Source organism: Mustela nigripes, chromosome 1, assembly GCF_022355385.1.
Source record: "Mustela nigripes isolate SB6536 chromosome 1, MUSNIG.SB6536, whole genome shotgun sequence".
In the NCBI taxonomy this organism is placed as follows: Eukaryota; Metazoa; Chordata; class Mammalia; order Carnivora; family Mustelidae; genus Mustela; species Mustela nigripes.
In genome coordinates this window covers 210024235-210096323 of record NC_081557.1, presented here as the reverse complement: position 1 = coordinate 210096323, position 72089 = coordinate 210024235, and the positions used below count along the sequence as shown (strand labels likewise).

Below are 72089 nucleotides of genomic sequence, written 5' to 3'. Positions count from 1 at the left end.
CCACAGATTGAGAAATCTAACCTAGCTAACTATATTCCTAATAAACACATTGTATTATAAATACCGCATAGTCAATTTCTAACATTCATGTCAATTTTTTCTTCAGTAATATAAGCAGTTTTAGTCAGATGTAACTGAGATATGAGACTCTGGTTTGGTTTGCCCACATTTCTCTTCTTCCGTAGCCTAAGTTTTAGGACTGTGTCTGATTTAATTGACAAATGTTTGGGAGGGTGCCTGATTTGTCAAGGCACTGCGCCAGGCAAGGGGGATTCAGAAGCTATTAAGATAAGCTTGATGTTGCCTCCATACAACTGATACTTTATCAGGGAAGAATGATAATCAAATAAGAAATTATAGCAGATAAGTGTTAGAATGGTGAGTGGACAGACATCATATGATAGAAGGCAGTAACTTGGTTTGGTTGAGGAAAAAAAAGAGAGAGAGATCAGGCTTTGCTTCTCACAGAGGTGATATTTAAGAAGATGTGTGAAGCTCTACTGGTAAAGATTATTAAAGTAAGGTAACAAGCAAACTTTGTGACAAATCACTTATCTTGGTGAAGGAGAGAATGGTTGCAAGGACCTGAGAAATAATGTAAAATGGCTTGGAACATGGAGAGAACAGGAGACCTCAAAGTCTTGAAACAAGTTCTGAAAGGTGCTCTTGAAAGCAAAACAGGAGCAGCTTGTCCCTAATGAGTACAATCTCTTGGAGTCTGTTAGCAATTGTAGAAAATCCTTAATCTTTCTTTAATACATGGTAGAGTTAACTTTAAATATCGGTAAAGAAGATTTTATTTTTCTATAGTATGCTTTTAACCTCCAACTAAAATTCTCTTTCTGCAATTCTAACCTGACATGGCCCTATCTCGTGTAATTCCAAGAACCCACAGCTGCCATTGGGTTTTCCATGCTGATCTTGATGCTCTGCTGAAGTATGGGTTCATCCCCTCTCCTCTTTAGGAAAAGAGTAAATTCCTGTTGGAAGCAGAGCTGAACATAGATCTTGAATATAGGTAGGACATGGGGGTCTTGAAACATCCTTTCATTACTGGACCCCATCTAGCACTGAGTAAGACTCCTTAACCTCTGAAAATGTGCTGTCAGAGAGAAAACATAGAAACATTAAAAAAAATAATAATAATAAGACAATTTACAAAAGACAATTCACTATACAACACAAATGCAAACTTTGTGAAATGATGGTTAGGTTTCCTAAAGAATGCGATAGGACATCAAACGAGGAAAAGACCATGGCCAACAAGAAAGACAACTCACAGTGAGCACAGTTTGAACTGGACTGTGAAGAATGAGTAGGATTCTGACAGATGACTCACTGCTGGGTCCTCCAGCCCAGAGAGAGGGAAGGTGGTGGGGTGGGAGGAGAGTAGAGAAGCAGGGGAAACAGGATAAGAGAAGGTTGTAAAAAACTTAAATGGAGTTTGTGTTCCAGGCTTCAGGAGAGACTTTCTGGAACCCAACCATCTCTTGATTTGCATATGTGGACCCACTCATTTGTTTACATGGGGGACTTTGTGGTTAAATGCTTAGGATCCTGCTTGAACTTTAAGATAGGATTTTTAAACCAAACCAAAGAAACAAAAAAACAATGTTTGAAGAGTAAAGGCATGAAGGATAATAGTCAGCTATTTTGCAGTTAGAGCTATCAAAGTTTGAAGCTCAAGAAATTATATGTTTAAGTGCCTAAGTAGTCTTCAGTTGACTTTTAATTAACCTTTTTTTTTTTTTGCCATTTCTAATCTAGGGAAATTGAAAAATATTTTTACAGTCCAAAGAACTTATTTTGTAAAAGAATTCCATACGTTTGAAAGTCACTCATAATCATCTTTGAAAACATGTGATGTTTGTAGCTGAATCAAGCCAGATTGTATTTATTCCTTATCAATCCTAGTTATCTCGGCATTGCTCTCTTATTAATAAGATTCAGACAAAGCTTAGCTTTCTGGTGCAAAAGTGAAAACCCAGAGTGATTTAAAAATGATTTTCTCTAATCAAGCTTCATCTCATTAGTCGTGATTCCTTTCTTTTAGATTCTGATGTTTGCGGAAGCTTTTTGTGGGAGTATTATTTAAAACATGTCCTCCCCAGTGGAACATCTGCCTCATCCTGCAGATTATTCTTCCTCAATATTTCTGAGTAGAAGGAGAAGATTTTGTTTATTCAACTTAATCTAAATCTCAATGAAGAAATATTTCTTTTCATCCTTCCCTTTTCAAAACAACAGGATGAGCTGGATTTGCCTAACAACACTTACAGAGGCCATGCCATTTGGTTTTCATATTGACAATGGTAAGTAGATCACCATCTTCCTTGCTACCCCAAAAAATGAGTTTGTTTTTTTAAGATTTTATTTATTTATTTGACAGATCACAAGTAGGCAGAGAGGCAGGCAGAGAGAGAGGGGGAAGCAGGCTCCCCACTAAGCAGAGAGCCCAATGAGGGGCTCAATCCCAGGACCCTGGGATTATGACCTGAGCCAAAGGCAGAGGCTTTAACCCACTGAGCCACCCAGGCGCCCTGTAAAATGAGGTTCTTATACCTCCCATGATACTAGTCACAGCCATGGTGGCTTGGCAGAACAGAAGTTAATTTCTTTCACACACAAGAGTTCAATGTGGTTTGTCCAGGATGCTTCTCTATCCAGTGACTCAGGGATCCAAGCTCTCTTCATATTATAATACAGTTGCCTTCATATGTCATTTGTTTTCAATTTTTTATGTCAAGTTTTTATTTAAATTTCAGTTCATTAATATACAGTGTAAAGATTAATTTCAGGAGTAGAATTCAGTGATTCATCACTTATGTACAATAGCTGGTGTTCATCACATAAGTTCCCTCTTCAATCCCCAACCCCTATTTAACTCATCCCACTGCCCACCTCCCTCAGTCCACACTCAGTTTGTTCTCTGTTGTTAAGAGTTTGTTTTATGGTTTGCTCTCTCTCCTTTTTCACCCCTGTGTTCATCAGTTATGCTTCTTAAATTCCACATCTGAGTGAAATCCTATGGTATTGTCTTTTCTCTGACTGGCTTATTTCAATTAGCATAATACCCTCTAGATCCATCCACACACTTGCCAAGGGCATGATGTCATTCTTTCTGATGGATGAGTAATATTCATATATATATATACATATATATTTTTTTTTCCACAACTTCTCTATCCATTCATCAGTCAAAGTCAATGGACTTTTGGGCTCTTTCCATAATGTGGCTATTATGGATAGTGCCACTATAAACATTGGGGTGCATGTGTCCCTTTGAATCAGTATTTTATATCCATTGGGTAAATATTTATCCATGCAATTGCCCAATCTAGGGTAGTTCTACTTTTATCTTTTTGAGGAACCTCCCTCCTGTTTTCCAGCATGCCTTCACATGTCATTTCTAAGGTCACTTCAGCATGGAGAGGGAGAGCACCGGCTTGTAACTGCCCCAGCCTGGAAGTAACATGTGTCATCCTGTGCCTGATTCTTTGGCCAAGAGGACTCATGTGGCTTCCACTAAACTGCAAGGAGAGTGAGGAACGAGGGGAAAGCATGAAATAGCTGGTGAGCAGTAATGGTCTCTGCCTCAATTATACGATTGATTTGATGCTGTGCTAAGCCAAGCTCAGAAGAAGCACATGGGGACCATGGGATTTTCAGCACATTGAAATCACTGTCAAGAAGGAATCTGGAGTGCAAATTATATGTGCTCTGAAGACAGTGCGCATACTGTCTGGCTTTGTCCATTCTCACAGACACTCTGAGCCTCAGAGTCTTCATCTGTAAAATGAGGATACTGACACAGCGAAGTACATTAGGAGGAGCAGAAGTATTGATTGTAAAATATCTAGAAGAGGCCAAATCCATATCTAGCTTTAAAAGTAGCAATTACTATTGCATTTTGGTGATAATGACAAAATGGCAATATTATCATTATGCAAAATAATTAATTAGTTATATTTAATTTACCAAAAATAATGAAAACAATTTTGAAATAGAAGCATTTTTGCGACTCCCTAGTTGAGTTCAGAATCAGCTTTGACCCTACATTTAATTTACTTTTAGCAGAAAAGGTAGCATATTATTACCTTTAGAATTTCTCATTTCAGTTGGAAAAAATCAAGCTTTTAGAGTAATTGCAAAATTTTTAAAGGGACCTTAGTGAAAGCAGAGAGGGAAGTTTCCATGGCAATATCTGAACGACACAAAGGGAAAGGAAGAAGAGAAGGGGGAGCATTTAATGAGCACTTACATGATGTTAAGTGGTGTGCTTGGCATTTTACATCCAATATCTGTCTAAAACAAGGGGGAAAGCTATGAGATCAGTAGAATGGGTCACAGTTTTATAAGAGAACAACAGACCCAAAGGTAGAGAGACTTTTCTCAGTCAATCTTTTAGAATGTGGTCCAACTGGGATAGGAGCCGGCCTTTGCCTATAGGCTCTCCCAGCACCATTGAGCCTCCTGCAACTGAATCTTCTTTCCACTTCCTGTGCTGAATGTCCCACTTTCCCGAACTTATTTCTCTTTTTGTTCCCAGCCTTTCTTGGGGTTTCTCCGCGGTCAACGTACAAAGCTGTCTCCAGCCTGACTTTTCACCAGCTTCTATTTCCTTCTGACAATAGGTTTCCTTAGGTCCCTTCACTTGCCTACTCAGAGCTCCTCTTTATAGGAGGAAACAAATGAGACAAGTGGACAGAGCTGTGGGGGTAGTGCAGTCGCCAAGGGCAGCCATCCTAGCCAGGATCCCTTGGGCAAGAATTATCTGTGAAGCCCAATCCAGGGGAAAATGTGCTGAGGAGCAAAACACTTACCTGGTCTCAAACGCTCTCTCCACAGATTGCTTATTAGTTGAAAGGGAAAAACAGTAACTATGAAGTATAAAAAGTAGATGGCATTTTGTATGATCAAAATTAATGCTTTCAATGAGGAGCAGATGGCTATCACATGCCTCTAGGTGTGATGTGTTGAGAAGGAAACATCACATATGAGTATTGCTCTTGGGATGCATGAACTGCATCTAATCACAGGGAAGCTGCGGACAAGCCCACACTGGAAAAAAAAAAAAAAATCAATAGTCTACAGCTGGCCTGGATTCTTTCAAAACTGTCCATTTGTGGACTTTAGATTGAAGGAGACAAAGCAGATGTGGCTGCTAGATGGACCAGATCCTGTACTGGAAGAGGGTAAGCTTTAAGGACATTATTGGGACAACTGACAAATATGGGATATTGAATATTGCAACAGTGTTATATTTTCTAAATGTAGCAATGCTGTGATTAAGAAAATTTTGTTATTTTTAAGAAGTACACAGAGGTATTTGGAGTAAAAGGGTGGAATGTATGTAACCTATTTTTTTAATTAATTTTTTATTTTTTGTAAACATATAATATACTTTTATCCCCCCAGGGTACAGGTCTGTGAATCACCAGGTTTACACACTTCACAGCACTCACCATAGCACGTACCCTCCCCAATGTCCATAACCACACCCCCCTTCCCCCAACCCCCCTCCCCCCAGCAACCGTCAGTTTGTTTTGTGAGATTAAGAGTCACATGTGGTTTGTCTCCCTTCCCAAAAGAATGAAATCTTGCCATTTGTGACGACGTGGATGGAACTAGAGGGTATCAGGCTTAGCGAAGTAAGTCAATCGGAGAAAGACAACTATCATATGATCTCCCTGATATGAGGAAGTGGAAGTACAACAGGGGGGTTAATAGGGTAGGAGAAGAATAAATGTAACCTATTTTTAAATGGTTCAGAAAAATGAATAACTATTTTGGAATTTATAATTTACACATAGTTGTGCATTATATGCAGATGTGTGTGTATATATATATTGGGGGGAGGGAGACAGAATGAGAGACACAATTTGATACAACAAATGTAGCAAAATGTTAAAAATTGCTGAATCTGGAAAAAGTATATTGAGAGGAAGAGACTGTATTTCCAGCAATTCAATGAGCTTTAGAAGTTTAAACAAATTGAACTTTCTATTAATAGCAAGCTATTGCTATGTGCCCATCATACACTATGGATGGTCTAAGGCAGACCACTGGCATCCCTTCTAAACTTTTTTAGTGTCTCTGGATGTAGAAATTATGTCTTCATTTTCACGTTTAGACATGAGAAAATTGAATCAGGCAACTCACTGCAGGACATGCCAGGGTCTTAGATTTGAAATCACGTCAGGTTTACTCCTTGTCACTTCACAATGGGAAAATTCAGGTGATGTCAGTCAGGAAGAGGTGAGGCACCAGCCTCCAGGTCACAGCCCATTGGGAAGGTAGGGAAGGAAGGCAAACAAAGTAACTAGATTCCATAGTGTGTTGTGGAACGTACTTTTAAATTCTTCCAACCAGTATTTATTGCTCACCTACTATGTGCCACATGTTCTGCTAGGCCCTCTGGGACCAGAACCATGAGCAACAGAGACCCAGACTCCACTATCCCAAAATTTCTGTAGCAGTGAACAGGCGTGGCTGATACTGGTAAGCATGGGTGCCAGGGGCTCACAGGAGGGGCACCTACTCTAGACCAGGAGGTTAAGGCAGGCTTCTCAGAGGATATCTAACTGCTGTCTTAACAGATTCTCAGAGACAGAGAAGAACATGGGAAATCTCGCTCATTCCCATGGTGCAAAAACCTGGAACATCAAGAATCCACTACTGAGGAATCTGGAAAAAGGATATACAAGTGTTCTCTTTTGTGTATAGTCTGTACTAGTCCTGACTGAACGAATGAATGGATGGATGGATGAATGAATGGATGAGTGAATCCCCACCTGCGATTGTAAGGAGTCCAATGGGATCAACTTTCCAAGGAGATTAGCTTCCCTGGTTAACTTCCCTTCCAGGCCACCAGAGCCAATGGGTAATTGCCACCAAAGGGCCACCAAACCTCTCCTCCCCGATGCAGCAGTGAGTGGCCATGGAAGTGAAAGCAGCGTGGTAAGGAAGCACAGCCCTGGGGGCTCCTGCCCTCCCAGGTTTCTGTTTGGGTTTTAGATGAAAGGAAATGCTTTATCAAGAAAAGCTTTTCTTTATCAAGAAAAGTTCTCTCTCTCTCCTTTTTTTTTTCTTTTCCCCCTGAGTTGCTCAACACTTTTTTAAGGCTCTTATGTTCACAGAAGAGAACAAAAGCATCTTCCTGAAACTGTACCTTGGGTTTCATTCTTGCCCATGCCGGACAAAGCCAACGGCCCATGCACCTTTGTAGATGAGAAACAAGTGCCCTCCAGCTCCATCTGATCTCCGTCAGAATCAGCTCAGGAACAACACAATGTGCTTTCGGTTTTACTCAGTTTTTTTTCTGGTGTGATCTTATTTGATTTTATTTCATTTACAGAATAGATGTATAAAATGTTTGAGAGTCTTGTGAATAAAATACTCAGGGATTTTCACAATCCTTTTGGTGATGACCCAGGAACGTGGGAAGGAGACTTGGGCCTGCCCCTAGGGGAGAGGAGGCTTCTTCGAGGCCAGAAACTCAGCTGGCTCTTTTTTCTGCCCTTTGCTCAGTCAACCATGCCAACTGGAGCTGCTGGCTTATTCTTGTTCTGTATACTGAAGTTCCAGGAAACATTCTGCTTGAAAAATATATCTCGCAGCTGGGGGTAGAAAAAAAAAATAAGTTTGGAGATTAGTGATCAGTTTGCACACCTTCATAAACAAATTCAGGCTGAGAAAGGGAATCATTTGCTTAAAATCACAAAGCTAATTAACCATTAAGCAGGAACTAAGCCCTCATCCTGGGTATCATTCTGTTTTCTTTTCTAGGGCATGGAATTGGTGGATCTGGCTAAACCAATCCTGGTGAGTGGAAAGACCCAATGATTTGGTCCAAGAGGAGATAATAATAATAATAATAATAATAATAACTTTATTATTAAAATAATAATAATAATAATAATAAGAAGAAAGATTATTATTATTATTATTATTATTATTATTATCTTAATCCCCAAAAGCTGCTGTTTCTGACAGGCGCCTTACTGTTCTCCCCCAAATACACCCTCTGTGTCTTCTGAGATCTGAGTTCCTTGATACTGGAGGCTGTAGATGGCCTAGTGCAGGCATCTATCCCTCCAGGAAAGAGGGAGCAATATCAATAATATCACATTCCCTTCCAAAAACTGCTCTGGGCACAGTAGCTCAGCACCATCTCTCTTGGTTACTGAGTGTTCTTGCAGGTAGTTAATGACTAGCAAACGTTTAGCCCTGTCCTCACTCATGAAAAGATTGAACCTGAAGTGTAACTGAAACCACAGATAGGAACACTTTCTTTCTAACATAAAGTGACAAGGGTTCATCATTTTCAGGCTGCTCCAAGCTGCCTTGCTGGGGGCACAGAAAGACAATCAGGTTCCAGGTGAGAGAATCGAGCCTCCCCCGCAACTTTCAAAAACCACAGAAGGAAGCAAGTCCCAAGCTGCACAAAGTTCCTTTGAGAAGGCAAATGGAGGTCTATTTTAGTTCTTTCCCAAGAGGGCACAGTGAGTTGGGAGAGGCTGTCCGGAGGCTCAGGATGTCATTCTGGGCCATCTAGAGGCCCCGGGACAGGAGGGGGAGGCCAGGGACTGCTGCACTGAGCTAACAGCTCCAAGACCAGGAAGGGACATCAGGTAAACCTAACCGATTTACACACGTGCCCTCCCATAGAGATGGTCTGATAGTCTCCTCACTTAGAACTTGGAGTGGTTTTCATACTGTCTCTTCTTTCCTTCCTTCCCAGTGATCTCTATCTCTCTCTTTTTCTCTCTCCTTGACCCCCTCCCTCTCTCAGTCTCTCTATCTCTGTCTTTTCCTCTCTCTCTCTCCCTTCTTCCCTCTTCTCTCTCTGCTTGTCTCTGTCTCTCTCTCTCTCTCTTCTGCTCTCTCTCCATCACTATGTCTCTTCTCCTCTCTCTGTCTTTCTTTCTCTATCTGTTACCAAAACATACCACTTTTCCCATCTGATCCCTGAAAAGAGCACCAATTTTATTTATTTGTAAAATAGTGAAAATAGTGAAATTACTGAAAACCATAAAAAGCAGTGGAAAACGTTGATGCTCTCCGGAATTATCCTGACTTGATAGATTCTAGAGCTGGCATTGCCTCCCTCTGTCATGTGAATAAAACATCATCTTTTCATTTTTAAAGAAGTGGTTATATCAGTGTCTCTTTGATAATGTCTACTGGTTGTTTCTTTTTTGTAAAGATACAATGTTCATTTTCATACTCACAAAAGAAATTTAGGAATATCTACTCAATCTTTGCAGTTCAGGGTCTGTACTAATATTCCTTATTACTTTTTTGCTCTGACTACCCAGCTGAGCAGAAGATAAACACATTTTGATGTCGTTTATTATATTGCAAGGTGATAATACTGACCAAACAAACAAATGGAATGACCTACTTCTTTTTTTCTTTTCTTTTCTTTTTCTTTTTTTTTCCTCCAAATCCCTTGTCTTGTAATCAGCCTGGGTTTGACTCTCCCATATTACACCTGCCAAATCTGTGAAGCGAGCATGTTGTCTTATTCCTCAGGGCATTCCTTTCTGAACATGGAGAATGGAGCTAATCCTAGTATTTCAGAGGGTTGTGGACTGGACTGAGCAAGAAAATATATACTTTGGCATGATAACTTACATATAATAAGCTCTTAATCAATGTAACATTTTCTAATTTCATAGAGTTACTGATAAGGTTTACGGTCCCAGCAGCGATTTGCAATTCCTACTCCACAGCGCAGGTCACTGAGCTTGGAGAAGGACAATGAACTGATCCAGATCACATAAATGGTAAGCATCAGTGGAAAGCACTGGTTTACAGTCAGGGGTCTTCTTGCCTCCAGGGGACCTTTGTCCATGTTCAGAAATTTGGGACTGTCACCAAGGAGGAATGATAGTATTGGCATCCAGAGGTCAGGTTTGCTGCTAAACATCCTGCAATGCCTAGAATAGCCCCTATCGCAAAGATTTGTCTGCACTAAATTGTTATAAGCCCCAAGGTTGAGCAACCCTGGTTTCAGATCTATGTATTCTGACACCAAATCAAGAGTTATTTTAATTCACCTTACATGTCCCAAAGTACCTCAAAGCACATTGTAAAACTAAAACACTATTTTTGTTTTTTGAAAGGCAGTATAATATAATAGAAAACTTTAAGGTTTGACATATCTGGGTCTCTTCTCAGCTCTGCCACCTATTAACATTTAATCTGAGTGACCTCAGGCAAAAATTAACACATCCAAGTCCCAGTGTCTCTGTTTGTGAAATGTATCAGGATGCTTTAAAAATTAGGAAAAATATAGATGACTAAGTATGTTGCCAGTACACAGCACAGGTACCTCTGTGGTAACTATGACAAAATTACCTTTATAGTTGAACTATCATTCATGGATGTGGGTATAGATACATATGATAAATTTCAATTTTGTCAACAAATATTTATGAGTAACTACCATGAGATAAACACTGAAAATGCAAAAATGAACCAAATGGAAATGTTCCTATCATGATGCAAGTTACATTACAGATGAAAGGAAATGGGTAAAACATAGGGATAAAGAAAGAAATCTCAGATAATTATAGACAGTGGTCAGGGTGGTCTTCTGGGAGGAGGCAAATGGAGTAGAGATCTTAAAGGGGGGAAGGGGCAAGTGAAAAAGGAAAGAAAGACCACCCTAGAGAGAAGGAGTAATGAAGACAAATAGACCAGGTAAAATGCATTTGGAGAAGGAAACCAAGGATGTGGGAGCATGAAGCAGCCAAAGGAAGACTGTAGAGCAAGATCTTTCACCCTGCAGAGAACCATGGGACGAGTGAAAGAGGGATAATGAATTGTTGCTTGGCCCCAAATAATGCACTTTGCAGATTTCTACTTCCAAGAATTAAACCATGAGGTTTATCACCCCAGAATCCTGCCTTGAACAGAAACTATCAATCGACTTCAATTCTCGTGCTGGATCTCTATAATGAGGTTTATTACAAAGAAACATAATGTTCTGAGTTCCCGTGGGTTCCATGGAGATTGAGAGCCAAGTGGAACCTACTTTTTAATTACTGAGGTAGACAGAACTCAAAGCATGATATAGTGAAGGTTGAAACATGCCCCTTTGGACCCCAGAAAATTTGGGGGAATTGATCAATGGCAGGAGTAGACTGAGCAACTAAGAAGGAGTGGTCCTCCTTTGTCTCCAGTGTGGAGTTTGGCCTGGGCAAGAGTGAGGGCTTGAAACACATTCAGGAAGGTTTGGGGGAACTCAAAACATAATGAGGAACCAATGACATGGTTCTCTAGGGAAAACTTTGGGAAATGGTCAGCCCCCAGGAGAAACACTCCCCATGGCCACACTCTGCATGAGCAGAGGTGGATGAGGCTGAACAGAAGTTGAGGGAGAAGGCTAGACAGCTGGCTCTGAAGAGTTGGTGACAGTATCCAGAAGTTCCCCACTGACATGAGGGATGGGGATGGAACATTACTGAGAGTACAGATGGTCCAGCAGATGCTGAGAGTCATTCCCTGAAAGAGGGTGGAGTGTGAGAGGATGCTTGTCTCTTGGTAGAAAAGTTAGGATCTGGAACTCCAGTTGTGAGGTTCATAGGCTGACCCCTGGTCAGTTTTCAGTTCAGGGAACACCCCGCACTGGTCATTGGCTGATATCAGTGCAGACTCAGATGGTATTCATGGATCTATGAGCCCCTCTTCCCCCATGTACCCTGATGCCATCCTGGTGAAAAAAAAAAAAGGGGGGGTATGGGGAAAATAATCTGAAAGACTATTTCATGTTCTAAACATTTAACACTAAAGAAATGTGTTATCCCAAAAAGATCAATTATTAGATAGGACTTAGCTTTCCAGATCGAACTTAATTTAGATTCTCTTCCACAACACAGTGGAGCAGAAAGACTAAATAGGAAATAGAAAGGTATTTTTGTTTTTGTTTTTGCATGTTTTAGTGTACCACAAATACATGTGACCCCACAACAGGGGAAAAAAAAATGAAATAGCAAACTAGAAGTTTCCCAAATTTGAGCTGAGCAGAAAAGTACAATTGTCTGCTTTGCTAAATAAAAAAAGAAAATCAGGTCAACATCAAATAGGAAAAGAGACTATCCTTTTTGTAAGAGGTCCAACTCCTCTATGAATGCTGGAGATGTTTAATCTTGTCTTTTGTAAGTGGTAACCTGTCTTTTCCTTTTCTTTGTCTCTGGGACAGGCACTGAGGGTCAGCCTGGCCCTCTGTCTACAGGCCTATTCATTTCTGATGTGTCAGTCCCCTGCTAGGAAGAGCCTATCTGTGGTGAGAGCTGCCAATTTGAGACCCAGGGCTTATGACCAGGGTTGCTAGATAGCATAGAGGTTGTCCACTTGCATTTGAATTTCAAGTAAAAAACATTTTTTTATAAGTGTGCTCCAGTGTTACCTACAAATATTATATGAGACATAACTTTACTTAAAACATATGTTTTGTCTCTTTTAAATGTAACTAGAAACTCTATATTTATATTTGTTAATCTGTCAACCCTACTCAGCAATGGCAAACCTAGACCCGGATTCTGTGCCAAGTGGAAGGGTAAATGGGTCCCTGCCTCACTGTCCATCAATACTCTGCCTCAAATTGAGAGACAGGTAGGACTTACCTCTAGTATTTATAGATGTATAAATACCAATATAAATATTATTATAAACACATATATATATTTAAAACCAGGTTTTTGGGACAGAGTACCCTAGCGGTTTGAAAATGCCCACCTACCTTGGATTTCATCATGGAAAGAGGCGTGCCTTCTCTTCACATCAATGACATTGGGTTGCACAAGGATCTCCTGGTAGGTATCCTAGTGATAGTTTCACTGAAGGGAAACTTATATTCAAGGGGTAAAACAACAGTGAATCAAAGTAAAAAGTGAACTAGATTTATAGTGAATAGTTTTATAGCTTACAAGACCAAAATTTGAATTTCAACTCTACCCAGATATTACTATGAAAACTACCTTGACATTTTTAAGTCTCCAATCGTCATCTACAGGAAAGTAAGACATGGAACACTGACTAGAGGGAGTATTTCATGTATTGATGTACACAAAGTACCAAATAGCACTTGAGATACTCACGTGACAGCTACTGACATTAATTTCTTTGTGGTCAAGTTTCCCATAAATAGTGATGCCATGACTAAAACCAGGGACCTGATCCATAGCATAATCATGGGCACATGGAAGTATTTTTAAAAAGCTGGTTTGAGATATTCAGATAACTCTTTCAGATTAAGCATGTGCCTCCTTTATAGCACTATTTTGAAATGCAAATAGTAATGGGGTATTCTAGTAGTATCTTAAATCATGGACTCTTTTTTTTTTTTTTTTAAGATTTTTTATTTTACTTGACAGAGATCACAAGTAGGCAGAGAGGCAGGCAGGGAGAGAAAGGGGGAAGCAGGCTCCCCACGGAGCAAAGAGCCCAATGTGAGGCTCGATTTCAGGACCCCGGGACTGTTAGTGGAAGGTGGAGGCTTTAACCCACTGAGCTACTCAGGCATCCCAATAATGGACTATTTTAATGAATTAAATTTATTGAATCCATTTTCTCATCAACCTCAGACTCTGGGCAAGAGAAATTTCCTACGTATACTATTAATGTCTTCTTGTGGGGAGGACCCAAGCTTTGGGTCACCTCTGAGTAAACATAAGTGGAGATAGTACTAGAAGAGGGGATAGTGACATAAGCAAAGGTAAGGATGTGGAAAAACCTGGAGCACAAATGGGGCTAGTGAAGGTCAGTGAGTGACTGTAGGAACAATTTTGATTCAAACCACTTTAGTGGCAAATCATCTTCCTCAATCCCCACCCCTTTAAGAAGCACAGGGATAGCCACAGTATTTCTCAATGAGACAGAATCAAAGGAGGAAATTTAGTGAAATATATATTTAAGTGAGACTCAGCTTCCTTTTTTGTACTGGAATTAATAGCCAGGAGTCCTGGGAGGTGGAAGGGGAGGGCTGAGTATGAGGGCTACTAGTTCATACCACACACCCTCTCTGCCAAGGACTGTTGACATCACACCTATTTCCAGCTTGTAACCACCTCAGGAGTCCTGCAAGGAGGTTTACTTCAAAAGAAGTTTATGTGTATGTAGAAAATCAAATACATTACCTTCCCTTTCTTTAGTAATTATATTTCAATGTAATTATATTAAGTGAAATTTCTCTAAATGTTTAAGATTACACAACTAACAAATCAAAGTATAAACTTTACTAATCTTCTTACACATTTAGAAGTTAATTACAAACCTTAGTCAAATTCTTGTCTCAATAAAAGCACAAGCCTAATGTGCCACGTTCCCTTAAGTGCTTCAGACACCTTAAAATAGGCATGATATTCACAAATTATCATAATAATTATAAAACATTTATATTTCTATTCAACCTCTGAGAAAATTAGTGATTCTATAGATTTGGCTAATTTCTTGTTTGTTTATGTAACTTAATATATCTTAATGCATCTTTCTGATTTAAGTCCCCTACCAAACAAAAAGATTATAGTAGACCAGCTGAGCTTCTTGAGTTATCCATGAATTGATTATTTACCAGAACAAGCGACACAGTTAGGACTTCCAAAGCGACTCAAACCCTAGCAACTATTTCTTACCTGGGTTTCTCTTAGAATCCTGATTGACATATTATGCCAGTAAGAATGTCCCCAGACATGCCTTTTCCTGCAATCTGATGTCTTTGCACTCTTCCTTCTTTACATCTGTGATATAGAATATGTTATAGGCTGAATTGTATCCTTCCCTAAATTCTCAAATGGAAGTCCCAACCCCTCCCAATACCTACTAATATAGCTGTCTTTGGAGATATGTTCTTTAAAGAGTTAACTAAATTAAAATGAGGTCATTAAGGTGGACCCTACCAAATGACTGGTGTTCTTATTAGAGCAGGAAATTGATCTTTATGGGGCTCAGGGTAAGCTTTCCCAAAATATACCAAAGTGGCATATTGATTACTTCAAATCAACGTTACTTGAGAAACAACCAGTGTAAGAAGGACATTCTGACTCTCCTCTCTGTACTCTGGAAAGGAGGAATAAATCTTCCATGTTAAGGGACCCCTCCCTGCACCAGGAGGTAGAGAGATATCCTTATCACCAGAAATGGGGAATTCAGGCACCAGATACTGCATAAATAAACTCGGCTTAGTTTGTTTACTAATTAGTACTAATTAGTACCCAAGCCTAAGTGTCTTTTTCTTGCCAGTTCTACAAATTTATTGTTTATTTGTCTAAAAGGTATAAATAAAAACTGCCTGCTTTGGTCACTTCTTTGGGTCTCACTTCTTTCTATGACCTCCCATAAGTATGAATTAAATTTGCTTTTCTCCTGTTCTGTCTCATGCCAATTTAATTATTAGACCAGCCAAAAGAACCAGAAGGGGTAGGAAAAAATTTTCCTCTCCTTGATGGTCTCCAAGGAGTCTTGGTTCTCTTTAGTTTAAGAACTACCTAGGATTGGAGAATGAGATGTAGGTGCTTAGTGTCCTTGCCAGTGCTTTCCACATGAGTGCTGGGGCATAGGAAGACGCCAATGCTAGATTGCTAAAGGGAGAGAAGGGAAAAAACTAATTTCTAGTCAAGGTCATGCAGTTCAGAACTGGACCTTTAATTTAACCTTAGGATTAATAAGTTATTTCAATTTATTTCCACTTTAGTATACTCAACTTGAATTTTAGCCCACACCCTTATTGAAATCATGTCTCCTTTTATTTTTATTTTCTCTTTATGTCCCATTGGCCACTATTTCTAATTATTTTATCGAACCTAAAGAATTCAAATCACTTTATAAATTGCCTCTATTTATCCTTTCTCAAATGTTAGTATAGATAAAAAGTAATTCAGCTTCTTCTACAGATGTTATAAACACTATCCATACTGTACTGGGTCCCCATAGCATTGTATTTCCCAATCCTGTGGCCTAATTTTCTAAGGATGCAATTTACAAGTTCAATTACCTTCACCCACTCTTATCTCTGGACCTCAACTCATACACACACACACACACACACGAAAGAAAGAAAAGAAAAGAAAAAGAAAAAGAAAAAGCCAAATCTCTGTGATTTGGGAATGAGTTAAGTCTGGGATCAAATCTGCTTCATTAACTAAAAGATCTGGGCAGAGTGAATATAGAGCTGAGACATCCCCATCCTATAAAACCAAACACTGAATGGCTCTCATCCATTCTTTCACCATCTGAACCTGAAGATTAAAAAGATTAAACCATGTAAAAGCACTTTATAAACTTAAATCATGTGTAAATTGTCTGCATTTTTATGACAAATTACCCCTCGTGAGTTATTTCAGGCATTAAGGTATTACGGTGCTCACCTAAGTATCAGCAGCAAGGTCCTCATGAAGTCTGTGTATCCTGGATTTCCAACTCAGTGCTCTATCTACCCCAGATTACGCAGCACCTCAAATACGAAAATGAATTCCATGGATGAGAAGCAATCATTCATCCATGGGCCAGGCTCTCATCTTTCCCTGCACACCTGACAGGAAGAGACCCAACCAGAAAGGCCCCACTTACCTGAGATAAAGGTCAGTCCACAAAGGACTGTGACGCCAGGGGCTCTGCCCTTAAATTGTGCAACAGAGAGCTGCATTAAGGTTGTAATGCATGCAAACATTCCTGGCCTATTTCATCCATGCCAGTTCCCAGGGATGACACTCCAAATCTGAATTAGAGGCACACCTTTGTTTCCATTCCAACATAACCAAAGAAAGAAAGCTCATGATACGGCAGTTTAATTAGAGTATGCAAATGACTATGCTCCCATTTCCCTCTTGTGTGTTCCAGGTCCTGTCTTCTTGACAAGAGGAGAATGTAGCTCAGAAAAGGGAAGGCTGGAAACAAACAAAGCGAGCCATCTGTAGGCCTTCACCATGGTGTGGCAGAAAAGTGGTAAAGAGTGAAAGGCCACAGACTCGCTGCCATGCGTGCTGTCATGTGACATCGGTCCCATGTTGAACTTGTGAGGTGTCTCTTTGGTGTGGCTGGAAAGTGAAAAGCATGCCCTGCAAACAATATCTGACTTTTGTAAATTTATTTTTAATAAGCATACATTACAGTATCCTCTTTTACAAACAGGTTTTTTGAGACCTGACAGAGGCCAGTGTAACCATCAACACAATGAGGATATAGGAGAGCTCCATTAACACACAGCAACTGCCTTCTGTTCAAACCCTTCCTATTCAAATACTCCACCTACCCAGTAACCCTGCAGACCACCATCAGTTCTTCATCCCTCTAGCTTTGCCTTTTACACAATGTCATATAAATGGAAATCTGGATTTGTTCATTTGCATAATGTGTAATGTATTTGAGATCCGTCCCTGTTGTTGTGTCTATCAGTAATCTGTTCTTGTTTGTGGCCCTGGGGTATTCTATTGTATGGATACCCCAGGGCTTGTTCATCCATGCATCAGTTGAAGGACATTTGGATTGTTCCCAGGTTATGGTGATTACCAAGGAAACTGCTATAAATATTTACATCCATGTTTCTGTGTGACCTAAGTTTTTGTGTCCTTGGGTAAATACCTAGAAGTAGAAGAGCTGAATCTGGGATGAGTACAAGTTTAACTTTGTAAGAAATTGCCAAACTGTTTGTAAAGTGATTGTATCATTTTGCATCCCCACCTGCAACGTATCACAATACTAGTCTACCATCTCGCCAACACTTAGTATTGTCAGGTACTATTATTGTTGTTGTGGTTGTAGCAATTCTAGAGAGTGTGGGGTGGCATTTTATTCTGAATTTAATCTGCATTCTCCTTATTAATGATGATGTTGAGCATTTATTCATACCTGCCATCATATATTTTCTTCAGTGAAATGTATGTTCAAACATTTTGTCCCATGTTAGATGAGTTATTTCCTTATTCCCAATTCAATAAACAGTTTCTAAGTTTATATATACTTTTAAGATTTTATTTATTTATTTGACAGAGAGAGATCATGAGTAAGCAGAGAGGCAGGCAGAGAGAGACAGGAGGAAGCAGGCTCCCTGCCAAGCAGAGAGCCTGATTCAGGACTCCATCCCAGGACCCCGAGATCATGACCTGAGCTAAAAGCATAGGCTTAACCCACTGAGCCACCCAGGGGTCCCCTCTAAGTTTATATTTTTTATTAACTAATTTTACTAAGTACAAGTTGACTAGCCTAATTATTATAAACAGAATTTAAATCACTAATAGCAACAGAAAGCTAGATTTTAAGAAACCCAAATATTTATAGTTCTAGAACAATGCTTCTGAAAGTTTAGTGTGCAAATGAATCATGAAGGGATCTTGTTAAAAATGTAGATTCTGATTCAGTGGGTCAGAGCTTGAGCCTAAAAGTCTGTATTTCTAGTAAGTTTTCAGGTGACACTGATGTCAAGGATGCTTACATCACATTTTAACTCACAAGTGTCTAAAAGATCTTGGTTCAAATCCCCTTTTATAACCCCCAAACTGACCAACACTCATCATGTAATTAAACCTGCTTTTACTTTTGGAAGAAAAAGGAATATGAAATTAATAAAGACATTCAGATCTCTAGATGTACTGTTAAAACTTGAATAGGTATGCCACAGAGTTTCTGTGCAAAATATCTGTCCAAAATTATGCTGTCACATTGGTTGATTTTGTTAATAAAGAATAGAGGAATTTCCTCATTGAAATTATGCCAGTAAAGAAATAGTTATCTATGTGCTTCATTAATATTGATTATTTTTTTACCCTTAGAATCCTTCATTGTAGTCATTGGTTGAAGTAAAACTTTTTGTATTTTCTCCCCATTACATGGAAGTTGGTGGGCTGTGTTCACCTAGGACCTTATTTTATTGTCCCAGTTTCTTTGAGGTCTGGAATTTGTGTCTCATTGTTAATTTTAAAAAAAATTGGAACACTATTATCCAGAGAAGAAAATTATTTATGATCTTGGGAAATGCAAATAGTTGTTGTGAAAGGGATATATATATATATATATATATATATATATATATATACCTTAGTGGGTAAACAAGATAAGTCATTGAGATTCAGGAAGAAGATATTGAAACTTCTATTTTCAATGATTTTTAAATTTTAAAAAATAGGAAACTTACATTTCACTGTTATTGAGTAGATCAATGGACACATGGGCCTTCATTCCGTCTCTATGCCATAAAGCAGAGATAAAGAATTCCATTTTGGACATAAGTTTTAAGTATCTGAGAGCATTTCAATGGAGATGTCGAGTAAGCAGACTGGCAGTCATAAGAGAAAGAGAGCTGGACCCATAAACCAACGAGGTGCCATAATGGAGACAGAGTGGAGAGGATTGGTTCAGTAACAAAAAAGGCATTCATGGGAGGGAATTATAACACTTAGAATTTCAGTAGAAGAAGAAGAAGAATCAAGGAAAACTGAGGAAGAGGTAAAGAAGTCAAGAATGACACGGGGATGCAAGCAGTCTCCCAGGAGAATGGTATTTCAGAAAATATTAGACAGATGGGGTGCCTGGGTGGCTCAGTCAGTTAAAAAATGCATCCAACTCTTGATTTCAGCTCAAGTCATGATCTCAGGGTTGTGGGATTGAGCCCCCACTACTAGGCTCTGCACTCAGCGTGGAGTCAACTTGGGATTCTTTCCTCCTGTCCTTTTCCTCATTTGAGTGCTCTCTCTATTTCTCTTTAAAATAAAGAAATAGGGGCACCTGGATGGCTCCGTGGGTTAAGTCTCTGCCTTTAGCCCAGGTCATGATCTCAGGGTCTTGAGATGGAGCCCCACATTGGGCTTTCTGCTCGACGGGGAGCCTGCTTCCCTTTCTCTCTCTCTGCCTGCCTCTCTGCCTACTTGTGATCATGATCTCTCTCTCTCTTTGTCAAATAAATAAAATCTTTATTTAAAAAAAATTTTAAGCAATTGGACATAATATCTTTAAAAATATAAAATAAAATAAAGAAATAAAATCTAAAAAAATTAAAAGAAAATGGTAGACAGCGTGTCAGGAAAGATTGATAAATCCTGTGAAATATCGCTGGAGGGCTTAGTAAAAAGAAGCAGAACATGTCTATTGGATTTGATTACTGGGACCAATGTCACTGGTGACCTCAGCAAGAGGGTAGTTATCTCTAAAGATCCCACGTGCAAACTCGAAGCACATTTATTGTTGTTGACAGTTGTTTTCTTTGGGTGTAAATAAATATATGCATGCTCCAATAAAATTGGAGGAAATTAAAGAATTTCAAAAAGTGACTAACAGAAATATACTTTAAATTGATTATCCATAATCCTATGTTCTAAAGGCACTCTTTGTCATAATGTTGTGTGTCTAACTCCTATGTCTTCTTACTTGGTAGGTTTTTGGTTTTTTAAAATCTCTTCCACATAATTGCGATTATATTTTATGCACTGATTTTTCACTTCACGTTTTAACAAACACATTTTAAATGCTTTGTAAGCATAGCATACCATAAAGTGAACATACCATATAGATATCCATCACATTTAGATTATTTCCAATCTGAAGACTATTATAAATAAAGCTGAATGAGCATTTTTCTGTACAAACCTCTCCCCCACCCCAATTATTTTGGACTATTTTCTCAACAGAGGAAAATCCGTCAGGTAATTTCTAGGTCTTATGTTATGAGTACCTTCAAACTCTAAGGAAGGACCCACGTTAAACAAATATTTGTGGCTATGGAGGAAAAGAAGGACCTCAAATTACTCCCCAAACAAGATAAACTCTTGGCAGTTTTAATTCAGCAATTTCCATGAATACAACTTCTAATTTCTTTTTTCTGATGATTTAGAATATTACTTTTTCATCTCTTCCTCCAAAGGTCTAAAATTTCCCTAGTACTGAGAAGGGGAACATCACTTTCAATAAAGAGAGTAGGGTGGGAGCGGGGAGAGAGAGAGGTGGGAAGGGAAGGGACAAGTCAAGAAAAGAGAAAAGAAGTCCATTTGCTGCCATTAATTTTAAGCAAGTCTTTGAGTCTTATGTAAACTTCTCTTTTTATCCAAACATTTGTATTGTCAAAAGCTGGAGCACTGGCATATTAGACACTTACCTATTTTAGCTTCTCTGACAGCTGACCTCCCCTGCCTCTATCTGCAGTCTCTCATTTGGGAAACCTCTATTACATAGAGTTTTGGGGAGAAGCACTGTCCTTCCCTAGAAAATGAAAAGCAGTCACAGTTCTTCTAGTCTTGACTTGAGTCATCAGGAGGTCAACACATGAATTGGGCTCAGCAAGTGGACAATTAATGCTGGGGTTGGCCTTTGAGAGAGCAATGTTAGAGATCAATTGTCATTGCCATGGTGGTCTGAGTAGGCCAGCCCATGCCCATGTTTGAGCTCTCCTATAGTCCTTGATGGTCAGCTCTTCCTGGTGATCACCCATCTCCATATCTGGTCCTCCTTGTTGTTCAACGAGCCCTGATTATCTTTCAATAATCCCTCGAATATGTTAGCATGCACCAGTCTTTGTTGCTTGTAAGGAGGTCTCTGCTTAGGCCCAATAAACAGGGTCAGGTCACATGTAGCATTTTGGATTTTTTTTTCTTTAGAGCAATAGAAAGCCACTAATGGATAGGAATTCTTTCAGCACAGGACTGGTTATCTGTGGAGAGGGGATGAGGATGGAGGCCTAGGGAATGAATGAGAGTTAAGAAGAAAGAGTGACAGCAGAAACAAAAAAAGCATATGTAGGTGAAGGCTTCAGGTCCACAAGGAGCAGAAAATAGGCTGCTTATAGGAACAAGGGCACTCTCCCTTCTTCATTCAGAGGCTCTGGACACCAGGAAAGGAACATCAGGGGGATAAATGTGTCTGGAAGCAGTTACAAGGACAAATGAGAATGCTTGAAAAGGCCTTTATGCAGCTCCTGTGTAGACTCACAGAACTGTTTCATCCACTTCATGGAGCAAAATATAATGAATAGTTTTATAATAATCTCTTCTTCTGACAGCTCTCAACCCCTCAATACTCATCTCTGACATGCTAGATAGAAATAGGCTACACCAGCATAATGCCACCTCTCCTAACTTCTAGAAGAATTTCCTAAGCTTCACTGATAAGATTCATCTGCAATTCTGGCTAAAAAACTTAGCTTCCCAGTCCCGTCCTTAAAAGGGGGTAGAACATGAGAAGGAATTTTAACAAGTTCTGTCATGTAATCTTCGTCATCATGGAAGTTTGAGAAACATCCTTTGAGGTCTCTTACCTGGTGAAGGTATGGAATAGACACTTAGCAGAGATTTTTCCTGCTAGGTCCTCTGTAGTGTCATCCCACCAAGGGGTGGTTTGAAGACCGCAAGTAAGTGTTCTTGATTGTTCATCCACCAGCATTTCCAGGAGGGCTTGTAAAAATGCACATTGCTGGTCCCACCCCCAGAGTTTCTGATTCAGAAGATCTCGGTAGACATCTGAGCATTGGTAGTTCTAAAAAAATCTCAGGTGCAGCTGAAGCTGTTGGTCCTGGACCACATTTTGAGAACTGCTGACATAGAAGGAACACAATATCCCCAGACACTCAAGATATAATTATCACTCAGTGATTCCTCCTGAGGAAACCCCCTCCAATCAACAACCCCTCAGAACAGGACAGGGGATCTTCTATATAGAGTTACACACTCTAAGGCACCTGAGACCTAGACCTCCTCTTTTACAATATATCAGAAAATAAAACCTGGATTTCTCCATGTGGTCAACACGGAGACTCAGAGATTCAGTCTCAATCCTAACCCTTGTTGGAATAAATTAAAACAAGTAAGAGATCAAAGGGGGATGAATATCTGCATAAAGATGATGTTTCTATAGTACAGCTTTGGGAGACCCATAGCAAAGTTAAAACAAGGAAACTGAGGCAAAACCACCAGGGCCTTGGGAAACATCCGCTCATGTTGGGAAGAGGCCAGCTGAGATACAGGGAAGCTTGTGCTGAATGTGGTGCCAAGGTGGGAGTTGGGGAGTGTTGACAAAGTCAAGCTGGAACTTCTCACTCTCCCCCACCATGTGCCAAGCTCTGGTGGAACATAGAACATCAGGTACAGAGTTAGGACCACAGGACCTGAAGGATCTACCTTGGGAGGGTTTTGAGTAAGTCCTAGACAATGCAATATCTTAAGCACTTTCCATGAAATAACTCTCTTAATACTCACACTAACCCAACAAGTAGATAGAATAATCATCACCTTTTTTGGACTAAGAAACAGGTTCACAGAAAAGCCATGTGCCGTGGTAGATGTCATACGGTGAGCCCTCAGTGGAGCCACATTTCAAATCCAGGTTGTTTGAATTCAGAGACTACAGGCCTAACTCAATATACTGCTGTTGCTTCTTAACAGAATGCATATTTCATGATCATCTGCTACCTCCAAGTCATTATTTTAGCTACTGGGGTGGGGACTAGAGGAGGGGAAAATAAAATAGATACTTTCCTTGCCTTGAAAAGAGTAAAATCTGTTAGGATGGACAGACCCACTTACAGAACTCTGAAACTAGGCAGATTGCAAGTATAAGCTTCTATGTCTGGTTAAAAGCTACAGGGATTTGGGGATACAGAGAGAGAAATGGGGATGGGTGGATGGCAAGTTGTGGAGACCCTGGGAATCCTTTAATCGTGGCCCTAAGTGGATTGTAAGCAAAAATAAATAAATAAATAAAAATAAAAACCAGTCCCTCTAGTGTTGATGCTTGAAAGAGGATATCTTGGAGGAAGAGGCAGCTGATTCTGAGGCTGTGACCTCATTTTTCAGATTCCCTTAGCTTTGCACCCCTCTCTGGTTCCTGCTATCACCATCCTACTGGCTTCTGAGGGTAGTAATCTTTTTCAAACACTCTGGCCCAGACAAAAAAGACCTTTCTATTAACTCCCCACTCTCCAGCTGAGGCCAGGCTGGAATTAACAAAAATGAAAATCAATAAGTCCTTCACTAAATGCTCAGGCATAGAAACAAGAAAATAAACTGTCCTATAATATCACAACTCTGTCTAACAGGACTGCTCTGTCCACACAGAACCACCTGGAAGAAGGACAGGACACCTGTGATGATGCCTGCTCTTCTCAGACCAGGGAATCCTCGAGTTTACAAATGCTATTCTCATCCCTATCTGTAATCTGGACTCCTTGATGTCTAGACAAGGAGATGGAGAGAGGTCTTCCCTGGATCTGGTGCCTGACCTCTCAGGTCCAGCCTCCCATGTTCTAACTCACCTCTGCTCCAAGTAGTTGGAAGTAACTGACTTTCTCCTCCCGGCTTTTCTTTATGGCCTTTCAAAGAACACCATGGCTACCTTATCTGAAATCAAGTCTGGACACTTGTTAATTAACTGCCTAAGTTTGATCCAGGCACCTCATCTTCCTGAGTTTCTGTTGGTGAACTTAGGGGTGTGAATTAGTGGTTAACTCAGTCCCAGTTCTGACCTTTCTATAATTCTAGGCCCATTGGTGGGCATGACTCAAGTTGTTCATCACATATATTTTGCCTCATCAGTAATACATTAAGGAAAATTGCCTGAACCTGAAAGGTCAAGTCTATGAGGAGGGTCCATGTGCCTAAGCTCAAAGATCCATTGCTTTCAAAGAATTAGACTGGGTGAGTAGGACCTGGGCTCCTGGATTCTCTATATCTACATTCATAGTATTGAAAGTGCATTAGGACTAAAGGAATCCTGGGGCCCTTTCCATCTCTGGCAAGCTCAGCCTCATGTAAAAATAGTATGGCCAGTATAAACACAAAAGCTGAGTCATCAGCCTCCCCTCAGGCCCCTGCATCCAGTCTGTAAGCCATCAGAAATGGCATGCAGGATTCAAGCTAGTGCTTTCTTTCCTATGATCTACAAGCCAACGCCCTGGTCATTCACCACAGGATGATTAGCATATATATGGAGGCAACAGAACTTGGATATGAGGATGAAGATGATGATAAGGCTCAAGCACTAAGAGGATAATACCCTAGTGGAAATACAGAGTGGCCCGAGGTGACCTTATTGACATCACCATCATCATATCAACTGTGTGTTGAAGGCCACACCATTGGCAGAAGGCTTTTCACCAGTAAGGCACCTAGAACACTGCATGCTTCCACTTTGGCAGATTTGGGAGAGTCAGACCTGGAAGATACAACAGAACCAAGGTGGAAATGCCTCTCAATGACAGTAAAATTGGGATCAAAATCAGAATCTCTGCTCCAATGGAGAATCAAAGTTAGGAGACCAGGACGGTAGGAAACAAATATTGAGACCTGGATGCAGAACCAAAGAATTCAGAAGGTAGAAGAAGAGGAGAGCCAGGACCATTGAATGAGACAGAACTACATTCTAGACAAAAATGGAAACAAACAAACAAACAAACAACAACAACAATATACTCTATTTCTGAGGTTGGATATTAAGGTGGCTTTTTACATCCTGGTGGAATACTACATGGGAATCATGAAAGTCTCTCTAAATCAATCCAACTCATCAAAAAGAAATAATGGACTTATGTTTTCTGGGTTCCATGGTGCATTGGCTTCCAACTGAATTTGGTTTCTTTCTTCCTTCCTTCCTTTTTTTTTTTTTTTTTTTTTTTAAGATTCTTATTTACTTATTTGAGAAAGAAAAAGAGAGAACAAGCTGGGAGAGGGACAGTGAGAGAGGGGGAAACAGACTCCCACTAAGCAAGGAGCACAATGTGGGGGTTCGACCCCAGGGCCCTGGGATCATGACCTGAGCTGAAGGCAGATGCTTAACCACCTGAGACACCCAGGCACCCTTGGATTTGGTTTCTACCACATAGTTGCAGGGTATATTACCTACATATCACTGAATAACAATTTACAACAAATCTAACAGCTAAAAACAGCACGCGTTTATTTTATCACTGTTTCTGGGGATCCAGAGTCCAGACCCAGCTTGTTCTCTGCTTCAGAGTCTCCTCTGAATGCTATAGTCAAAGTGTTGGCGAGGGCTGCAGCATCCCTTCAAGATTTGACCAGAGGAAAAAATTCTCTTCTGAGCCCATGTGATTGTTGGAGATATTCTGTTTCTTGCAGGCCATAGGCGAGAGAATCTGAGTGTTCTGCTGACTATCAGTTAGAGGTTACTCTCATTTCCTTGACATGTGGCTTTCCCTGAAGGGCAGCTCAAAACATGCATGGCTTCTTTGTAGACAGAAAGAGTGTCTCCTAGCAAGACAATTATAATCTCATATAACATAATTGTGTACATGAAATCACCTATATTCCATCACCTTTACAATATTCTAGTTGTCCGAAGCAAGTCAGAGGACACATCACACTCAAGCAGAAGGAATTATGCAAAGGCTTAAATGGGAACCATCTTAGCATCTGTCACACATAAATAGACCTGCTAGTTGGGGTTGGATCTCAATGCTACTCTACTATTCTCCTTGAGGAATTAAACAAAGACACCATAGTATGTGATATAGTTACAGACTCCTAAACCAAACAGCATAACTCACTAGGTGTTCAGAGTTGGTGGGACAAGGTTATTTCTCCTTTCTGATGCCGAATAGTTGAATTTCCATCACCAGGAATAAAAGCTTCCTTTTCCCAAATAGCCAAATGAGGCAGAGAACTTAACAAGGAAAATTATTAGGAGTTATATCGGGGTCCTCTAAACCTACTGTACGAGTTGAGGCAAATTTTGGTTATAAAGGCTTGTGAAGAAAGCTTAAGGGATTTGGTTGACTCACTATGAGTCAGTGGTGTGATGTGGCTGCCAAGAATAGCAAAGGCTATGTTAGACTCAGTGTAATTAGTCCAGATGGAGGATTAGTCCAGAGGAGATGACCCTTTCTCACTTTGTGCTGCTGCAGCCACACATGAAGGCTAGTGCTAATGTCAGATCCCACATTCTAGGAGGGACATGGTCAAAATAGTGTACCTGTAAAGGAGAGTCCCCAGGAGGTTAAGGAGGTTGAAACCATAGAAGATAGCTAAAAAAATGAGGACTGTAAAGATAAGCTCCTAAACTAGAAAGGAGTATTGTTTTGAAACACTAGAAGACTGTCTTATGGACAAGATATTGGGGAAGAAGTTCTTTATAGGAGCCTAAAGGTTAGAGCCAATGCTCTTAGTAGAAATCTTGGAGGATCATTTGTCTGCTCAGAGTGAGAAACATTCCCCAGGGGGTCCAGCAGTCATAGCAGAGGACAGATGTTTCTCACCAGAGGTCTTCATTGTGTCATTCAGTTACTCAACAAACACTTCTTAGGTCCAACTGATGACCAAGGACCAAACTATGCAGATGCCCAACAAAGAAAATTTATCCCTGTCTTTGACGACTGTACCTTGAAGACAAGAAAACAAACAATTTCAATGAAAGATTGAAAGTAACCAACAACCCCCAAGACTCAGACGTGCATTTCTTGGTCATGTCAAATCCAGGGGGCACAACTCACTTCCTGTGGCTCCATGTGCCTTCTCATTCTGGGACTTGGGACAGAAAAACAAAAGTGCTAGTAGGAATCTTGTGATGTCTTTGAAAATGTCCGCTCCAGGGAGGCTAATTTGCTCGCATTACAAAGGCCACAGCGTGTCACTGCCAAGTCTTGCTACACAGCAATAGGCACCCAGGCTGTATAGGGTAAAGGAAGCAAATGTTCAGCAAAAATAGCACAGTTTCCTACAGGGCCCTCAAGTCATTCTGTGGGTGTTGAGGGGACATGATTTTGTGGAAGTCACAACTACTTAGGAGAGGCTTCAAGGAAGAGGGGGTCACTCTTGGTTGGCTGTGTTAGGCCAATCCCTCTTTCTTTCTAAACTCTCTATGCTCAGACTTTTATGCGATATAATCCATTTCAGTGTGAATGTTCATAAATTAGTAATTTCTGGCCTGAGCAGGATGGTTTCCTTGCCTGGGGAGAGAAGAGAAAAAGTAAACAAACTTTCCACTCAGGAAGCGAACTCACAGAAATTTAAATGAGGTAAATGAAATTTAACAGTTGAGAAATTACAACTGTGAAGAAGTAGGTTAATCCAGGGACAAAAGGGAGTGAATCAAGAGAAACATATAAGAAGTTGAATTTAATTAAGGGACCTAGAAGGAAGATATTAGTAGCCATTCTCCATGAGGAATAATAAATGAAGGATTGTGTGTCATATTGGGTTGTAAAGGCCTAAATTATGGTCCTCCTCACGCTCCCCTCCTGAAAAAAGAATTTACTTAATATATCTGTGAAAATTTCACAGATGGAGGGAGCAATGCAGGCTGATTACAGTGTGTTTATTTGTTTGTTTTTAAGAAATTCTTATTGCCTTGGCCACCGGGAGCAAAGCAATTCCCAGTACGGGAGAAGAGAAAAATGGTCCCTTTTTCCTAAGTGTGGCTGGTGAACCAAGGGAAGTTGGATGAGGAAGGAATGGGCATGTAGCCCAAAATACTTCATTGCTCACATTGCACGTCCTTTAATTTTTAATACATTTTATTTCTGTGTTCAGGGAGGCTTTGTTATTTTAACCTCCTGATGCAAAACCATTCCTTTAAAACTTTTGGAATTAACATGCCAAACACTAACTACAATGTGTAAGGGCTGTGAGATGTTTCTTCAGTAATTTTTAATTTAAAAACTACCTTGTTGTCCTCAGAGGAACAGCACAATTTTAGTATTTTTAAAATAGTGTGGTGATGGTAATAAAATAACAGCAGCGTTTCCCTCCAAAGCTATCCTTGGGGTCTTGGGTGGGCACAGTGAGCAGTGAAGGTGGTGAGTACCTGTCCTTCTGGCCATGCAAAACAAAGTCATTTAGATAAAGGTGACTACTAGAAAAGTGGCAGATCTGAAGGAAGACAAAATCATTTATTTGGGTGTCTCAAAATCTGTTGATTTGGGGATTAGAGATTAGGGTAGAAATCCAAGTCATGCCGAGTAGGGAGCAAAAGTCAAGGGCTTTTAAAGGCAAAAAGGAATGGTTGTATAAATTATTTACTAATAATTTGAATTGATGTCAGTGGTAGAAAACTAATCCTGGCCACCTGTAATTGGTTATTAAGGCTTTCATTCACTAAATAAAATGCTATTACTGGACAACTTGCAGGTCTTTGTGCAGAGTCCTTAGATTACTTGCAGTTTGGCCCAGTTCAAAAGTTCATGGTTCTATCCAGTGAGAACATGTATAAGGCCCACCTCCTTAATGATTCCCCGGCTCCACTGTACCCCCTTGAACAAGTAACTCTATTTTATTTCAACTCTCACAGAAGGAAGAAGGCCTCTCAGGAGCTCTGTGTCCACAACCTGCTAGCAGTGGTCTTGGCTGATAAGAATAATAAACATTTTTTACACATGCCATATGCCACATATGATTCTAAACTTTTACATGGATTCACTCATATAATCCTGGAGATGGTATCATGTGAGGTAGGTATTATTCTTCCTCCTACTTCCTAGATGAGAAAACTGAGGCCCAATAACTTACCCTAAATATGTAAAGATCTTTTATAAGTTGATAACAAAAAGAGAAACAATCCAATGGGCGGGGGGTGGGAAATGGGCAAAAGACATGAATGAATTAGCACTTCATAAAAGGGAAAATCCAAATAGTCATTAAATGCAGGAAAATGTGATTGACCTCATTGGTCACAGCAAAAATCCAAATTAAAACCAGAATGACACACCACTGCATATTCCACTGAGTGCTTACAATTAAGCACCCTGATGGCACCAAGTGCTGGAGAAAAAGCAGAACAATGGATACTCACACACCCCTAGTGGGGAAAGAATTGGCCAAACCTCTCCAGATAACAGTTTGGTATTAACCACTCAAGTGGGACATTTGCAAGTCCTGTTACAGAAATTCCACTCCCAAGTGTAGAGCAAATTTAAATATTTGCATCTGTGCACCCAAAAACAAAACAAAACAAACAAACAAACAAAAAACAGAACCAAAAACATGCACAAAGGCATTCATAGAAGCATGGTCAGGAAAGTCCTAAATTAGAAACAATCTGAATACCATCAGCAGTATAGGATGACTAAGAACATTCAGTATACACATACAATATGGTACTTTCCAGCAGTAACAACGAACTTCAGCTCCAGGAAATGGCATGGATGAATCTCATAAACATCATTGAACAAAAGTGTGGAACACAGAAGAAAACTTTATGGTTGCCTTTATTCAAAGTTCCAAAGTTTGCAAAATTAGTTTCCAGTTTTAAAAGTCAGGAGAGGCATGATGTTGGGGGAGGCCAGAAGGAGTAATGATGAGGACAGGCACCAGTGTCTTGAGGAATGACCTGAGTGTTCTTTGCCTTGACCTGAGTGGTAAAGGAAAACCTCTCCATGTGTCTTGAACCACTTCTTTACTTCCGGTTCAAGAATTAGGTTAGGAGTCCCTGCGTGGCTCAGTCAGTTAAACACCTGACTTCTGATTTCAGCTCAGGTCATGATTTCAGGGTTGTGAGATGGGGCCCTGCGTCAGGTTCTGCACTTGGGCATGGAGCCTGCTTAAGATTCTCTCTCTCCCTCTTCCTCTGCCCCTCACCCCCTCCAAAACCAGATAATAACTGGGTTACTGGTCACTTGACCTTTTTCAGAATTCCACACACAATCAAATAAGAATTCTTTTTTCCTTCACCAAAAAATACTGAAGTATTATACAATAATTAATTTTTTTAATCAAACATCTTGTCCTTGTTTGCACCTATTTCCAAGAAACTGGGAATCCAAATGTTCAAGAAATGTTATGCTTAATAAAGTTAAACTTAGAGACTCTAAGTACAATAAATTGGCAGTTTCAATTTCATTTTTTATTTTCCTTATCATTTACCAAGTCTTAATCCAGGAATTGCCTTTGGGTGGCTAGTGGAATTATTGTCTTGTTTTGTTTTTTCCTCCTTTCTCGTTTTCTGTGATTTTCCAAATTAGCTATAATGAGAAAATATTACTTTTGATAAAATAAGTAAAAAGTATACTTTAAAATGTAGCTTAACCCCCGGATAGGGAGAGGTGGAAATATAAAAGTAGCATGGTCCTCTCTCATGTCTCACTCTGTGTCTGCAAAAGCTTCTTCTCTCCTCACTTTCACAGTAAACTCAGAATTCTGCCATTTCAAACTCCTCTGATTAAACCAAGCCATGATTCTAGGACTCTAGCCCAAGTCCCACCTCTTTGTGAGGTTTTCCTTCCCTGACCAGCTAGCTGGAAGCTGGAAAGTCCCTAATGGTCAAGTAAAAATGATTTTCTTTCTCTGAACACATCAAACATTTTGAAGATTGGTACACATTCATAGGACATAGCAGTATCCATCTCTTGAATGATGGGAGGGCTTACTGATTGATAAGTGCTTCACAATTTGATTCTGTGTTTTTTATTTTCTTTATTAGAAAGGTCATGTGGAAGTTAGGGGACGATCATGTGGAAGTTAGGGGAAAAATGTCATCAAACACGACTTAAAGGTGATATTCTCAGGATCTTGAAAAATAACACATTGTTTTTCATTGACCTAAATATTTTTTTTTCTTTTCACATTTTACATTTATAGAATTGGATTATTTTATTATGGACAGAATCTGACTATTATTGTCAGTCATGTATTTATCATGACCCTAACATCATTTCCTGCTCATGGATGAACTGAATTCCATGCTTCCAAACTAGCCTCCATGATCTCTGCTTCCTGGAGTTCATGCTTTTTGGTGACTTCAACCCCTTCAGTGTGGGCTGACTTGCTTCCAGCAAATAGAATATGACAAATGTGGCAGGATGTCACTTCTGATGTTAGGCTATAGAAAGATAATTCCTTCCATTTTGAGTGCCTTCTTTTGTTGTCTCACTTGTTCACTAGGAGGAAGCCGACTGCCATGTTTTAAACATCCCTACAGAGATGCCATCTACCCAAGGCATTGAGGGAGGTCCCTCCCTGAGGGCCAGGGAGGACTGGCCCTCAGTCCAACAGCCTGCAAGAGCCAGATCATGCCAACCGCTAAGTAGTGAGTGATCCTCTCTCACTGAGCCTTCAGGTAACAACAGCCCCCCCACACACACACACATACACACACACACACCCCTTGCCTAGAATCTGAGCTACTCTGAGCCAGAGGACCCAGGTCAGCTGTGACTAGATTCCTGACTCACAGGTGCTAAGAGATAATAAATGTGTTGTGTTAAGACAGGAAATTTGGGGGTAACTTATTATGCAGCAGTATCTAGTTATTTTTTAAAATATTTTTATTTATTTATTTGACAGACAGAGACCAGAAGTAGGCAGAGAGGCAGGCAGAGAGAGAGGAGGAAGCAGGCTTCCTGCTGAGCAGAGAGCCCAATGTGGGGCTTGATCCCAGGATCCTGGGATCATGACCTGAGCTAAAGGCAGAGGCTTTAACCCACTGAGCCACCCAGGCACCCCAACAGCAGTATTTAGTTAATATACAACTTACTATCACTTCCATTGAGATATTAGCATTATTTGAAGTACATGTGGTAAATATAATTTTTTTAACTGTCTTGAAAAAATGTACCAAGAATTAGCTTTGGAATAAAGAGTAACATATATGCAAAAGAAACAGAAACAGAGCTTTGAGGTAATAGGACTTTAGGAAGGCACTGTCCTTATTTGTAGGAGTGTGACCCAGAGTTCTACATTCTTTTACAAAGGAAAAGCTGAGTGCTTTATGAGACTGTTAATCTAGGCCTACTTTAACAAGGTACCACAGACTGGGTAGCTTCAATGGCAGAAATGTATTTCCTCATTATTCTGGAACTCAGAAGTCTGAGATCAAGGTGATGGTAGGTGGGATTCCTCTAAGGGTGTTCATTCCTCCTTAGATTGTAGATGCCCTCCTTCTCCACATGACTTCATATGGCTATTCCTTTGTGCATGTCTGCACCCTAATCTCCTCTCTTATAAAGACACCAGTCCTTGGATTAGGGCCCACACTAATCACCTTATTTTCACTTAATTACCTCCGGAAAGTCTCTAACTCGAAATACAGTCACATTCTGAGGTCCTGGGAGTTTTGGTATGGGCACCAGTCAACTTATAACATTACACAAGGTAACTAATGTAGTCACCTTCTAGGTATTAGGATACAGACATCTTTGGAGGTCATTATTCTGCCTTCATGTGGGTACATAATGGAAGAAAAAGCATGGAAAATTTCCTACATGTCCCAGCATGAATGGCATGTCCCACCTGTGAGGGGACTAGTGCTAGCCAAATAAGAGGTAGAATACTGTGTTCTGCACAAGAAACAGCTCCTGTTCTGCATTATTTCAAAGGAAAGAAGCTAGTTGCTTGGTTTTCCATCCGGCCCTCTTCCTCTCGCTCTATTGTGCCCATTCAGTGTCAATCGCTTTTCAGGTGAATGTAAGTCAGCTCAGGCAATATCAACACTCTGGTTAACGGCACTATTTAAAATCAGGCATGGAGGGTGCCTGGGTGGTTCAGTTGGCTAAGGGTCTGCTGTAGGCTCAGGTCATGATCCCAGGGCCCAGGGATTGAGCCCTGTGTCAGGCTCCCTGCTTGGCGGGATATCTGCCTCTCTCTATGTCCTTCCTCACCCCTGTTCATGCTTGCTCGTACTCTCTCTCTCCCTCTCAAAATAAATAAAATCTTCTTAAAAATAAATAAAATCAGGCACAGAATTAATATTTTCTGTATTCAGCCACTCAATATATATTTGCTATGTGCCACATAGTAGCTAAGTCATCTTACCTAAATCTCAAAGTACTGCATTCTGCAGAATTACCATTGTATTTGTTTGTTTTATTTTTTTTAAAGATTTATTTATTTAAGAGAGAGAGAGAGTTTGAATGAGCACGAGTGGAGGTGGGGATTGTAGAGGAAGAGAGAGAATCCTTAAGCAGATTTCCCAACTGAGTGCAGAGCCCAGGTCTGGCTGGATCCCTGAACCTTGAGATCATGACCTGAGTTGAAACCAAGAGTCAGACACTTAACTGACTGAGCCACCCAGGCCACACATTTGCTTGTTTTCTAAAGGAAGAAATGAGTTCAGAGCAGATATGCAAATGGATTGGAATCCCAAATAATCATACTCAGCTTTGTCTGAACCCAAAGCTTTGCTCTTCAGAACTTGCTTTCTTTTCTCATCTGTGATTTTTTTTCAAGCAACAGTGACTTCTAGGCTGATGTTGTCTGTTCACAAGAACTGTTTTCTTAAAGGGCCTGTAATCCAGAGGTCATTCAGGTTCTTATTAGTAAAGTAGATGGGTTTTGTTGTATTATTTCTTGCTAAGAAAACAAGGACCATCTGATTTAATTCATCTTTTATAAGATTTTTTCTAAAAATTTATTTGACAGAGAGAGAGATAGAGAGAACTAGCACAAGTAGGCCGAGGGGCAGGCAAAGGGAGAGGGAAAAGGAGGCTCCCCACTGTGCAGGAAGCCTAATGCACAGCTGGATCCCAGGACCCTGGGTATAACTGACTGAGCCACTCAGGTGCCCCTGATTTAATTCCCTTTTATAATAACAGCATATGTACCTTCAGTGTCCAATATGTGCCTGGTGCTTTGCAGGTAACAAGAGAAGGGTGTCATTATTCCCCTCCCCCCTTTTACACAGAAAGAAACGGAGGCTAAGAAACTCGGGTGAAATCCGCAATTTCTGCAGAGCTAATACTGCAGCACCCCAGCAATCTGATTCCATTACCTGCCCTCCTGGGGTTTGTGTTATCTACTGAATTCTGGGGGAGTTCATGTCGGGTTCTTTCTCTAAGCCTGAATAGGGCAGAAAGACAGACTATGAACACAATAGATTTACAACCACCCCAGGAAAAGACCATGGCCATGGTAACCATTAGAGAATAGGATAGGACATAATGAGCTCTGATTGTTGGCAAGGGGTCCATGAATTGACAGCCAAGAAAGAAAAGGATCAAGAGAGTTAATCAGTTTTGGGGTTTTAAATTGGCCTTAAAAATGCCTTCCCTCTCCCCTGCCCCTGTTACAAAGACTAAGACAGATGAGAGATGAGTAAAGTCCCGTCTCACGGATAGAAACTAAGTTGGACAACGTAATGGTGTGAGAGCCATGAAGCTCTGCTGGCTCAACCCCAGAATGGGGTGCACTTCCCCAGGGAGAAAGAGACACCCCCACCCCAGTCCAGACCTCCCGCTCACAGTGAGGACCCCAAAGGAGCAGGGAAGCCTCACAGGTTGGAGCTCCCTGCAAGCACCCTGCTCCCAAGAGAAAGGGCAGAGCTGATGAAGCATCTACAGTTTCTCTCCCCAAGTTTGCCAGTAACTTAGTCCATCTGTCTCCCTAGGCAGGCAGAATATTCCTGCCAAACGCAGCAACTTCCAGAAAGAGGTGAATCCATAAAGGCAGGCCAAGGGTACATAAGGAACGAGAGCTCAGAAGGGCATTGCGGCCACCGCAGGATACGTTGACACCTTTCTGATTTCCAACCACGTGACGACTGTGTCCAGCTCACTTCTGATCTCCAGGGCTGGAAGAGAATAAGAGCTAAAGAACTTGGTGACACAGGGATAAGTGAGCAGGGACATCAGCGCTGAGATCGGAGGCACTGCGTGAAATCAAGGGCCCCAAGGTGAGATAAAGTTTGCCAGGAGCTGCATCTTCCTAGCAGCTTTTATTTTTAAGGGCTGATAGTAGGCGGGGAGAGAAAAAACGATTATACCGAGAATTGATTGAGCTTTGTAAGCTTGGCTTTTCATTTTGTCAATTAGTTTACAAAATGCAATTATAACAATATTATGAATATTGGATTTAAACACATTATGGAGAGTTAAATTTCTAGAATTTGAGTACATTTTGAAGGCACAAAGAGGAACCCAGACCTCTGCTCCCTCATTGGGAGATAAAATATAAAATACACTGGAGACTTCTTTCCAGTTGTATAAAGTGAACACATGCAGTTAAAAGAGGAAAGAGAAAATTATATCATGAGACAGAAAAAAAGCATAGAAGGACTTGATTTTGACCTGGTTCTAAATATAGCACTGCTAACTCGGTGACCCTCAGAAAATTATTTAACTTCTCTGCATTCATGTGAAGAATGGAGGTAAGAGAGAATGCATTCAAATCACCCAGCATAAAGCTAATCAATAAATGACGTGATTTTTATTTACTTATACATACCTCTTTCTTATTTCCCATACTGTTTGATGAATTTTCCTAAGTATACAAGTTAGCCAATTTTACAGTAGTTCACAAATATTGCTACAAATAGATTGAGATATGCTCACTTGGTCATTTAAAAAGCAAAAAAAAGAAAAAAGAAAAAAAAAATTAATTTAAGAGTTAGATTGCCTGAGCTTTGAAGCATGCTAAGAAATACTAACACCATAATGGGGGGGGGGGAATATATATATATATATATGGCTAGTTCTTTTGAGTATCACTGTAAACCTTTTCATAGGAACAGTATTCCAAAAACCTGAGGAAAGAGAACTCTAGTATCTTTCAAGAGATGCTTGCTTTGGCTTTGTTTTCAATCTGCAATCAAAACAAAGCTTAGAAAAGAGAATGCAATGCTGTCAGTTTTCAGGGACAATAGGGCCACCCTGGAGAACTTCAGGAGGTACTCCCAGAGCTACTAGAAGGGTGTGCTGCTTGAAGTTGAGAGCAGAGAGGATGTTGGAGTTTGATAGTCACAGTCCAAATGCTCCTTGGATCTTCCTAGTGTTCAGAGAACCGGGAGCTCATGAGGATTGTTGACTGAACTGTAATTTTTTTGTTCATGCGTATCTGTGAGCACCTTTATGTAAGGCATTAAATTTTATTCCTATCCATAAATATACCTACTACAGGGCTGTGATACCTGATGGACATTGTCAGCAACCAGTAAAGGTCTCCGCTCATCTGATGGGGCTGGAGAGAAAGGAAAATATCTTTATTACTATTACTATTATTATTATTATTATTATTATCATTATCATCTTTTCTTTTTTTGGAGAGTTGAACTTTCCAGCATCCTTAAATAAGGCCTAAAAAAGAAACTCAGCAAGACCTGCTCATCAAAACTTCGGTCAGTTTTGGTCTCAGCAAACCTAAAATCAAAAGGCGTGCCACAATTTCCCACCTCCCTGAAGGCATCCCGGCACTCAGCAGGGCCTAATAATTTGAACAAGGGGGCCACTTCAGGCCTGCAATATTGTAATCTTTGCACTGATATGTGTGATTTGGGGCAAAATTTGACACGGGACCAGAAGTAAAAGCAATATGTTGCCTAGGGTTGTTTATCGAACACAACAAATGGACTGTAAGGAATGTGTGGGAAATTGCGTTTATCATGCTTACTTTACCTGAATCAATTAGGCATTCACTCATACATTAGTACAATGTCACCATCTGCACAGAGCCAATGATTTCTTCCTTAGAAGTCACAGGATACCAGGGTACTTTCAGAGTCTCCAAAAATGTTTTTATTTCTTTTAGAGTTTCCAGGCCTCAACAAATATGGAAATAGATAAGAATAATATATTCATCTTTACACAAATGTGGTCATGGAACTTAATTTTTAATTTATTAGTTAATTTTGAAGGCTAGGTCCCACAAAGGCCAAAGTTATAACTCAACCCTGCAACCACACAGGTAGAGAACAAATCTGGGGTCACGAAAGGGGTAAACATCCTGTTTTCAGAAAAAGGCATCAAATAATCTCTCAATCTGGATGGGTGGATTTTTTTGTTTGTTTGTTTGTTTGTTTGGTTGGTTGGTTGGTTTTGTTTTGTGTTTTGTTTTTAAGATTTTATTTATTTATTTGACAGAGAAATAGAGCACAAGTAAGCAGAGTGGCACGCAGAGGGAGAAAGAGAAGCAGGCTCTCTGCTAAGCAGGGAGCCCTATATGGGGTTCAATCCAGGACCCCAAAGCATGACCTGAGCCAAAGGCAGCTGCCTAAATAACTGAGCCACCCAGGTGTCCTGGGTGGATTGTTTTTAAGGATGATAGTAAAGTTGGAAGTTAGACAAGCTGGTGGGGGAGGCATGCGATGGGTGAGCTGAGTCAGAAGAAACCTTGATCCTACATGTTTTCTGGATATGACCCTCATTCTCTCTCTCCCAAGCAGGCTGCTCTAGCTAATTAGCAAATCAAAAGAAATGGAAAAAATTCTAGACCTGAGCACAATCAAATTAGCAGGAGTTATTTGAGGATACCATTTTCACACAGTGTAATCATGCTCTCTTTGTTTTGGTCAAATGAGCGAAAATCATCATTGAAACCCAATGCCCGCCCCCCACTCCTGCCCAGCCAGCTCTCTGGATGGTGGCATTGCATATCTCTTCTCATATCTCTTCTCAGTTTTACACAGTCTTTTCTATAAAGACAGGGATGCACAATGTACAATTAGGCAATACACATCAAGCTTCCCCTACAACAAGGACCTTTTAAAAATGCATCTGACTTTTCAGGTGATTCAGCAGTGAGAGCCATTAGTGCACCATCTAAATCAGGACTTGGAAAGTTTATTAAAATTGGATTTTTAACCTGATCCCAATTTCCTCTGCTTCTAAAGAATCCCATTGGACTCCTTAATATTCATGCTATTAACCTGAAAGATTCAAACTGTCATTATGGGAGGAAAGACGATACAGGATAGGTAGCCCCACAGGCAGGAGTTGCAGATAAAGTCACAATGAACCCAGGCAGGTAAAAGGACTGTGGATCCTCCATCTTTAGGAGAAGCAAGCTCTCTCTTTTTATCTATCCCCTTCTTCTAAACTCCCTAGTCCATGACATATTTGGGGAAAGAAAGCAAACAGAAATAACAAAAGCAAACATAAGCAAACCATTTAATTACAGAGAGCACTAGACCAAGAGTCTAGTTTTTAATGGAAGGGTTGCTGCCTTGATAACTCATCTCCACTTCTGGTGCCCTAATTACTCCCACTCACTCACATTATGACTTTAAACTTCTGTGCCTTTGTTTTTGTAAGATGAGGAAATCATAGGGATGCCTGTGTGGCTCAGCCAGTTAGGTGTCTGACTTTGGCTCAGGTCATGATTCTGGGGTCCTGGGATTGAGCACCACATAAGGCTCCCTGTCAAATGAGGAGTCTGCTTCTCCTTCTCTCTCTCCCCTTACCTGTGCTTCCTCTCTCAAATAAAACATAAGGACAAAAAGTATACATACTGTAATTCATCTTGCCTACGTGCCGGGCCTCAAAGCTTTGAACGAATCCCAGCTGGTATTACTACTGATTGTTGGTTGAACGCATAGCTCATTTGGTTTTGTTTCCATTTTATTCTCTCAGGCTTTGTCTTCTGTAGAACACAGTTTGCCACTTAACTGATGCCAGTGAGTTTTGGTACAGTTGAGTTGTGGGGATCAGTCTGGTTTCGTCTTGAGATAAGACTTTCTGCTTCCCTAGGGCACAGATGGTGTCTTCACTGTCCACTTCTTGCTCAGTACCTGGCATAGAGTTAAACACATACTAGGTGCTCAGCAAAGACTCTGGTATCTTATGATAACAGGTAACAGATCATCTATTTAAACCATCTCATTTTCTAGTTGATGACACTGAGTAAGAGGGTTTTAGGCCAGACATGTATCAATGGCAGCCAGTCATCAAGAGCAACCACCACTGTGTCTCCTGTGAGCCTCCATTCTGACACCGACGCCCTGATAGGGAAACACATCTGACCCAATCCAGCAGTCCTTGAGGGGATACACTGTTTTAGATACTGTGCAAGGTTCTGGAGAGACAACACAGAGTTCTCTTTGGTTCCCATCATGGTCCCCATGATCTAGTGGGGAACCCAAATCTCTAAGCTGATATTTTCAATACAATATTTGTGCTGTTACACCAGAGCTGAGTTCTGGCAGTATGTAAATGCTAGGTTAGTAAACCTAACTTATGCCCAGAAGAGGTCAGAGAAGCCTGTTTAAGAGAAATGACAAATTCCTTGCCAGAGACATAAAGCTAACTAAGAACAAAAGAGCCAAATAATACTTTCTTACTTGTCTGAACAAAAGAATGCTGATCATTGATCAATGAACACTGGCAGACACTTAAAAAATGAGAGATGTTAAAATCCAGTCCTCAAATTCTTAATCACTTGCCAGATCTACTTGGGGTTGCTTCTTGCAAGTAAAGTTTCTAGCAGTGACTGAGGGCTGGGGCCTAAGGTTCTCCTTCTTTTTCAGGACTTGTAGTAGCAGATATGTTAACCTGCTCTTGGCTCCCAGTGTGCTAATGGAATCACTGCCAGCATCCCTTTGCATCTGGCAAATGAGTAGTGAGACTCAGACTAGGTAACAGAAACACTTTGAACTCTCAAGGAAAAGTAACCATACCAACTTAGAACATCAAAGCCGCTCCCTGTTCTGAAGAACCCATGATCTGCACTGGGCTTAGCTGCTGGTAGAAGCTTAAGGATACCAGTAATTGGCAAAGGTTTATCTCAGACTACCATTTGACCTGTGCAACCTCCTGCATGATTTTATACAGCTTCATAGGATGGAGGGTGGGGGGGATACCCCTCTTAAAGCTAACATAAATTTAAATGCTGAGGCTATTCAAGGTGGGGCTTTAAAGTGACTATATATCACATATTAACATTAGTCTGCTCAGAGAAGTAGCCAGGGTCACAAAAACCTCTAAAAGCTTATTTTCCAAAATAAGTCTTGTTCTTGGCCTCCCAGATGCTATTGAGTTCATCAGATAGCCAGAGATGCTGGTCTTTGCTCTGCTTTCTTAAAGGGCAGTAGGTAACAACTCATGAGTAGAGGGGTCAACTTCCTATGGCAACCATTCCATAAATGGGAAAGTATTTTTAAACCAAGCAAAATTAATGACAGAATTTTTAAAAATTAATGACAGATTGAATGACAAATTCTTCCAAATACCTTTCTTCCAATATTTAAGATATTGGAAGATCTAGTGAAACGTCAAATTACTTTGATGTTCATTTGGCAGTTTTCTTTTCTCTTTGCATGTTTCTTTCCTCCCTCCTTCTTCTTTCTAACGTGTTTGCTGACCGCCTTTGAGGGCAGCTTCCTTTGGCTCAGGAAAGCTGGTAAGCAGGCAGTGCAGCCTCTGTAAGGGGTCTGGAAATCTTAAATCTGAAGTTGAGCTACTTGGACGCTAGTCGAGTTCTCCCCCAAAACCTCCAGCTACAGGATCTACAGGATCGGGGAAGGGACAGAGAAACCCTGCTTCATTTCAGGACTGGCGTTTACCACTCTGGGGTACTAGTAAAAGAGGTGAATTCTCCAGGCTCTCCAGGTAAACCTGCATACACTCCCGGGCGCGAAACCGAAGTAGAAGAGCGTGTTCAATGGCGACCCGGGGTGTTCCAAGGCCTGTTCCCTGTGCCGATTCGGGCTCCAGCTGCCTGGCCGCTGGCGTACCGGTCCGGAGGCGGTGTAAGTTCCAGGGAATGGCGCCTTTGGCCTCCAGGGCGGCGCAGGGAGCACCCGCAGCAAAGGTTGGTTACAGGCGAAGGAAACTGTGCAGACCACCTCGCAGGAGCACAGCTCTGGGAACACTAGGGCTGAGAGTGCGCAAGGAGGTGGGCTGGAGTTTGCGCCTACCCTTCCCCAGCAAGGGGTAGGAAGTAAACAGGACTTCCCAGGTTCGCCGCGAACGCAGAATCATGCAACCCACAACCGGCCCCACCCTCCTGCCCGTCTGGTCCCCCTCCTCCTGGACTGAAACAAGGAGCCGCGGAGCCCTGTGGCCAGATGGACTCGTCAGAGACACGGAGCCCTCCGGGCTCAGTGCAGCACCAGAGCGGGCCGGGCAGCAGTGGGCGCTCGCGATCCTCCTCTGCCCTGCGCTCTTTCCCTTAGGACACGGCCTCCTCGGTCCCCTCCTCCTGCTCCGGCTCCTCCTCCTGCTCCTCCCCTCCGCGGGACTGTTCGCTGAGCCTCCCGCCTGTAAAGTCCCCGGCGCGAGGACAGTCACCAGCCGCCGCCACTGCCTAGTCTCCGTGCGTGCCCGCATACCCTGCCTCGCCCGCCTGCCCCGAGGCGCCCCGAAGCTCGCTCCACCAGCCGCCGGTTCTCCGCGGAGCTGCCCATGGCTCAGCCCGAGAGCCGACTTCGGGCGCCGGACCGGCTCCACCGCGGCGCTGCTCAGGTGAGTGCCGCGCGCTAGGGGCGGAGGCCGCCCAGCAAGAAGGAGTAGCAGGACGGGGAACCGTCGGGGTGCCCTCAGCTGGCGCCGCGGATTTAGGGCGAGTGCAAAGCCCAAGGTGAGTCGAGGCTGGAGCAAGTGGAGTGGATGTGGGGGATACAAGGAAAGAGAGACACGGGGTTTTCCATCCTTCTCACCTCCTGTCTTGCTCTCTCAGGTCTGCAAATCCAGAGAGACTGTTTTTGTTGTCGTTGTTTTGTTTTAATAGGCAGGTTTCTGACTTTGTGGATTGGATCCTCCCCCAGCAGAGTCAAGAGGCTCGCTCCTGCCCACCGCATCTCCCTAGGACTGTGCGGGGCAGCCCGAGCGCAGCGCGCTCCAAAGCCAGGGTACCACTCCGTCTGGGAGCTGGGTCAGGGATACAGTCAGCAGAAGTCAGTGGGTCGAGTGAGCATTACGGGTGGGGAAACCTAGGTCTGTTTGCCCTTGCATTTGGTCGGAGTGGAGGAGACCTGGGGCATCTCCCGGGGGGCGGGGATGCTTGGGAGGAGAGATATTATAGGTAGCCTTTTTTACGAATGCCAATTCTATACCGTCCTGCTATTTCATTTTACTCTTTCCTATTTTTTTTTTTTCCTGCCTCTGTTTCTATTTCGAGCACCTTGGGTGGTGGCGGCAAATGAGGGTGCAGGGAGGCGGGGCGCCCACCCGCGGAGGGAGCGAGTACCCCTCTCTTAGATCCAGGGGCAGACTCCGCGAGCCTGACGTCTCCAGGTGCGCTCTCGGAGTCAGACCGCGGACTGCGCGCTACTCCCCCTTCTGGCCCCAGCCTGTCCCGGGAGCCCGAAAGCCGGCTTCCAGAGCCGGCAATAGGATGGGAAAGCCGGCGAAAGCAGAAGCAGGGATCCAGGACGCGAGTGTGGGGTGTGCTTCGCTCCGAGGTTGTGTGCCGGCGCTGTGAGCCCTCCTTTTCACTTCCTCGGCTGGAGGGCGTCCCCGTTTCCTCGCACACCCAGGCCCCTCTCTTGGGAGTGGGGTTGCATCCCTCCTCCGCCCTTCACAGTGCAGGACCAGACGTTGCCTTGCCTTGCCTAGCGCGAGTCTCACTCCTCCCCCAGCATTATCTGTCGGCTATTTTTATCCACTACTTGCAGGAAGATGCTTTTGGGGGGATTCTGGGGAGGAGACTCCAAAGCCGCTCTCTTCGCACTGCGCTCCCTGAAGCGGTACCCTGCTAAGAGGGAGCGGCCGTGAGGAATGGCCAAGGAATTGGGAATGGAGTGTACGCGCTCCTCCTCCCGCAGTCAGAGCTCTCGGAACCCGGCACCACAGGCTCGGCTGCGCTGCTCGCCCGGGGAGCCGGTCCGGGGAGGAGCCCCTAGCGTCCAGGCGCCTTCCTTGGCAGGCTTTTGTGGCTGCTGCCCGAGCGCACGTATGATCCTTTAGGTCCTAACTCTTTTTGCGATTGCGCTTTGCAGCCAAATCTCACTTTATTGTATTGAAATGGAATTACCAACTTCCACTCAAGGGTTAATTACTGGAATTCCGTCTTTAAAAGGGGAGGAGGGACATAACCGAACTTCTGCCGGCCTGTATTTCTAAAACCCATCCTTTGGCATTTGGAATTATTCTTACTTTCAGCGTTTTCAGTAAAAATTGGGTGCAATTGGAATAAGCCTAACCTCATGAAATTCCAGGAGATGGACGCCTCAGGGCCAAATTCCCGCTTTACTCTTTGTATTTCCAGGGTTTATATTCTTCTACTCCCATAGGACTTCAGAACTAACACGTTCAAATGGACCCTTGTGTTACATAAGTTTTTCTCCAGCGCTAGAAAGAAAAAAAGATCAGCTTCTTAAGGAGTCTTCAGGGGCTTCCACGGGCCCCTCTAACTCTTGGCTGGCCAGAGCTCTGCCAGGTGGATCAACAACTTAGTGACTAAGCACTCCTAAGTCCTAGCAGTTAATTAGGACAGGAGCATTGAGTGAGGATTGGTGAAGCTGACCGGTGTAGGATGCACTGTAGTTTTAAGATGTTTAAGATGGGAGTTTTGGGGTTTTTGTTTTCCCTTTGCTTAGGAAACTGGTGATAAAGAGGTACCTTGAATGTGCAAATGGGATCAGGAAAAGCCCAGGCCTCTTAGCTCTGTAATTGGTTCGCCTACTATGAACCCAGTAGTCCTTCAGCTTGAAGCCATGCTTTGCGCAGTGTAGATGTTCAGAAACCCTTTGCTTGGACTTTAAAATATAGCTGAAGCTTGTGCTTTTATTGTCAAAAGAGGAAACCCCCTTCCTGGAAAAGCCCTGAAAGAGCCCTTTGAAGGGAAAGCCATGTAGGAGCTTTTCTTACTTTGAATCTCCATTTGATGGTGCTTGGAAGGGGCTGGAAATATGGACTGCCTTTCCCCTCTGCCAGGGCATCTACCCAGGGTAGTACATGCCTGCTGTGAGTACTGAGTCCTGTTCTGTCTGTTGAGGCTAGAGTTTGGGGAGAGCAACTCTAAACTGGATTCATGCCCTGATGGCCATGAACCTGTACCCAGGGTCAAGACTCAGACATCAGGTTGCAGGGCTTGTCTTTAAGCCAGAGTCCTTGCAGTCTTAGAGGGGATGAAAGCACAGCTGGAGAGTAGTAATGTTCTAGCAGCTATGCAAAAAAATGCAACTTTTCAGGGGGCATTGGAAAAGAAGGGGGTTGTTCCCCATCACTTTGATGTGTCCTCCTTCAGCACTAATGATGACCTAGTGCTTCCTGTAAAACTGCCCTTTCTAAGTGGGGAGGCTGGGGAATCTGCTAGCTGCTTTTGGAGACAGCTTCTTGCCCCAGACCCGAAGCAAAGACTCCTTCCCTCACTGAGGAAAAGAATCTCTCAGATTCTGCCTCTGAAAAATAGAGACTGAAAGGTTATTATGAGAAAGTGAGAAAATGTATGTGAAGAGCATGTTGGCAATTCTAAAACCCTGGTGGAAAATGTTAAGGGCTACTGAACATGCTTTTCCTTGCAAAGTTCATTTGGCCTATTTTAATTACAATTTGTGTATGTTTGTGTGAATTACATATGCTAAACATTAAAAGGAGGAGAGGCTTTCATGTAATGAATCAGTATCTCCTTGTGATCACCTGAAATCCATCAGTACCAGGCCTCAATGCTTCTCAGAACAATTAATTTCTTGTTTTCGGGGTCAGAGTTAATTTTTTAGAGTTTTTGTTTTTAACTTCATGGATTTTATATGTCCTCATATCTTTCTTTCTTTCTTTTTTTTAAGATGTTATTTATTTATTTGATAGACAGAGATCACAAGTAGGCAGAGAGCCTGGCAGAGAAAGAGGAAGGGAAGCAGTCTCCCCGCTGAGCAGAGAGCCAGATGTGGGGCTCGATCAGAGACCCTGAGATCATGACCTGAGCTGAAGGCAGAGGCTTTAACCCACTGAGCCATCCGGAGGCCCCTCAATTCTTTCTATCTATCTTTCTACCTATCTGTCTGTTTGGAGGAAGGGCCCTGATACTGATTAATCAGAAAAGGAAGAAAGTTGCAAATGAGTGTATCAGTTAGGGAAAAGTGATACATGCTCAGTTTCAGGAGATAAGTTAGGTCTCCCTTGTCTAAATCTGTCGCCAGTGTAAAGGACTGGCTCTCTGTTGCATTTTCAGCTTTCCAGATTTGCCCTTAGGACCTAGCTTAGTGCCTGGTCACTTAGTAAAGTCTCCGTATTTTTGAAATAAGTGAATGAATGATTGAACAGCATCTTCACAGCAACCTTGTGTTGTGCACAGGCAGATGGCACGATTTCTATTTTAAAGATTTGGAATCTGCAGATCAGAAGAAAAGTTAACTGATTTTCTGAAGGTACGGAGGATTCCAGATTGGAGTTCTGGTCTGTCTGTTCTCATTCTGCTCCGCTGTACTATTTGCATTGTCCTACCCCTCCCTTCACAATTAAAACCCTCCTCACCCACAGTGGACATTTGCATTTTGGAAAGGTGTTCACAGAGGGACTTCTCAGTGGGAGGTAAGGTGCTCTCTCTCTCTCTCTCTCTCTGCTTGTTCATCTGGGCCCTGCACGAAGGCTCAGTAGGATGAACTCACTTGGGACGTGGCATCTTGTGGGACTAGCTAAAGGATGCAAGGAGAGCTAAGTGTTCGTTTACCACCCTGAGTCATGAATCAGGTGGCGTCAGCCACAGCGTGAACATGTCAGGATTTCCCCAGAGTTCTGTTCCCATGGCATGATCCTGCCATATTCCCTGACACTAAAGTTCCCTCCATTCCTTCCCTTTTAACAAGCCTGGCTTCTCAGCTTCTCCTCAATTCCTAGCGGTAGCCCTTAGTCTTCAAGTCCATTCCTTTTTCTCTTTGAGTTAGCCAGAATTGTAACGAGCTGATGTGCAGCCTCTCCTGATCCATCTGCAGGCCTGCCTCTGGCATGATGCTTTCTCAGCTTCCTCCACCCACAGGGAATTAAGCTCATAGCTTTTTCAGTTCGTTAGAATAATATTTACTGGGCCATAGTTTTTCAATAGTTATGTGGTACCACCAGACTTCTAGAAAAATGAATACATTATTCTTCCAAGGAAATGCTGTAACATAAGGGAAATAGATCCCAGTTGGCATCTTTACTTTTTTTTTTTTCCCCCCATGCTGCCTGCTTTCTGGGAGCTTTCCAGCAGGGGTCGCACACCGAAATGCCTTCAGTAACCAGGCAAGTCATGGCCTCAGCAAACAGGCCTTACTGCCTGTGCCTGGGTAAGAAGTGTGTTGGGGGGAACACTGGAGCTCAGACCCAACATCGGTTGCTAGTGGGACCTCCAGCCCAGTCTGGCCACATCTGATTTTCTTTTTGTTTTTGTTTTTTTCTTTTTCAAGATGGGCTGTAAGTTCACAGTTTTATGTAGAATCTACTGAGTTTTAAGTGCCAGGAGCTAAGGGAATATTTTGAAATAATCCCATGTGGGCCATGCAGAACACTTCTGTAGACAGCCCTTATATCCGTCCCATGGGCCTCCAATATAGGGTCTGTGGCTTCTGGGGATAGAAAAGAAATGCTGAGAATATGAGACTCCGTGAAATCAGCTACCTGGCATGTTGGGACAAGGGTGTGTTGGGCGTGCTGTGTAGACAATAATCCAGTATTTGGAGTGTTTGCTCCTGCTCTTCCTGTTCCTTTAGGAAGCAGTTGTAACACTACATTTAGACCTTTAATACATTTTTACTGAGTTCTGACCATGGACCCAGGATTGTGGGACACCATAGGGAGTAACACAGATGGGAATCCTTGTCATTGTCCTTAGCTTCTAGTGGATGGGACAGAGGAAAGCAAGATAAACAAGTACAATCTGTCCTATGTTAGAGAGCGGTGTGCTAAGGATAAATCAGGGGAAGGCCATCTGAAAGTCCAGGGTGCTGGAGGTAAAACCTCAGGCAGGTAGCCAGGGATCTCAGAGTTCAGTCTCTGGCACAACATATTCAAAGTGAAATGTCACCATCTGACATAAAAGATTTCTGAGTGTGAGCGTTTGGACCCTTGATTATATTCTCAGAGTTGTTATTGTGGATAAACCCCTGATAATGGGCTTCTTTTCTAATTTTAATGAAATTGACTACCGAGCCCATTTACTGAGTGCCCACCATGTACCAGACACTGGATGCAGTGCTGGTATGCATTAACACACAAAACCCACCAAGGACAACTCCTCAAGGAAATTGTAGACCAGCACAGAAGACATCAATAAATGATCCCGATAGAGTAGGTAACTAAGGTGAGCCGGCAACAGGGGAAGGCTGTCTTCACCATTGAGTCTGGGCACTCAGAACTCTGACATTCAGCACCTTTTTACGAGCATCTGAAATGTGCTACAAAGAGTTTCCCTCTCTGTTGCTCTACCTAGTTGAAACAGGGACTCCATCATCAATGAAGATATTTAGCTTTCATTTTTTTACCTGACAATGACATTTTGTATTATTACCAAAGCTCATTCTGCATCACAAAAATGAAATATTTTAAAAACTGATTCTATGTGTGAAACATACTTGTGCCCCTGGGAACTCTGATACACCCTCCCCCAAATTGCCCCAACTTTTTATGTTGACTCTTGTCACCTGGAGCAGTGTGCAGAAGAAAACAAACAAACAAACAAAACAATAACAACAAAAAAAAAAACAGATCTTGTTCTTAACGAACTTAGAAATAGTCTTGCTGTCAGATAAATCAGAACATTTGTGCATGAGGTGGTGGTGGTGGTGAAGGCATAGTGCTTGGGCCTCTGCCTGGGTCAGTGGTAGCCCTTTCCGGGAGAACACCTCCTTGAAATCACTGTTTATTTCTGTCATTGCAGTCCTTTCTCTCACAGCAGGATTTGTGGCAATAATGATTATCTGGAGTCCTCTTGTTACTTTCTGTCTCTGACTCCCCGTCAGAATCCGTGCCCTAGGCAAGCAGACATCTGGACCCACACCAGTGTTTCTCCCACCAGCTCCTAGAACAGTGTGCCTCCTTCCAAGTGGTTGCTCAGAAAAGAAACAAGAGGCAACGTTTCTGTCTGGGGGAACTAGGGAAAGCATCGTGGGGGAAGAAATATGTAAGGAAAGAGAGAGGCATAGAGGGAAAAGCCAAAGAAAGATGATAAAACATAGTCAACATGTGTGTAGACCACCCCCCACCAAGCCCTTGCTGAGGCTCATTTGTCCCAATTAGGGATTCCTCATGTGGTCAGCAGGTGAGTAACTGGCATGTTTACACACGCACCCTTCACTGAACAGATTCAGGTTGTGCAAAAGCACTCTGGTATGCAAAGAATGAAAAAAAGATTTCAAAAGAATTTGTAAAAGATGAAAAAAAAGAGAGAGAAAAGAATGAAACTGATAATTCCTTATTTCTGTTTACTGGGCTAATACCCATGTTCTCCTTTTTGTACCTGGTGCTTTGAGGGAGACAGGAAGCATCTAGCATCTTCATTCTTATATTTAAAGAAATTGAGGTCTGGGCAACTTTTCTTAGATCCTCAGAATGAGGGCGGCAGACCCCAGATCCACAGCCGCAATTCTCCACCTGCAGTGAGCAGATGGCTCAAGGTGGAGACTCCTTAAGTCCCTGGAGGACCGAGGAGCCCATATTTTCCATAAACGAAGGAATATATTTAGATTTAAAATATTCGCATCTCCTTTCATTCGTCAAGAACCTCCATTTCAGCACTTTCCAGGATGCATTTTTGTGTCTTGTTGAATTTCCCCTAGAATTCCTGCAGATTAGGTACACCCTGCAGTAAGCTGTTTTATGTAAATGTCTCCACTCCTTAGTTGAGGAGAGTAAATCAGAGTCCTGTATCAGCAGTTAAATACAGTGGGAGAAAGGTGATTGCAGATGCAGCTGAAAGGAAAAGCACGCTCGCCTCGCACTGCTCAGAAAAATAAATACTCAGGGTGAGGAGGAGCAAGTGCAGGCTGGGTGGGAGCGAGCCTGGTCTGGGCGCCTGCTCCGGAAACTTCCACTGGCACTTTATTTAAATTATGTCTTATACCAGATTTTCCTGAGTCTTGGAGAGGAAGGAGGGAGAAGGTGACGGTGACAGATTTCTGGGATTAGATTTGGAGTTATTCTTGTGACGGAGAGAGCATGGCTTTTGAAGTCACATCTGTCTGAATTTCTGATCTCGCCCTTACTGTGTCATCCTGAGAAATAGACGAATCTCTTGTCAGCATTCTAATGAGAATTAGAGGGGATTGCCAATATAAAATGCTTAGCGTAGTGCTCAAGAAAATGTATATTCTTCTTGGGTAGCGTTGCCAAATTTTACAAGTGAAACTACAAGACATCCCGTTAAATTTTAATTTCGGATAAACAGCATGTAATATTTTAGTACAGGTGTATCCCAGATACGAATGTTAAAAAAAATTATTCATTGTTTTATGAAATTTAAATTTAACTGGAAGTCCTGTATTTTATCAAACATTCCTGTGCTTGTGGTGACAGTTCTGAGCGATTACTTTGTCGAAAGTCCTGTTAACTTTAGGAAGTTAGAGAGCAGGGAGCACCTTGATCCTGACGGTGATGTAATCTTGACCTTGGACCTGGGTATGGTCCAAGGAGAAAAGGAAGGGTTGTTTTCTCTGGTGAGCTAAGCCACCAATCAAACCAAGGCAACCATAATTATTTGTTTGCTCAAGGAAGTGAAAGAATTATGGGCCAAACCAGATCTCTCAGTGCATTTAGTAAATGAGACAGATTCCCTCCCAAGTGGTGAGGGCGTGCGCCCGATTATTCCCAACACCCTCTGCAAGAAGGTGTTTCTCCCTGGTAAGGTCACCAGGGTGGCAGGGAGTCCAGCAGCGCAGTTCCTTAATCCACACAAATACTGCTCAGAGCAGGTTCCTGTAGGGCTGGGATTGCAAAGATGAGGCCCACACAAGATCTCCACTGGGCCACTGAAGGGAACTCTGTGCTTTGAAAACCCACACCTGCAAATGCTCCCTCATCCGCAGAATCCAGAGCTAATAAAACTGTTCCGGGGCCTTCCAGACTGGCTCTTCCAAGTAGATGACCTCAGGTGATAAATTGAGTCAGAGAGCTCCCCTAAGACCCCTGGAGTAGGTTGTTCTGAGGATGGCAGTGAAAATGTTGTGTTTCCATTTTAGGTAATAAATAACCTGGTGGGGAACTAAATTAACAAGGCTTCTGTTGCATGTGGACGTTCCAAAGCAGTTTTATGTTCTCTTCAGGACCAAGATATTACTCAAGTCCAGATCATTAGTTTCTGTTGCAGAGCACGTTACTAACTCTTCATTTAACCCAAGCTGCTCACTCGCTGTGTGTTTATGGACAGCTGGGACCAGAAAGTAGGCAGAACACCACAGCCCCTCGCACATAGGCTTACCCAGCAAGAGATCAGGTCAGAATCCACTTCCCTGCTCCTCAGCTACCCTGCAGGGGCTGAGTTACTTCTCATCACCAAGCCTCCATCTCCACATCTGCAGAATGGGCACAACTTAAATGATCACAGAGGATCCTTTACTGCTCATTAAATCAAATGAGTATGACAAACATTGCCATGGCATCTGAATCTTAGTTAACATCACACACAAAAAAATACGCTGTTATTAAGATAACAGGAGAAAGCCATAAGCTCTAGATTGCACACCCAATATCATCTGTAAAGACCAGGAAATATCTCACACATATTCATGGGAGAGCATCTGAGTCTTTTGCTCTTTGTTTCTGTTGTCTTAATGTATATAATCTAAGCACAAGTTATTTCATTTTCTGGGCCAAGAGATGAGAAGCAGCAATGTAGAGAAGGTATGGAAGGATCTGTTAGGACAGGCATCCAGTAGACAGAGGAGGGGATCCCCAGTGAGAGGGAAGGGAAGATAAGGAATTGGAGGAGAAGCCAGGTCAGGGAACCTCTTAAAAACAGACGGGAATTCGAAGAACGTGGAGTGTCACAACGTGTTGTAAAGGGGAAGTCTTCTTAGTCTCTGCCTAAATCCCCATGCTGTCATTTAAGTAAATGCCATACCCCCTCCGTTCCCCAGAGTTTCTCAGGACCCAAGTGGCCTTGAGGGAAGGACACAAAGTCTTCATGGGGATGCTGGGAAGAACAGGGAGCAGGATATAAAAAGTGAAGCTCTAGTTTCTCTCCAGTCTGTGACAGCAAAAACTCACAGATAAAGACTGAAGATAAGGGGACCCAGTGCCATCTTGTGGAGGGACTGGCCACGGTGCCTCTCATGGTCCTCCTCTGACTGCAAGGGGCTTAGTTCCTCTAGTTTAGTTTTAAATTCCATTCACTGAGCATCAGCTGTTATTAAAGAGGGTATCGGGGGCATCTATTTTGTCCTGTTTCTCCCTGTGTAGTCATTATGCACTTCGCGTCTCCAAGCCCCGTCTATACACAGCTTAGGAACCCATCCTTTCTGTAGGTTGGGCACATCCTCTTCAGTCTTTCTCCAGAGGAGAGCATCCTCTGGAGTTCACGGTGACTCTGGGTACAGGAGGACACCCCTGCTCCAGAAGGGAGTATATCATTTGACTTTGGGGAAATGACTTTGTTTTTCTAAACTTATTTGCCTTACATGTTCACTGGATGTATGCCCTCACAGACCTTTGTGGTGAGAATCACATTGCATAATACCTGCAAAACACCTGTTTGAGAGCCTGATATGGACTAAGCCTCCATAGCACAGTTCTTGGTAGCACCCCTTAGCTGTTTGTGCTGGTCAGGCTGATTACATTTTGAAAAGCAGGAATGTCCTTAAGGATCTAGCCAGGTATCACCTTCCAGTCTGCCTCTTCCTTCTGGCTGACTCTGTCGTGACTGTAAAGGGGTCATGCTGTCCCCGGGTCCCCTGTCTCATCATCCTGCTCTAATTTAGGTACAGAACGGGGGGAGGGGGGGAATTTCTTCTTTAAATCAGGGAAGGAAATAATTCTCAAAAAGCCTGTGCAAGATTCTTCTGTAAGGGGACACCCAGTTAGCTCAGTCGGTTAATCATCTGCCTTTAGCTCAGGTCACAATCTCAGGGTCCTGGGATCAAGGCCTGCGTTGGGCTCCCCCCTGAATGGTGAATCTGTGTCTCCCTCTCCCTCAGACTCTCCCCCTGCTTGCTCACTCTCTGTCTCTCTCAAATAAATAAATAAAATCTTAAAAAAAAAAAAATCCCTTGTAGGTCCCGTTAGCTAAAAACTAGGGTCGCCTGCCTATAGGTTAGAATTACAGAAGAGGAAACAGAGGCATACAGACACCTGACACAGTGGAAGATAGCAGTTAATCGAATATGGTAACCCCGGATGGTCTCTCTTGCCTTTGAGCAACTATTATACTCATGTTTGTACATTGCAGTCGGCAATTGATCCTGCTCCGTTTCATAATGTCTCTTTTATTGCTGTCTTCAGCTGAAATACAGATCTTGTGTTTTTCTGCTTTCACTTTTATTTTCCTTCCCAGCACCGTAACTTTTACCATCCTTTGCAATCTGTAGTATTTCTCTGTGTTAATCCTTCCCTGTGACCCAAGCAAATTTTGCAAAACCTAATCAGGTCCCTATCCAGCCCTCTGCCCACACTAGACTCTAGTATTTCAGTGCAGGACCCTTAAACACAAGGAGAGATGTGGGGCCAGCCATGTGGCTTCATGGCAACATCCCCTTGGGCAAGGTCATAATCTCTCTAAACTTCACGTATTCTTCGTGACTTTTAATTATGCATTTTATACACTTATCTTTTTAATGCTTAATCTGTTTCAGTAAATTACATTGTAGGAGGCTGGAGATGTTGTTTAGAGCCCCCAAACCGGCATCAACCCCAAATCAATGCCTGGCCTCCAAGAAGTAATTAAGGCCCCTGATACCCTCTGCTTCAGAGTGGTGGGGATGAAATGTGGTGATTCGTACAGAGTGTTTAATGTACATAGTGGATGACCAAGGGTGAGCTTTCCTTTTGCCATTATTTTTTTTTTAAATAAAAGTAATGAAAATTCACATGCCGCAGCACGTCATTCAGGTTCCCATCTTCCAAGCCTCACCCCTGCTGCTATCTGTTTGATGCAACACCTCACATTCAGACCACAGCACTACCAGCCAGTGTTTCCCCAGATAAGCCAGGAATGTGGACTTTTCCGCCCTGAGCAGGAGACGTTGTTCCCTTCTGCCTTCCTCCCTAGATTCAGACTCTCATTCTTTCAGGCTTGTCTTGGATGCTCTCCCGACCCAGGGCCCCCACCCCACTGCCTGATGAATAGCTTGTGTTTGTGGTTGCCCTGTGGACAGATGGGAGGGTTGCACTTTTTCCGTCTGGAGGTCAGCGTGGCCGTGTGACTTGCTGTGCACAGGGAAAGTGAGGGCAAGTGATGAGTGTCTCATCTGGCTCCATTTCCTCTTCCCTCTGGCTTGGTGATGGGCACTATTTGAGACAGCAGGTGTTCTATCTTTCTAGGTCTCAGAGAGACTTCAGTGAGCAGAGTCCTGCCACCAGCCCCCGTGGGAAAGGCAGCCAGGGGAGGAGGCACTGCTTGGGGAGGGGGTATTTATCTCCCTTAGCCTTACATGGCCCAAGTAAGGCCCCGCCTTTTCATTTGTCCCAGAGTGTGCCACCCACACAGGTGACATTGGTGCAATGACGTGCCAGGTCAGGAAATGGCTTCCCCGGAGAGCAGGACAGAGGATGGTTTCTGGAGCAGAGAAAATATCCACCATCCTCTGTAGAATGCTCCCCACGGCTGTGGGCCCCATAGCCTCCCCTAGGCTCCCCGAACCCCTCATCCCAGGGACATCTTTACACCTTCAGTCGTGAAGGTCGGGCCTACATTGCTGGCTTGTGATCCCCGTCTATCTTTCCTTCTCCTGCCCAGATTCCAGCAGAAGCAGCAGAAGGGCTGTGGGTTGGCATGGAGCCTCCTGTTAGGATCCTGGTTACACAGGCCGCAGGCCCTGCTGATTTCAGCTAGCCCGTGTGTTCACAAGTGCCTTCACCTGCTGCCTTTTCTCACTTGAATCGTGCTTTATGGCCCTCTGCTAAAAATGGCACAAAGGCTAATTATCTCATAATAGTTGTCCTTTAAAAACATTACATGAAGAGCCACTTTGTGCTTTGAATCCTGGCTTTTTCTTATCATCTGCATCTCTCTGTATAGCTATCCGCACGGCAGAATTTTCTGCTTTCACCAAAGAACTCTTTTTCTGATTTGCCAGTTGGGGGAATGCTGCAGTTCTTTCTTAGGACAACTATTTAAGCAGCCTAGTTGTTCTAAGACCTAAATCGCTGCTGTTAGTGCCCTTCTGTTCTTCTCTCCAAGCTAACGTCAGCTGACTACTGTTGGTTGAGCAAATACTATTGAGGCCTATGCATTAAGGATCAACCTGTCCTGGGTCGGGTGGGCTAGATTTTTTTGTTTGCTTGCTTGTTTTTTCTGTGATTTTTAATTCTGATAGCCACTCAAGATGGTAGGAAAACCATTCCCTTTCTTTTGTTTGGAAAACTGAGGCCCAGAGAGGAAAGTAATTGTTCCATGGGCAAAGGACTAAGGCAGGGGCTAAATCCCAGTAGATCTGAACTCCTTTACCTTGATCTTCCCTCACGATTCATTCATTTCCTTCTGTCCCTGTTCCTATGCTTTAACTAGACTTCGGTTAAAAGCACTGAACTTAGTTTTTGCCTCACCTCAGAGAGAGGGAAGCAGGCTCCCTGCTGAGCAGAGAGCCCGATGCAGGACTCAATCCCAGGACCCTAAGATCATGACCTGAGCCAAAGGCAGCGGCTTAACCCACTGAGCCACCCAGGCGCCCCATGTTGGCTGATTTTTAAGTTGTTAAAATAGTGTCTGTCCCATAGCTGTCCATGTCTCAGGGGGTTGGAAGTCTTGGTCTCCTTGCATTTCCCCCGACACAGTGGGTACCCTTGGGGGGTTAGAAGGGAGCTGTCTTCTTCCTTTGTCCCTGGACAATGCCAGGGAGAGGGCTAGCACACAGGAGGCCTGGTATCTGTGTCCTGAGCGGGTGACCTACAATCCTGGGTAGCATCTGAGGGAAGAAGGAGGTCAGCAGCTGTAAAAGGAAACCCTCTTGGAATCCAGTTTGATGACTCACATAATTCAATGTCTTTGTCTCTAGGACTCTAAGCATTTGAAGACAAATTACAGAAAGCCAAAACCAGAAATCTCAGCATGATCTTCAGAGCCTTATTTAACTGGAACCATTGTCCCTTGTCAAGCGTACTCCTTTTCCATGGCATGTCAGGCACTAGTAAGCCTGCTGGTTTAGGTTTGGTACCAGCGTGGAGCAAAAAGACCCACTGCGTGTTCAGACCAGTGGGTGTGGGAGGTGATGGTGGTTGTCAAAGTCAAAAAGGACAGTGTGGCTTCAGTCAGTTTTGTTCTTTTGACACCTCTGGAAACTCATGACCATAGAAGCGTCCCATGGGTTGACAGATTGCAGGGCCTCAAGGAGTGTTTTGGCTTCATTAATGCAGTTAATGGCCTTGAAGGGGTGTTAGAGTAGCAGGGAGCCTCAAAAACGTTCATCATCAGAGCCCTCACACAGGTGCCTACACACATGTGTGCAAACATGAACACACAGGCACTTGCAGACACTCATACAGATTTGGGGCAATGGATTCCTTTTGGGAGGAATTGCCTGGGGTACCACATGAGTGAACCCTATTTGGGTCCCTGCAAATCCAGATGACATAGCTCCATGCACTCCTCCCCCACCAATGCCTTTGCTTTTTCCTTTTCGTTCACCAAGAGTTAGAGGGAAAAATACAGTCAGTGGGACATGGTCGTGCATTCCCACATCATTTTTCATTAATCTTGAAGCACAAACATGAACTATTTCTAAATGTAATTCTGTTACATTTCTTATCTCATGACACATGAATGTGGACACATGATTTCATGTATGATGCATGTATGTACATTATTCTGTTGCCCGTGCTTCATTCGGCCCTGCTAACAAGCAGCCTGGAAGCTCCCTTCCAGTCCTAAGCCCAGTGCCTCCTCCACACTCTTGGTGCCTCCTGCCCCTTGATTTCTGTCCTAACCCTGCACTCTGACATGTACCTGAGGTGTCTGAAGGAAGGGACAGGATGTCAGCTTTGTCTGCCGTTCCAGTGTCTGGTACATAGCAAGTCTGAATTGTGGCTTTTCTGGGCAGACTGATGCTTTGGTTTTCTTACATACCACTATTCTTTGAAGGTTACTTCTTCATTTATTTAGAGAGAGGCTGTTTATTATATGTGGTAAGAGAGCAAGTTATGTGACCCCATGGGCCTTGTTTGATCCCCTGAAATAGAAGGTTGGTAACAGCAATCAGATCCCTGTGGCAGGTCTCGCCCATCCTCTGCTGTCATAAGCAATTGTGTTTACCCCCAAACTTCCATACCTCGCTTAAGTAAGCAAAAGCCCTAGAGTAAACTGCCTCCATCCAACCTGGAAGGTCATTAAGCTGACCTTTGGGGGCGGGTAAAGGGAAACCTTAGCTCACTACATGCAACCCCTCTGTGCCCACCCCAGGATGAAGAGCTTCTTCTGATTGTATATTTTATCGTCCCTAAGAAACTTTTCATATAATACTCGTTTCCTCATCGTGTTTTGTTCCAGTGATGGCTCAGCATTCCTTATAGATTATCCCCAAATCTAGCTGATCCACCTTTTAGTCAGACCTTAAGTTCAATTAATATTCACTGAAGGGACACTGAACATGATCTGAGCAGGAGCAACGGCAGCAGGTGCCGTTAGGGAGATCTGACCCACGGAAACATTCTCTTCCTACTGGAAGCTCTCTTATTTTCCATTATCCAAAAGACCTCAGCAGTGTAGAACCTTAATATATGTTACCACCTTTAGCTTAACTAACATTTCTAACATGAAGTGATGCATGGCACAAAGATGGCACAAGTGACAAAATTATATGGTTTACTTTCCATAGTAATCGTTTTGTTTGGAATTTTGTATAATAGTATCTTGCCATGACAAACAATTGTGTTTCTCGATTTCTCTAAAGCCTCCCCAGGTCAGATAGATACAAGAGGGCAGAGGATCGTTGGATTTATGACCCTGTTATTCCCCGATGTAAGTATTTCTGCATCCTCACCAAGGTCACACAGAAGTCAGGGTAGAACGTGGGGCTAGACCTCAGCTTCCAAAGCCCCAGCTCAGCATCCTGTTCACATGTGTGTATCATTGGCCCTTTTGAGCAAAGAAGACTTTATGGAGATGCATTTTATGTTCCAGGAACAGTTTCTGTTAGCAGTATTGACTACCTGAGTAGGACCCTTCTCAGCTAGAACAACGGAGGCTAGAGATCAGTGACAATACTGGCATTTGGTAGGGGTGTTCTTCTTAGCACATCATGTACTAAATTTTCTTGAATCCCCATGACAATCTACAAAGTTGTTGCTGTTCCCAACCTTATATTTCAGGGGACCAAACGAGGCTCACAGGATCACATAACTTTCTCTCGGTCACCCAGGGGGAATAAGGGATGAGCTAGAATTCAAACCCACCTTCTTAATCACCAACCTCCCCCATCTGAGCGCTTGTAATTTATCATGATGATTCCTGAACGTCTTCACCTAATGCCAGGTTGTTTTATATGCTTTTAGTCATAAGAAATGAATAATATTTTAAAAGCATAAGCTATAAATCATTTTGCATCAACATTCAGAAAGAATAAATGATCAGGCTGGTGATGACTTAACCCTAGTATGATATTGAATCTGAAGATACTAGAACAAGATAACAAGAGATCACAGAGAAGGTTGTGTCCAGTGTGAGGTCTTGGTGCTCTTCTGGGTAGATTGCATGGCCCCTTAGGAGCGAGATAATTAGACTGGTCCTACTTGTTTAAGTAAACTCCTTATAGAGAAAGTAAAGCAACAGAGTCAGAGGAGATATGGACTCATTTCGTAGAGCCCAGAGCTTCAGAATAAAGGAATATTCAGCTTGATTGGTGTTTAATTTAAACTTTAATTTAAAGTTTATTAAGTGCGGGATAGAAAGAAATCATAGTCATGTGTGTGTATGTGTGTTCAGTAGAGGGAAAAGAAAAAAAAAAAACATGTGTTCTCACTTTATCCCATGCCATCACATGAAGAGCAATGATTTAATTCAGGACGGGATGAAACATGGGAGAAATAAAATCAAAACCAGCCAAGGCAGCCTGCTCTAATTGTCCCCATGGCCCATTTCCCCCTCAGCAACTCCCAGACAAGGCCAGCTTGCTCACTGATCAGCTGGTGCATTTCCTGGTCCCTGTCGACGCTAAGTGCTCACTTAAATGTCTGTTTTTAAATGATCCCGTTAAACCAAGAACAGGCATATTCAAAAGGAAAGACAAAATCCTGGGCCAAACATGAATAGTACTTTCCACGATTTTCCATTAACTCGCCCCAGCTTGGAGCATGTAAGTGATGTTGCTGGGATTCAGGCTTAGGTCTTGATGCCTCCTTCCATCCCCGCTGCTCTTTCCCCTCCCTGTCTTTCTAAATCCCTGAGCCCGAAGCCTCTCAGACACCACACCTGCTGGTGTAGTCCTGCCTCTACCACCGTGTCCCGCAGAGGGCACCTCCACACCAGACCCAGCACAGGAGCAGACCCCAAGTCTCCTTCCAGATGGGTGCCCAGACATTGGGGGCCTTTTCTAGGGGGACCATACGGGGAGTCCCCTCTCTTCCTCCAGCTCAGTGTCATCCAGAGCTGTGCCCAGATCTATGCTCACACTGAACATGGTGACCACTCTCCTTCCAAATGTGTCTTCTACTTTACAGGGTGCTTTGAGGACAGCCGCTGGATTCTTTTTCTATCCCCCGTAACTCAGAACAATTATAGACACACTGTGGGTGCCTTGCAGAAGCGATCACCTCTGGGCAGAGTCTAGACCTCAGGCATCACCAGTGTCTGCAGGCTTACACATCAGTCTTCCCCACCCCCCACCTTCACCTTACTTGGCAACTAATACCTGAGACCTTCGTAAAAATCAGGATTTCTCATGTAAATATCCAGTGGTGAACCTTAACAACTTCAAAGATCGGACCACCCGTCTCCACATCTGGGGAGTGACAGCAGCTGCATCCTTAAGACAAATCCATACATGGCTGCTTGGTGTGGTCCCCACCCCCCCCCACCCCAAACAGCCAGCTCTGTCCCTAGATGTCACCTGTTACCCCAGGAAATACACAGTAGCCCCAAGAAAACCCTTTGTCTTTGCTTTTACCTGTGAGGGCTGTGTATTCGTTAGCCTGGGCAACTGTAATGAATAGCACAGACCACGTGGCTGAATCAATAGCACATTTTTTCCTACAGTAGTGGTGGTGTCTGGGAAGTCAAAGATCAAGGAGCCCCCAGGTTCAACTCCTGCCAAGAGCTCTATTCCTGGCTTGCAAGCTGTGTCCTCACATGGCAGAGAGAGCCCTGGTCTCTTCTTCTTATCACTAATCCTGTCCTGGGTCCTTCCCTTATGACCTCATCTAACCCCAATTATCTCCCAGTATCCCTACCTCCAAATATCACCCCATTGTGGATTAAGGCTTTATCATACGAATTTTGAAGGAACACTGATACTCAGTGCATAGAAGCAGGCTCAAGAAATGAGATAAACCCTCCCTCCACTTTGCTCGTCTAGGGGAAGAATTTCCTTTGGTTTGCTCATATTTACTTCCAGCCACAAATTATCCTAATGTTCTCTACCCTCACACGAGAGAAACACAGATTTCCATGTGTCTTGCGTCCAGTGGGGGTGGGAATCAGGTGACCTGGATTTCCAATTCACTTTAGCCCCTGTGTGCTTCACCTTGGGGTTCCCATGCTCCTGCTATCTCACACCCTCCTCCTGCAGGGATAAGGACCGGACAAGATTATGGCACGTGGCCCTTGAGCTTCTGATAGCCTGTGTTTTTGGTTGGCTACTTCTGGGGAAATGCTAGGGATTCATGGCTGTTGGCCACCTGCGGGATAACGATGACTGTCTGCCCAGCTGTGGAAGTGCCCACAGTCACGCAGCCCCCGAGGGGAGGTTGGGTCACACCCAAAGCAGGGACCGAAGCTGTACACCCCCAGGTACCCCAAGGCGATGGGTCTCTGGTCTTCTTTCGGCTAGCGCAGTCCGCTTTCCAGCCAGCTGCACCGAGTAATAAGAGAGGCCCGTCCGCCCTCCTGTCACAGAGCTCCGCTGTGCCCAGTGTGTCTGCTTCTAATGAAGGATTTATTTAGGTCACCGCTGCCTTCTGTGCACACCATGCAGATTAAACATGTCAAGGAGCTCCTCCTCCTCCTCTTCCTCCCTCACTGGGGCCTTGCCGGGGCTGCACACCTGGCCACTGCTCATTCGTGCAGAGGGCACTTGTGGGGGACACACCGTGTGGCCCTCCACAGAGAGCCTGAGTCCTTTCTCCAAGTCACTGTGCTTTCTTCCTCGAGCCTGTCTGGTTGAGTCACTGCAGTACTCTGGATCATGAACAAATGTGTTTGACTAATTATCATCCCCAGATCCCATTTATATACCACACAGCCTGCTTTTTTTTTTTTTTTTCCTTTCTTTTTTTTTTTTTTTTTCTTCTAGGGACAAAAATAGCTACCAGGATTTGAGGGCTTACCATGGGCCAGGCAATATGGCAATGTCCTCAGCTTCCACACAGATCGTTTTAGCTAATCCTTGCAATTAGTATATAGAGCCAGTGTGCTCTGTCTCAGGCTCCAAGTTTCAATGCCGTTGTGTGGATGTGAAATTATAGAGCTGAGATTTGAGCTGGTGTTTTTGGCTCTAAATCCTCTGTTCATTCCAGGACGTCCCCTCCACCCCCCCTCTGCAGCTAATTCCACCTCTGTGGCTGGGCCGATTCCTCTCTACTTTGTCTACCACAATGGTTACCAATCCTGGAACTAAAAACAAACTGCCCCAACAATAGGAAGGAACAAAAACCAAAGACACTGGCTTTCCTTGGCCGCAGGCCAAAGGGATCAGAGTCTGTACCCGAATGGGGCCAGGGATTTGGAACCCTTGCCCTTCTAAGGGCTGAGGGTGGGCAGGCCAGTTCCCCAGGGAGCTTGTTAGAAACGCAGACATGTGGGCCTCTCTCCAGACCTCCTGGATTAGAATCTGCGTTTTGAACTAGATCTCCCAGGGAGTGGTTTGGAAAGCACCATGCTAGGCGATGGCAATGTGGCATCCAGATCTCCTAGGAAGGGCGCTGACCTCACCCGCCACCTGCAGCTCCTCATCCAGATCCTTTGGCCCTAACCTCTCATCTCATCTGGAGAATGTTGTGTGGGTTGGCTTCAGACGTCCTATGGGACAGGTTACGTTTATAATCCTCATGGGATCATGGAGTTCTCAGAGGCTCATAAATCTTCTGGCCCGAAGCCCCTGCCACGGTACGCTGCCTTCTCTGGCGTGCCCAGGTACCTCCTTCCTTCAGTCCTTTGGTGTGCGGTGTTCTCTCCATTACCCAGGTAGACTTTTGTAAATATGGAAACGCCCCACACTGGTGTGGAATGCTAGGCAGTGCAGAAAGGCTAGAGGAGTCAGTGTTCTAAAAGTCCTCTTCTTTCTCAAGGGGAAAACGGGGCCAATTACGCTTCCTTTCCCCAGACAGTAAATGTGACCCAGGGAAACTTATTTACATGATGTGGGCTGACCTTGGGTCTTTTCTGCCCTGCTCCCTTTCCACGCCATGTGAGGTAGGCCTCACAGCAATTACCATAAGTCAATCCAAACAAAAGCGTGTGTCAACATTTGTTGAAAAGTGTCATGTGCAGGCAATTTCAAGAAAATAAATATTTATGGAAGTCTTGAGATATCACTGTCCTTTCATAGACTGACAGGCACAAGCTGAATCTGTTTCCTCTTTCTTGGTTTCCAAGATGACTTGCCAAGGATGGAAATTTGACACCACTGCAATGTGCCCTTAAGTAGTTGCTTAAAGGTGAAAGTGAAGATGTTTTTGACTCCTGGAGATGAACAAAAACAACAACAGAAAAAGCTATACACTGTTGGTTACTCAGAAATTTGGTTGGATATGGAAATGATAGTTCTGTTGTGCTTACTGAGGTTTCAGTACATTCCTGAAAATTAAATCACTCAGCATCCTTGGATGCTTGTTTTTGTCTGGCACTATAATAGCTCTCCTCTTTCTTCTCTTCTCATCTTTCTGGGTAGGCTCTGTCCTCTGCCTGGAGTACACTCCCCACTGCCCTCAGGAAGGCATCGCCATTCAAAGGAAAAGAAGCACAGGGCTTTAGAGATGGCCCATGGGATGCTCCTTCTCTCATTTCTTAGGTCTGTGACCTTGAGAAGGTCATTGGACATGATACCATGTTTGCATATCTGTCATGGGAAGAAAGGCACACCATTCCCATTTGTTGATTGTCTGCTTTTGGCAAGTCCTATGCTATATATTTGGCAAGGGTAGTATTACTTAATGTTGATGGCATCCATGTGAAAGTAGGTTTTGCCCATTTTGCAGAATGATATGTTGAGTCCCAGACAAGGAAGATACTTATCTGAGTTCAGAGAGCTAGGAGATACTAGCCTGCATATGCCCAGTTGCAAAAGCGCCTTAGCTTTTCCACTACTGCAGGTTACCTTTTCATTGCTACAAAAAAGGAAGATAAAATGAGAATAACCACCACTTAGTTTTGTTGTGGGTATTAGAAGAGATAATTTACGCATTCGTGCTCACCACCTGGGTGCATTGGGTGCCCAGTTGGTAATCTCCTTTCCACCCCTTTTGTTAAATCCCTTAAATGACTTGTGGCTGAGTGTTTTGAGCATCCCTGTTATCCTAGAGGATCTTCCTACCTGTGCCAGCTGTGCCACTAGTTTTTGTTGAGGGGCTGGAAGGGTGTCCTGCAGACAGAGGGATTATAGGCAGTGCTATTTCCGATGCATTAAATTTACCGCTCGTGGAATGTTCTAGTTATTTCACTTCATGCACAAGTATGTTGCAGTGGTGGGACTGAGGGAATATATTGTAGTTAATTACATTTGAATCTAGGTCATGATGTGAATTATGTAATAAGAAGATTTAAGGAGAAAATTAAAATATTTTGAGGGCTTATTTCATGTTTCCCCTCCTTTTTAAACTAAAATATATTCTAGACTCTCAGATGATCTTGTCCAGTCACCACTAGAAATCTTGACATCTGGTTTCTGCCCAATTCTCTTGGGATGAAGAACTCACTACCATTTGATACAGTCTTTTTCATAGACAAAGTGTTGAAGATGTCTTTCTATTGAATTAAAAGCCTTCCTTGGTACCTTGGGCCATTTGCTTAACCTTCCGCTACATTCGACATGTTCATTCAGCAAGTAGGATCTCTAGTCCCTACTGTGCACAGAAATCATGCCAGGCCCTGGGGGATGCAGCAGAGAGAGAGTCAGGACACTGTCGGGAGGCTCTGAAATTGACGTCGGGTGGAGGGGCAGACCACAAACAAGCGTATATAGTTTTGGATAGTACATGAGGAATGTATAATGGGATGATGGGAAAGCATGTGGTTAAAAGAGAGTGCATCGGCCCATGTTGTAGGGAAAGCCAGTGTTTGAAATAAAATCTGAATGACAGGAAAGAGCCAGCCTCCAAAAGCCTCAGACCCAGCATCCTGGAAAGAGAGAGCAGGAAAGGCCAGGGCCCAGAGCTGGCATGAGCTCAGGGCATTTAAAGAAACAGAAAGGTCAACGAAGTGGGAGCTTGGCTTGAAGGAGCAGATTGACGCCAGAGGGACAAGCAGTTCTCATCCTGGGGGATCCCTGGGTCTGGAAAGGAATTTGGATTTAATTTCAGGTGCAAGGGAACCTCCATCTAAAAAATGCTGTGCATGTCTCTGGGTCACCCAGGTCTGGCATGCAGTCAGCACCTTCAGCGGGGCCCTAGGAAGCCTGGTGTCGCTGATGGGGAAGTCTCTTGCCTTTTGAGTTTTTGCAACTCAGGGCTTGGTTTAGCACTGCAGGATCAAGAAAACAGCATCTTTGATAAAGGGAAGTGAACTGAGAGGGAGCTAGATCTCTCTTTGGGAACTCTTAACCCATCTACAAAGGAAAGGGGAGGGTTTGTTTTGCTTATCCTTCCAAGAAATCCTGTCCCTCTTTGAAGGATGGTTACCAGATATGAATGTCCAACAGGACCAGAGAAGCTCCCATCAGTCCCAGGAACTACTTGTACCCTAAGTCCAGGCATTGTCAAGGGGCAAAGTGGCCGTGACATCCCTGGCTTTGCCTGCTCAGACTGAGTTTTGGATACTAGTTCAGCCTCCACCTTTTTGGACAAACTGTTGAATTTCCCTGAGCTTCACTTTCCTGTAGTGAGATCAGTTCTCTTAAGGGCTTGCAGTGAGCATCCCAGGGGCCCCATATGCAAGGTTGCCAGCCCGGCGCCTGCTCTGTTACCCATGGTGTGGATGGGAGCTGCCACCACTGCTTCTGGTGGGGCAGGTGGCCGGGGTTCCAGGTGCTGTTGAGCCTTCTCGCCCAACCCATGCCAGCTCAGGGCTCTAAGCTTCCAGAAGGTTCCAGTTCCAGTTGGGGTCCTGGGCTCACAGGTTCACCTGAGCTTGAGGGTCATCTCTTTTCTGAGAGTCTTACTAAAAGGCCCCAAAATTCTGGCTATGTCACTGAGGTCAAATTAGCCAACTACCACAGGAGGAAGTTGGCCACAGTGGCCACTCTGTTTGTGATATGTATTTTATATATATATATATATAATATATATATATATATATATCTCATACATATCCCTACTTCTCTATGTGTAGTATGTGTGTATGAGACTTTAGTTGATTTTTTTCTATATACTTCAAGTATTTTTGAAATGTAGAAGGCCTTAGACATTTAATACATTTTTAGGAAATATTAAAGTAGAAATGAGGAGACTTTAAATTACTAATGGCCCCTTTTTTGTTTGTTTCAGTAAAAAGTGTGTGTGTGTATACATATATGTATATATATATACATATATATATAGTTTCTTCTCTGCTGCCTATTGGTAATTCCCCTTTATAAAAAAAAAAAAGAAAGAAAGAAAGAAAAAGAAAAAAAAGAAAATTGGATGTGCACTATATTATTCAGGATGCCTCATAATAGAGTAGAAGAAGTGTGAATAGCTAGACCAGATGAATTTCATATCTGGCCTCCGGTTCTCCCTAAGGTGTTGAAGGATTGGGATCTGTGGCTGCTTTCTGATTCTGAATATGGAGCTGAGAGATGGGGTCAGCCACACTCATCACTGAGAGTAGAGTGATCTAGGGATGCATTGGGGACTCAGTCAGTTAAGCACCTGACTCTTAATTCAGCTCAAGTCATGATCTCAGGGTCATGAGATCAAGCCCCACATCTAGTGTGGAGCCTGCTTAGCTTTCTCTCTCTCCCTCTCCCTCTGCCCCCCTCACCTCAGTCTCTCTCTCCCCATGTTAAAAAAAAAAAAAAAAAAAGAATAGAGCAGTCTAATGTCGAGTTGTTTTTCTGTCCTGCACGTCACACGGCCCACCCCCACAATGCGCACACACATACAAGAGTGTACACACAGGTGCAGACATACACAGGCATGCATAAGCACATGCATGCGTACCCCAAACACGTAAAAGGCAAGCACAGTGGATCCATTTTGTCAATACATACGGGGCAGACCGTCACTGAGAAGGAAATGAAATTTGATTGAAACACATCAAAGCATTCAATCAAGTAAGGAAAAGTTCCGTTAAATTGAGCTCATTCAATCAGTAGAAAACTTAAGACCATATCTTGATCAGTCATACCTCCTTAAACGTTTTCTTCCCTTTTTCTTTTTTTTCCCTAAATAGTTATGTCAGCTTATCTTGCAGGTCCCTTCTCCAGTTCTGTGATTCTCTAAAAAAGTCCAGTTTTTAATTGCTTTTCTCAGTTAAGACATTTTAATATGCATTTTTCAAAGCTGCTAATACAGTTGCTATCTGAGGTAGGTAGTGCAATTGGTTTGATTATAAAAAATGGAAAACCATAAAATTCCTCATTTATACATTCTAGACAACTTTTAAACTAATAAAGTGAATTTTAAACCTGGCATATAGAAGACAATGGATTCTCTTGATGGAGAACATTTTTACTGGCTCTCTAAAGCCCATAATCCCCAAGGAAGGCCTGTCACTCACCCTTTCCTGTGTTGGGACAGAGATGACTTACAAGAACTTTCAATGCTCTCTTCCTGGGAGACAGTCAAACATGTCCTGATGATGGTAGTTTATCAGTTCCCTGAAACATGGACGTGGCTCCTCTGTCCTTGGGAACCCCACTGCCATCTGGCCCAGCAGTGACTGTGTCCTTGTGGGACTCCAATTCCTAAGTGATATGAAGTTCAGATATAGAGCTGAACTTTATAAAGACGAGTAGGTATAAAGGAGGCAGTTTAGGGAAACAGCCCTGCATCCAGAGTTCTGAATTTGGGCTCTAAATTTTGAAGTGGATTAAATTCTCGTGTCCTTGAGCAAGACTCCTATCTATACTGTCCCGCTTGTTACCTTGCTCTATTTGGTCACGGTGCCAATGGACTGAGCAGACTGCGAAACCACTTCATGAGCTATATGGCTTTGCACACGGGAAGGAGTTTTGCTCGTTCTAGCCACCTCCCCTGTTTTTCCCTCTAGGCTAACTTCAGACACTTTCTCTACCATCCCAATTTGTTCCAGGTGAAATGAGTGAACGTGTCCCCTCATATTACCCTGTCTAAACTATAATCAGAACATATATAGCGCTGATGACTACAGTCCGGTGATATCAATTGACCTTGGCCACATTTATTCTGCAATACCAACTATCCCAAAATTCAAAGCCACAATGGTGCATTCTCCCTCACGAGCCAGTATGGCTGTGTTGGACACAGTAGACTTGCATGGTGCTCTGCTGTACATGTTTTTCACCTTCCTCCAGAGCCCAGGGCTGGGCAGGGCCCATTCTGCTCACGGTCATGGCAGAAGCACAAGAGGGCAAGTGCAAACCCACAAGGCTCAAGGCCGAGGCTAGGGACTGCCATCTTGTCATTTCCACTCGCAGGCCATTGGCTAAACTGGAATAAAATGGCTGGGAAGCACACTAACTCCACCGTGAGGCCACAACAAGAATTGGATGCAGGGAGGAGTAAAGTAAAAACACTAAGCATTCAGTGTTTCATAAGGGTTCACCCATCCTTTTAGATCAGGAGCCCCTGGTGGGCGGTGAGGGACATGAAAAAAGTCTGCTTCTATATCCCCAGCCCCTCTGCCTGGGGCTGGCAGGTAGATATTTCAGTGATGTTTGCTGAGGTCCAGAAGACCTTTCCCACCCTTCCCAACAGCTGAGGTTGGCAAACTGACCACAGGGCCAAATCTGTCCCTGTTTTTGTGCATAGAGAGCTGAACATATAAATTGTTGACAAAAAAACTAAAGGAAATCATATTTAATGATGCATGAAAATTTTATGACATTCAAATTTCAGTATCCAGTAAGTAAATTTTTATTGGAATGCAGTTGCACCCATTCCTCTGTGCACTGTCTGTGGCTACTTGAGCAAACAGCACACTTGGGAGTTGCCATAGGGACTGTGTCTCACAAAGCTGAGAACTTTTCCTATCTGGCCTCGTAAGGGAAATGTTTGCCACCCCCTGCGCCACAGGATAAAGAAATGGAGAGAGCCCCAGGGAGGTGACTGCGGTACCCAAGACTAGAGTTGCAAGCTTCCAGTAAGCCCTGTATGCATTTGGAGTTAATATCTCCCCCCTCCCCTTTGTTTCCTAGTAATTGGCAGCCTGCGACACCCATGTGTCACTGATCAGAAGGCATTCCCCGCGGCAGTGCTTCATGACCCAGCGGCACCGGGTCCCGTGAAGCCACCATGGTGACCAGCACGGCCGCACTGCTCCTGGGCGCGGTGCTGCTGGTGGCCCAGCTCCAGCTAGTGCCTTCCCGCCCCGCCACGCCTGGGGCCGAGCCGGGTCAGCTGGAGCTTGCACGCAGAGGGGCCACCCTCCAGGGCGAGGGCCAGGAAGGTGCGGCCCCCAACGGCTCGGCCCAGCAGCTGCCTCAGACCATCATCATCGGTGTGCGCAAGGGCGGCACGCGCGCACTGTTGGAGATGCTCAGCTTGCACCCCGACGTGGCAGCTGCCGAGAACGAAGTCCACTTCTTCGACTGGGAGGAGCACTACAGCCAAGGCCTAGGCTGGTACCTGGGCCAGATGCCCTTCTCGTCGCCGCACCAGCTCACAGTGGAGAAGACTCCCGCGTACTTCACGTCGCCCAAAGTGCCTGAGCGCGTCCACAGCATGAACCCGGGCATCCGGCTGCTGCTCATCCTGCGAGACCCGTCCGAGCGCGTGCTGTCGGACTACACCCAAGTGTTCTACAACCACGTGCAGAAGCACAAGCCCTACCCGTCCATCGAAGAGTTCCTGGTGCGTGATGGCCGGCTCAACGTGGGCTACAAGGCGCTCAACCGCAGCCTCTACCACGTGCACTTGCAGAACTGGCTGCGCTTCTTCCCGCTGCGCCGCATTCACATCGTGGATGGCGACCGCCTCATCAGGGACCCTTTCCCGGAGATCCAGAAGGTTGAGCGGTTCCTGAAGCTGTCGCCGCAGATCAACGCCTCGAATTTTTACTTTAACAAAACCAAGGGTTTCTACTGCCTGCGGGACGGGGGCCGGGACCGCTGCTTGCACGAGTCCAAAGGCCGGGCACACCCCCAAGTCGACCCTAGACTCCTCAATAAACTGCACGAATATTTTCACGAGCCAAATAAGAAATTCTTCGAGCTTGTGGGCAGGACATTTGACTGGCACTGATTTGCAATAAGCTAGGCTCAGAACCTTTCCTATTGTAAGTTCTGGTGTACATCTGGGGGAAGAAAAAAAAAAAAAGAATTTTAAAAGGGCATTTAAGCTATAATTTATTTGTAAAATCCATAAATTACTTCTGTACAGTATTAGATTCACAATTGCCATATATACTAGTTATATTTTTCTACTTGGTAAATTGAGGGCATTTTGTATTGTTTTTCATGGTTGTTAACATTGTGTAATATGTCTCTATATGAAGGAACTAAAATATTTCACTTCCAAAAAAAAAAAAAAAAGAAGAAGAAGTCCTGGAGACCCTGTCTTTTTTGAATATAATTAACTTGCCCCCAACTCAGAATAGCTGTCTTTGTTGTACTCATTGCAGAATCTATATTCCTTTGTTGCTTTAAAAAGAAATGTTTTTCATGGCTATTATGCTTCTCTCTCGCCCTCTCCTTTCTTCACTGTTCATTTTAATTTTTAATGTCTCTCTGTGGTCATCAGATTTATTTTTTACTTGCATTGTGAGATTTGTCTTCACTCAGATCCCCCATTATTCTGGAGGTGGCAGGTTCACCTACTCCTGACTTCAGCCGGTCCCTGAGTGTGGATTTTAAACCCCTGTTATTAACCCTGAGTGGAAAAAGCAATATTAAGACTGGAGAAATAGTGAATACTAGCAAGAAGCTCCCTTGTCGCACGTCTTTGCCTTGAAGAGTGCTTGCATACATTTCTGATCTCAGCAATGGGTAAAACCTACAATAAAGGGGATGAAACCATTGGCCTTCAGAATGGTCTTGGGGCTGTGTGCTTTGCCCAAGGTGGCAGTGGGTCTCTGGAAACTCGTTTCTCTTAGAAAAGAGAAGTTGCGAATTGTATGTGTTCCCATCTTGTACATTTTGTGGAAAGCTGACTCATGGTGTAGACAGACTTTTGCTTAGGTTGGGAGTCTGTTTATCTATTTCCTGAAAGATCGATATGCATTTATAGACACATATTCTGTATGCATTGAGACATAAATATGTGTGTGTTTTAAAATCAACTCTGAATGTGTAGTCCTGAAATGGAAAGGAAATTTAAGCTCCCACAGGTCAAAACTACAAAGAGAAAAACACAAAGTGGAGGTAGAGCCTAAGGCAGCCCTTTCACCTGCACCTGGAGGCAGAGGCCTGACTGCAGTTTCATTTCTACTCTAACAGCTGGCTTCTTGGAGGTGGTCATGCAAGCCCCTTGAGTCTTGATTTTCTCAGGCATTCCCATTCAGTCAGCCTTTTACAGAATTATATTCACTGGATGGGTTTTCTTTTTATGAAAGCAAAACATAATCATTATGTAAAACAAAAAAAAAAAAAAAGAAAAAAGAAAAGAAATACAAAGAAGCAAAATAAACCCATTTCCTGACAGTTTATATTTAAGTGAAATGGACATTATATATAAGAACTCATTGAAAATGACCCCAAACAACCTCAGGAAGTAGGAATTATTATGGCGAGTTCAAGGAGGAAGAAATAGGCAAGGAGGAGATAAGGAACTTGCCAAGGTCACACTGACTCCAAGCCAAGGCTAGGAGTTCACTTAGAGCCAAAGCATAGATTTGCAGTGTTTTGGTTTTATCCTGCCCTACACCTTCTGAACTCAAAAGGAAAGGCCCATACTCAGAGACCGTTCTTCTGACTTAACCTGACAGATTCCTTCCCTGGTGCCAAATGTCTTCCACCTCAAGAGGTGTGCTCGAGCCAAAGGAGAAGGGCAAGAAAGAACCTGCGCTTCTCTCAGCGGTGCTATCAGGGAAGTGAGTCACCTTGGTTAGAGGCCACAGCTGCAGCCTGGCCTGACCTTGGCATGGCCCAGGCCCCACCCCTGGCCTTGCAAAGGCAGCAGGAAGAACGCCTCTCACCTCTGAACATGTTAAGGTTGTCATTACATAACCAACTCCCTAGAGGGTGTGGCCAAAATATTTATAGCAAGCTTCCCCCGTGGACATGGCACTTTGCAGTCTGGAGAGAGCGTCCCTCCACAGCACAGGGTTGGAGGTTAGATCTTGCTTCATCACACTCATTAAGAGCTGAAGAGAGGAGAGGCCTGAAGAGGGTCCAATCAATTGCCAGGATTGCCCAGGAGTTTGGTGTGGAGACTCAAAACTGAGTCTTCTGACTTTGCCAAAGGATTTTTCTTTTTCTTTTTCTTTTTCTTTTTTTCTTTTTTTTTTTTTTTTTTTGTAAAATACCCACAGATTCCTGTGCCCTAAGGGGGATGCCACACTTGAAGCATGCAGTGTTGGCATCAGAGGTGGTGGGCAGGAATGGAGGAAGGAAGGACTGAGCATTGGGGACATGACCTGGTGCCTGGAGCTAACACGGTTCCCCATAGGAGTGGTCCAGAGTAAAATGACAAGTTGGTGTAAATTCAGTAATTGTTGATTTGGGGTACGGGGCCTTGACTGAGGATGTGTTCATGGAAGTCTACATGGGCAAAGGGGTCGGGGTCCTAGTGGTTCTCTATTATTCCATTTATGGCGAAAGTCCAGCCAGGCCTTAGGAAATACAAGGAGTACTTGTACTCCAGTAGCCCAGGCATTTCAATCTCATCTGAGCACTCCCAGATTCAGAGAAGGCCCTGCAGGGGACCCGGACCTGCCTTCCCAGGGGCACAAATGCAGGGACTTGGAGCCAGATGGGCACCTGGTCCTTCTCCAAACACCATATCAGTTCTATTAGAGAGAGATGCCAACTAGAGGGAGTAAAGTTCCTCTCTGACCAGCCCAGGGCCAGCAGCTGCCTGGGAGCCTCCAGGTGGG

The 72089-nt window shown here is 43.3% G+C and overlaps 1 protein-coding gene and 1 long non-coding RNA gene across 3 annotated transcripts; one reads left to right on the top strand and one right to left on the bottom strand.

The window, feature by feature from the left end:
• Positions 1-12775: 12775 nt before the first annotated feature.
• On the bottom strand, positions 12776-16417 carry LOC132015136 (uncharacterized). The gene is made up of 3 exons (XR_009403557.1): positions 16374-16417; positions 14643-14747; positions 12776-12859 (listed from the first exon to the last, which is right to left on the bottom strand). It is a non-coding gene; the product is annotated as an uncharacterized LOC132015136 (long non-coding RNA).
• A 25301-nt stretch (positions 16418-41718) lies between these two features.
• HS3ST1 (heparan sulfate-glucosamine 3-sulfotransferase 1) lies at positions 41719-70334 on the top strand. 2 transcript variants are annotated; one of them, XM_059381018.1, is made up of 2 exons: positions 41719-42034; positions 68254-70334. In XM_059381018.1, the coding sequence occupies exon 2, from the start codon at positions 68351-68353 to the stop codon at positions 69296-69298; it is 948 nt and encodes a 315-aa protein (XP_059237001.1). In that variant the 5' UTR covers positions 41719-42034; positions 68254-68350; the 3' UTR covers positions 69299-70334. The 2 variants fall into 2 exon arrangements, with proteins under 2 accessions (XP_059237001.1, XP_059237011.1); XM_059381028.1 differs by lacking the exon at positions 41719-42034 and adding an exon at positions 42041-42149.
• The last annotated feature ends 1755 nt before the right edge of the window (positions 70335-72089 follow it).

Coding starts and splice junctions, on each gene's coding strand:
- HS3ST1 (XM_059381018.1), top strand. CDS start 68,351: ATGGTGACCAGCACGGCCGCACTGCTCCTGGGCGCGGTGCTGCTGGTG.